Here is a 72,089-nt window from a genome sequence, read left to right as displayed (position 1 = left end):
ATGCCACAACATGGTCTTTTCTCCACAGACCACTATATTTTCTGCTCCACTTTCAAGAACCATGGAACTGTTGCACCCATCAACAATAGTGCTACCTTGTAGCTTGTACATAGTTCCAATCTAAACTCCTCGCATCAATACCAGTGCTCCCCGAACCATCTTGTAGGTATCCTTCCCGAACACTGTTTTTACACCTGCATCATCTAGCTTACTAATAGAAATCAGATTTTTGGCTAATGCAGGAATATGCAGAACACCCGGAAGTATTCTAACCCTTCCACCTTGCAGCTTCAACTTTACTTTTCCACGACCAATGATTCTAACCTTCCTGTCATCCCCCAAGAAGACATCACCACCATCATATTTCTCATACTCACAGAACCACTCTCTATGGGGAGTGAAGTGAAAGGATGCACCTAATTCAAACAACCATGCCTCATGATCTACATGTGTACTTGAAGAAGCCAAGTACACATCCCCACCTTCATCTGAGGTGGTTTTCGCCTCTACAGAAGGAGCCTCATCAGATCCCTTTCCTTTGTTAGGTGCTTTAGATTTACAGTCCCTTTTGAAGTGGCCTTCCTTTCCGCATTTCCAGTACACCACCTTTACAGGTTTTCTTGGAGATTTAGATATCCCTCTAGATTTAGATCTCCCACTCGATGACTTATTTTTGTTTCTGTTCAGGGACCGTCCTCGTACAAACAAGGCATCACCATTTTGGCTCTCCATATTTTTCCGTCTCATCTCCTCTGTCAATAAGGCTGAGACTATTGTTGGCATTATGAGACAAGTGTTGTCCTTGATGGAAAATCACACAGATGAAAAATTATAGTGCAGTAGGTTAGTAGCAAAGAATTGATGATCAGACTACAAAGAATGAAGAAAGAAGAGTATATATGCAGGTTCACTATATACCAAGTAGGGTATACATGCAGGTTCACTATATACCAAGTTGCGTATACACAGGTTTGCTATATACCAAGTAGGGTATACATGCAGTTTCATGCACGGAAAAGCGCGTACATGTTAGAAAGCTTACTTTTGGTCCGTGGTAGTTAGTCCTCGGTATTTGAACCTATGGTTTTGGACCATGGTATCTCGACAAGTGTGTTGATCCCAAGTATTGGGCTCTTGGTATTGATTTATTATGGTTTTGGACCGTGGTATTGAGAAAGGCCTAAGACTATAAAAGGAGAAGAAGATCATTAGGCAAGAGCATTGGAAAAGTCTTGACTATATGATGAAGGATGAGATCCAGTATGCAGGTTATGGGTTGATGATGCATTGCTTGATTTGAGCTAAGGAGGGATCTTACCAGTTGATGGAGAACAAGATCTAAGGAGAGATCGGGATCAAATGGTTTGAAATGAACTATCTTTATGATTCGTATTCTAGATATGCATACTGACGCATGTAATATACTATAAATGTTATGAGTATGACTGATGTCTGGTACAGCTACAAAGTTATAAGAAAATATTTTTAGATATGTACGTGGGTTGTCTTTGGCAAAAGCGTGTATGTATGCGAGTTTGATTCATCGTAGTAGCATATACATTATGAAGTATAATATTTGAAGTTGCAGATGGGTTTGATTGTTATGGCAGAGTTCTGTAGTCTGTTCTGGTGACTGTGTTATTGACAGGGTTTCAGTGTTTCAGTGATTCAGAGATTGATGATGTTAGTAGTGATTGTTTTGAGCTTCAATGATAGTTATGGGTCCAGTATGAAAATTGGATGAAACGTGGCCTTTCAGATTATGTGTTGTGCTTCAGGAGTATCCAGTCTGAAAATGTATGAAACGTGGTACCTGGAGGAGAGAAGATTGTAGGCCGGCGCCTACGTACTAGTATCTTAGCTAGTACAAGAGCAAAGGGGGTTGGAGCTCCCTTCCAGGAGAGTCTAGAGAACGAGAGAAGGTTGTAGCCTTCTACAGGTTGTAGCCTGCGTGCTGGTAAAGGACTGCACCAGTACATTGTGAAAGAAGTTTCTTAATAAAGGAAGATAGAAACGAATTGCAGCAGGTGGTTTTCACCCACATTGGGTTTCCACCTTATATCATGGTGTTCATGTGTGTTGCTTATGTGTGTTGATCTATCTGTTTTACTGCTACTGTTGACTGTTAATATGTCTAGTAACGTTTTGATGCACCTATTGAAGATCACATAATTGAATCATGAGTTTAATGGTTATACGCTAGTTGCAATAGACACTGTCGCGTATATACGCGAATATACTTAACTGAAGTAGCGTATATGAATCTGAGTATGAAAATGAAAAAGTTTTATTAATTAGATAATACTGATTCACCCCCCCTCTCAGTATTATTTCCAACAACTATTTCATCAAACTGCAAGGCAGTTGCATTGCTACCTATTGAAATAACCAGACTATCCCACGAATCTGGTAGAGAACACAACAAACTGATGCACTTATCTTCATCTGAAATTTTAATATCAACAGATTCTAATTGACTTACCATAGTATTAAATGCATTCAGATGCTCTGTCATCGAGCCTCCATCTTTTATCCTCAGGTTATACAACTTTTTTCGCAGGAACAGTTGATTCACCAGAGACTTAGATTGGTACAAATTCCCTAACTTGTCCCACAAAGCCTTTGTTGTAGCTTCCCCTGATACATTCAGCAATACTGAATCTGAGACACATAATCGTAAAGTGTTGTTTGCCTTCTGATCCAACTTCTTCCATTCTTCATCGGACACTCCCGTTGGTTTAGTACCCAGATCTACTGCGATCCACTGATCTTTATCCACCAACAGATCCTCCATCTTGAGTTTCCACAACTCAAAACGTTGACCATTAAATTTCTCGATCTCTATCTTTCCACTGCTCGCCATATTCTTTCACCATGAGGATCAATCTCGCAGATCTCCCACTGAATAGGGTCTACCACCGGCCTGAGTGAAACCCCTCAACAACAAAGGCGTCCCCTTGAAGCCAAATATGCTCTGATACCAAATGTAGGTTTTAACCCTGTACAAAAATTACCTGCATATGAATTCTAAAACACAGAAAATAAATAATGTGAGAGCAGAACACATAAAACACATATATAGAGAATTTCCCCTGGATCCCAAAATCGGGACTACCAGCTTGATTTTTCATTATGTTCCTTTCAATGTTATAATACATATTTATACATGCCGAAGCATCCAATACCATGGACCAAAAACCATCGCGTCCAAAAAAAACATGTGCAAAAATCATGCACAAAACCATAGGTGGGTCCGCCCAACCTAACATAGGGTCCAAAACCAAAATTTTCTATGGCGCTGCCCCGGACACCATAAAGTGGGGTTACGGGTGCCCCTCAAACCCCCTGTTAACTACATGGAAAGAATATAACACAACCCAACAAGTTCATGTAGAATGCAAAGATTATTATTCAAAGTTTTGTAGGGTACCTCGAGGCCTAGAGGAGTGATAATTTGGAGGTTGTTGGGGCTTGGTTCCCTGGATGGATTTGGGTATTATGTATGTATCTGATAATGGGTGAGTAGCTAACCATGAGGACAACTCATGAACTCTTAACGATAAGTATCAATGTGCTTCATAATCTATTCTTGTATATTGAGATATACAATTCTAAATTGAATTTGTAAGAATATAGTATATGTGGATAAATTATGATATATGAAGAGGGAATCCTTATTAATTGTAACAAAACTCGGGATTGGCTTTGGTAAAATATATCCATTAAAATGTTCTCTGTTGATCCAAAGTGAAATAATATAATTGTGCATTGACACAACATCAATATTGGAAAAACAACAACTTGGTTGTGAAGGAAGTTCATACATAGGATTGTGGTAGAACACGACAAAAATTGCTTACAGTGATGGTATAATGTTGGCATGTAGGAAAAATGATTCTTTGTTGAGGCACTACAATGCCAACATGGCGTGATTTTTTTATCATTTCCACATTACAAGAAAATGGAAAATCATGTTGTGTATTTAGCTGAATATTTGCATGCATATGAGTGATGTTGATCTTTTTGAAATTAAGAATGTGTGTAGATTAAGAACATGTGTATATAAATCAAAGCTAATTGTTGATGATGTTAATTCTATTTTTGATGTCCTTTAAGTGTAATGTTGGTGTTACTCCAAGTGCACACTTGACAACATGGGGCATGGGCCTCGAGGTCTTGCTAGTGTGTGGTTGGCACCAAACCTATGGAGGATGCTCTAGGATGAAATCATGAATGAGGACTTCAACTTGTAGCTTTAGAGGAGAAGGTCAAGTCATTTTGCATTAGAAAATTAGATTGTGGATAATCATGCAATGAAGCTAGTGCATAAAATTGGTGGGAAGGAATGTAATAACCATGTCGTTTATAATGTAATTAAATATTATTATTTAGGCTAGTGAGATGAAATGATATTGAGGATAGCATGCCCATGTAAAAAAGTTAAATATATTATGGGGAGGCATGCCTGGATAATTAAAAGGCTATAAAGGTTGTGAGGCATTAGAGCATGTATTTTAATTAATATAATAAAACATAATACTAATAATAAAATAAGGATGGTTGTGGATCCTGTTACACAACATTTTGTCACTGTCCCTATACTCCCCGTTCCTTGATCCTGGAGGACCTCTATAGTGAACCCCACATGTTTTTCCTTCATGAAGAAACTCCCATTATGTCCCTCTTCATGAGAAAATCCTTTCCCTTTTGCATCATTTCCCCTGAAACTTCTGTTTTGCCTAGTTTACAAGACCAGCGCTAATGGCCTTTGTCTCCCCCGCACTGATGTGCAGAGATTATGTTGGCATTATGACACAGGTTTGGCACTATGACACAAGTGTTATCCTTGATGGCAACTCACTCAGATGGAAGATCACTATTCAGGCTCTCAAAATGAAAGAAAAGAGATATACGCAGGTGTCCTTTGACGGAGTCGCGTATAGACACGGGATTGCCGATCAAAAGTTGCGTATGCGTATGCACGCACTTTCATGCACAAAAAAGCGCGTACTTGTGGGAAAACTTATTTTTGGTCCATGGTATTTAGTCCTTGGTATTGGTGGGCTCTAGTATTGCAGCAATAGTGCTGCAACTCCTGGGACTCCCTTCTTTACTTTTATCAACCCGGTAGTTTGTAACAAACTTGGAAGCGACGGTGCTGTATGCACAAGTACTAGCTCTTGCCGCAGCTGTCACTTGGTTCGCTGGCACAAGTCTGCTAGGAGCGTAAGACAACTTCTATGAGCTCTGAGAAGAAGCTTTTTAACTGATGGATGAAAGATAACTCAAAGAAAGCTGATCTACTTGCAGAAAGAAACTGGAAAGCTGAAAGGAAACATAAACCCTAGCAAACCCTAATTTTACTAGCTAGCCCTACTGATGCAAGAAAGAGGATGCAAGCTACTGAAAGAGATGCCATTGACTTCTAGGAAGGTAAAATACATGTGTCTAAGCTACTTCTACAGTAACATCTGAAAAAAAAACATATTTTTTGTATTTTTGAATAAGTTTCCAGAATTATCATGCATGCGATTTAACTGCTTTTTACTGTGCAGAGGTGGATTGCCGAGAGGAAATTCTTGGAGGAGGTCGGGAAGGTTCAGAGAGGGCCTAAGGGGTCCCTAACACCCTTCCAGAGAGTTCCACAGAGTTTGGCTATCAAGAAACCTCATTCGTGAGCCTCTACAGGAAGTCTGCAGGGGTTCTACAGGATGTTCTGGAATTTCTACAGGATGTCGGTAATTTTCTACATGTTGTTCCGAAATGGGATTTTGGAGGATGGATGGAGAGAGAAATATGAAGGAGTGAGTATGGAGGTAGGACAGGGGTGTGAGGAGGTCCAGGACTTGGTGGATGGAGTTGAGGAAAGATGAAGATGGCTGGATTTGTTCAAGAAGGAATGAAGCAATGTTGTACAAAAATTAGGGTTATGTGAGCAAATGGCAAACGTGAGGCAAGAATCCGTGTTAGGGGATGGAGCAGATGGGATTGATGGAGTATGGGCAGATAGAGAAGTGGTACAGGTTCTTTGCAAGTTGTTTTTCCAACTGAACCAACGAAGACTTGTAAAATCAGAGACCTAGTTACGTTGACCTAATCTGATCTAGCTAATAGTAAAGAGAATGAACAGAAGTTTTAGTTGCAATGAAACCATGTATACTAACTATGCAACGAGGTAATCAAGAATCTGAACATGTCACCAACTTCTGCAAATAAAAATCAAACACTAATGATTGCATGGCGAAGCAAAGTCAGTGTTTTTGTTGGCAGCAAGGTCACCTTGATCCCAGCTCCTGATCCCACTGAGGGAGAGGTGAAATCAGAGGTGCTTGATGGCCCTTTTCTGAAGATTTTCCCCGTTAATAACCTATCAACTCAATTTGAACATCAAAAATCTTTCTAATCATCAACAGTGACCTAGTTAATCAGCAAGATTTTAATCTACTTAACAGAAATTATTTTGCAAAGACATAAAGAACAAATAACAATACATAAAGGAGGCCTTGGCACTCAGGTTGGGCCCAACCCCAAGAGCTGCCGGCTCCTATAAAGAACTCAGATCTGATGCCAAGTAAAGCTGCTTTTCATTACTAAAAAATAATCATCACAAGAAAGTTATACAACAGTAGATACAAGAAAACGAGCTGAGAAAATGACAGCACTATAGTGCAAATACAAACAGTTCAAAAAGTAAACTACAAAGGCTGAGGCCTTCCTATTTATACACTACGAGGGACCTAGCATCCCTCCTTAATTCAAGGGACTTGGCTGTTCAAACTGCCAGTAAACAGTCACTCTTCCCAAAGCTGCTCGGCTGCCTTTAGGATTCGTTTTGGTGGCCTGTTGAGCTCGGAGTTAAGGGTGGAGATTTTGAGGAAGGGCCATTTAATGCTAGAGACAACCTCCCTACGAATCCTCACCTCAAGCTTGGCTGTCACCTGGCCCATAACTGCTTGGTTTTGCTCCAAAATTTGTCAAAAAAACCTGAAATAACCACGTATTAGCCTCCTTGGTAGAGTGACCACCCTTATTCGTTCAAATAACATAAACATACTAAAAAAACATGCATAATCTATGAAAATGGTGGATTGATCAAGGACAATTAGGCAAAATTAGCCCAATAAGTTACCCAATTCGGGGCTCATCAGGTATTTGGACCTATGGTTTTGGATCATAGTATCTCATCTGAAGTGTTGAACCCAGGTATTTGATCCAAGGTATTGATTCTTTATGGTTTTGGACCATGGTATTGTAAGGCCTAAGACTATAAAAGGGGAAGGAGATCATTAGGCATAGACATTGACTTAAGCATTCAAGATCTGATTGATCTGAAAATGGAATGTACTTGTTTAAGGGTGCAAGGTATCCATTTCCAATAATTTCAACTGTGAGCTAGACACTCCAAGTGACCTCTAAAAATGTATAAACTTATTATTTCTTACACAGAGATAGACTGTAGGGGCATTCACCGGACATGTCACCTCTAAAAAGAGGATGAGTTCCAGAGGCTACCTGGCCCTCTACAGGCTTTTCCTAAAGAAATAACTAAGTAAACACTTAGAAGTCTTTGACATACACAAACTTGAAGTTTAATGTCCTTGCGGAATAAGACCAATAACTTTCTGTAGCTGAATAGGTGATTATGTGTGTATGCAAGTTATGTATATTTTCTATTTAAAACTTTATATCAGTTTTTTTTACCATATCATCTTCAACAAATAAAGACATCAAAATGTTAAAGCAGTTCACCCCCTCTGGGCTACATCTGCTGGACCAAACCTCTTCAACTAGGCTTGTCCTCTTGTATTAAAAATGCTACAAAGGCTAATACAAGAATATAGGTGTATCAAAGGACAGATTTGACTGTAAATACAGAATCAGAAGATAGGAATTAGCCAAACATGCTCTTTCCCAAACACTAAACAGTGAATTTTGTACCTTATACAGTACATTCCCCAATTGGCCCCGGTGGCCCTTTAAACTTGCATGGAGAATTTCGAGGTGAATATGACCTCAATTGGTTCTGAAACCTCTGCCATTAGACTCAGAAGGTCGAAAATAGTAGACATAGGCTTTTGAATCACCAAAAACAGATGAACATAGCCCCCAAACAGCTCATGCACTGAACTGGCCCTAGTGGCCCTGAAAGCTTCCCTGAAGCTAAACAGTGAGAAGAATGCCTCAGAAGGAAAAACGAGCTGTAGAAATGGATTCAGAAGGTTGGAAAACTTCAGGAATGACCTTCGTTCCACTTCCAATGGCTGCACAATTCCCAATGCAGCTCCCAAACTGATTTGGCCCTAGTGGCTCCTGGAACTTCCACGAAGCTAAAAAAAAAACCTGAAAGTGACCTTAGATGGCTGTGAAACCTATGGCGGTGGCTTCAGAAGGTCGAAGAGACCCAAAATCAAAAAAAAAATCGTCCAAAACAGACTTTCCTAGCCAAAGTTATGGCCATTTAATGTTTCTCCAGTCTGTCCCTAGAAAAACTCCAGCTAACTGTAGTGGAGGTCCAGATAAGTCTGCCAATTATGGCGGGTCCGCCAAATTTGGCGGTCCGCCAAGAATCCCGCCAACTTAACTGCAGTTACATTAAATGCGCATGTGACCACTTGCCTCGGATTTCGCGCTGGTGGTTAGTGCTGGCGCTTGGGGCTTAAGCCCTTAGTTCTCGGCCTGAGGTCATATGGCATGCGGGGCTGGCCCCCTTCCTTTCCCGCCAATGAAAATTTAAACTTTTAAATAGAGTCTGGTCTGCCATCCATTCAACGTTTGTCGTGGTGGCCCAATGATAAGTTAGTTCGCTTGTAGTATGGAGGTCGTGGGTTCGATCCTCCATCCAACCAAGCTTTTAAACGCACCCAACAACCTTTGCTGACGTCATCATGGGCCACGTGGCAGACTCCAGGCTTGCCACGTGGCATCCTGTGATTGGTTGTTGAAAATGAATATTCCCTAGAATATTCTAAGGAATATTCTGTGGAATATTCTTTTTTTAATTTTTTTTTCAAAATTCAAAATTCTAATGTTATTAGGCAATTCTTATTTTTGGCATAACTTTCTCATACGGCGACCGTTTTTCGAACCGTTTGCGGCACCGGAATCAGGAAGACACGCTCTATATAGTCTTTTAGGTTCCAATCAGTTCTGAGCACTTTTAGTTTTGACCATTTTACGACACTTGGTCCTGAGCTCCTGATCACACCTCCCAAATGAGAAGGCTTTTGGTCCCCAAAAGCTTACTGAATCTTTGAACTGAACTGTACAGCACTTGAGGAACAGAAATATCCTCTCCCCTTCAGCCAAAAGAGCATACTGATGCCAAAATGTCCTACCTTATCAACTGTCATCATGGCAAATGTTGCTGCATAAACCAAGGACTCGTCAAATCCCGACCAACCTTGTTCGCCAGACAAACTGGAAGTTTGCAGAAACCAGCAATGAAAATTGCTGATATATGAGCTGAAATATTTCTCCTGAACATGTGGGCTTGCCAGTTGTCACGATGCCCATCCATGGCACCTTCACTCCAGAAGAAGAGTTGCCTCCCAAATGAGAAGGCTTTTACAAAGATGAAACACCTCATCATTTCTCCTCTTTACAATCTTGGAGATCAAATTAACTTTTTCCAAGTCAAGATTACATTACATGCATGGTTAAAACCAAAGTAATCATCCCTTCAAGTTAATCACACATACATGTTTAAAAAACAAGGAAATCATCATGATCCCTGTGCACATGCATATCATTCTCATGCATGCAGTTTATCCTTCAACTTTCTCTTAAGTACAATCATAAGTACAAGATCCTTGATCACATGTACATGTACTTTCAAAGCTAAAATGAATATAACTTTCGCTGCAATAGAGTGAGTCTCATACTCAGCTTTTCCATCCTGCAACTTGCATTCCCTTAACAATGAAATGCATTCAATCAAAAGACATGCAACTTCAATTGGATAAGAATTCTACCCATTTCTTACCAATCCATTTCAAAGGCGATTCCTTTAACTGCACATCAATCTCAACATGTGTATCATCCTGACGCATATCAATGATGGAAACTTCCTTCCCATTCTTGCCATACTCTTGCTCCAATTTCTTTAACTTTTGTGGAAGCATTGTTGGATTCAGAGTCCAACACCTTTCAGCAGTATGTCCATGCTTATGGCAATAAGTGAAACACATGTTCATCTTCTTGACAGCATGATTTGCATTGTTTCTTGGAACTTTGGCTTCTTGCCTCCTTTCCTTCAAAAGTTTCCTGTATGTTGCCATTCTTTTCCAACATCTAGAAACACTATGGTTAAACAAACCACAAAAAGAACATGCAATTCTTTTCCAATGCTTTTGTGGAAATTTTCCATGCTTTACATGATCAAAGGAACTACGATTGAAATCAGATTTATACCTTTGTCTTTCACCTTCATTACCTTCATGAGGAGGTGAATCGAATGAAGAAGAATCTCCTTTTGGAACACCATCAATCCCTTCAATGGTTTTAGAGCTTTCACCACTCCTTTGTTCAAGTGCATGCTTATGCACACCTTCTTCTTGCAAAGCATGTTTCAAACTATTGCATTCCTCAAGAATACAACCTTTACAACCTTGAGATAAAGAACCTGAAATGAAACTCCTTCTAGGAACTGTTTCAATTGCCTTCATGGCTGCTTTAGAACTTTCTCCACAAGATTGTCCATAGCCCAGACCCAAATTCTTAGGCCTTACCTCAACCATTATTGGCTCAACTATACTGTGTGCATGTTTGCCCAATCCTTGTCCTTCATATCCCATTTTGGACATCAACCTGGACCCTATGCCTCTGGTATGTTTCTCAAAAGAACCAACATAAACATTTTTATCAGAATTTGAAGACAAACTAGAATTGTTTACCTCTTCTTCAAGCTGATACTTGGCTAAGGCTTCTTTGGCAACAAGGAGTTGTGTCTCCAACTCGTGCATCCTTTCCAGCTTCATGTTTGCAATATGAAGTTGGCCTTCCATTTCCTGCAATTGGTTAGAAAGCAACTGCTTCTCTTCCCTCATGGAATTCAACTGCTCTTGGAGTCTAGAGCTCTTTCTTTCATCCTCATACATTTCTTTCACCATATTCATCATGATGAAAAATTCTTGCTTCAAGCCTTCATCAAAGAATCTTGTGAAGGAGGACGATTTTGAGAACTCACTTATGGATGTTGTCATTATAGAAATGAACAAAAGAGCTTCAACAAACTCAAACAAAAAGTAGTAAAGCAATCAATCTTCAACACTGCTTAAGACACCTTTCAAGCTACACAATCAAGCTAGTGATGTCATTCAAGCAACCTAGTGCTCTGATACCATCTGATCTGAAAATGGAATGTACTTGTTTAAGGGTGCAAGGTATCCATTTCCAATAATTTCAACTATGAGCTAGACACTCCAAGTGACCTCTAAAAATGTATAAACTTATTATTTCTTATACAGAGATAGACTGTAGGGGCATTCACCGAACATGTCACCTCTAAAAAGAGGATGAGTTCCAGAGGCTATCTGGCCCTCTAGAGGCTCTGCCTAAAGAAATAACCAAGTAAACACTTAGAAGTCTTTGACATACACAAACTTGAAGTTTAATGTCCTTGCGGAATAAGACCAATAACTTTCTGTAGCTGAATAGGTGATTATGTGTGTATGCAAGTTATGTATATTTGCTGTTTAAAACTTTATATCAGTTTTGTTTACCATATCATCTTCAGCAAATAAAGACATCAAAATGTTAAAGCAGTTCACCCCCTCTGGGCTACATCTGCTGGACCAAACCTCTTCAACTAGGCTTGTCCTCTTGTATTAAAAATGCTACAAAGGCTAATACAAGAATATAGGTGTCTCAAAGGACAGATCTGACTGTAAATACAGAATCAGAAGATAGGAATTAGCCAAACATGCTCTTTCCCAAACACTAAACAGTGAATTTTGTACCTTATACAGTACTTTCCCCAATTGGCCCTAGTGGCCCTTTAAACTTGCATGGAGAATTTCGAGGTGAAGATGACCTCAATTGGTTCTGAAACCTCTGCCATTAGACTCAGAAGGTCGAAAATAGCAGACATAGGCTTTTGAATCACCAAAAACGGATGAACATAGCCCCCAAACAGCTCATGCACTGAAATGGCCCTAGTGGCCCTGAAAGCTTCCCTGAAGCTAAACAGTGAGAATAATGCCTCAGAAGGAAAAACGAGCTGTAGAAATGGATTCAGAAGGTTGGAAAACTTCAGGAATGACCTTCGTTCCACTTCCAATGGCTGCACAATTCCCAATGCAGCTCCCAAACTGATTTGGCCCTAGTGGCTCCTGGAACTTCCACGAAGCTAAAAAACCTGAAAATGACCTCAGATGGCTGTGAAACCTATGCCAATGGCTTTAGAAGGTCGAAGAGACCCAAAATCAAAAAACAATTCATCCAAAGCGGACTTTCCTAGCCAAAGTTATGGCCATTTAATGTTTCTCCAGTCTGTCCCTAGAAAAACTCCAGCTAACTGTAGTGGAGGTCCAGATAAGTCTGCCAATTATGGCGGGTCCGCCAAGAATCCCGCCAACTTAACTGCAGTTACATTAACTGCGCATGTGACCACTTGCCTCGGATTTTGCGTTGGTGGTTAGTGCTGGCGCTTGGGGCTTAAGCCCTTAGTTCTCGGCGTGAGGTCATATGGCATGCGGGGCTGGCCCCCTTCCTTTCTCGCCAATGAAAATTTAAACTTTTAAATAAAGTCCGGTCTGCCATCCATTCAACGTTTGTCGTGGTGGCCCAACGGTAAGTTAGTTCGCTTGTAGTATGGAGGTCGTGGGTTCGATCCTCCATCCAACCAAGCTTTTAAACGCACCCAACAACCTTTGCTGACGTCATCATGGGCCACGTGGCGGCCTCCAGGCTTGCCACGTGGCATCTTGTGATTGGTTGTTGAAAATGAATATTCCCTAGAATATTCTAAGGAATATTCTGTGGAATATTCTTTTTTTAATTTTTTTTCAAAATTCAAAATTCTAATGTTATTAGGCAATTCTTATTTTTGGCATAACTTTCTCATACGGCGACCGTTTTTCGAACCGTTTGCGGTGCCGGAATCAGGAAGATGAGCTCTATCCGGTCGTTCAGGTTCCAATAAGTTCTAAGAACTTTCATTTTTGACCATTTTACGACACTTGGTCCTGAGCTCCTGATCACTGATGAAGAGCTAAATCTGAAATATTGGTCATTGGGTTATGGTGCATAGCTGGATCTAAATCAAAGAGGAACTTGAGCACAAGAAGAAGGATAAGCACTATTGATGGTTCAAGATCTTAAGGCTTGAATAGTAGTATCTTTGTGTGATTTTGATCTGTTATTTTTGGCGCATGACTTGATCTATAAATCTAATAATCTGGGTATAAATGATGTCTGAATAAGTGAAAAGGATGAATTATATTTTATAGATTTGTATGCAGGTTCAACGAAGCAAAGGTGTGTATACACGCTGGTTCTGTGAATCAAAATAGCGTATACGCAGGTTGGCCTTGATTCAGAAGCATATGCACGTAGGTTGTACACATTGAAGTAGCATATGTCTCTTGATATATGTTTTAGCTACTTCTGTTTATTGCTGCAGTGTTCTGGGTTCAGAATTGGTGTCTGGTTACTGTTACTATTTTCTGGGTACAACATTTAGAGAAGTGACTATTTGATTTAGTTTTGTTTAGTGCAAAAGAGATTGGTTGATGTAGATATACTTGATGTTATTCATGGATCCAGTCTGAACATTTATGAAACGTGGTCCTTGGAAGAAAAGAGAAGGTTGTAGCCTTCTGTATGACAACACCTACGTACTAGTACCTCAGCTAGTACAAGAGCTAAGGGGGTTGTAGCTCCCTTCCAGGAGAAGCTGGAGAGCGAGAGAAGGTTGTAGCCTTCTGCAGGTAGCAGCCTGCATACTAGTATAAGATTGCACCAGTACAGAATCATTGTAAAAGAAGTTTCTAATTAAAAGAAGACAAAGACGAATTGCAGTAGGTGGTTTTCACCCACATTGGGTTTCCACCTTATATCTTTGTGTCCATGTGTGTGATGATCTGTTCTGTTTTACTGCTCCTATTTACTGAAGTCTTGATGCACTGATTAAAGATCAACAATTAATGAATCTTAAGTTTTCTGATATACGTTGGTTTCTTTAGACACAGTAGCGTATATACACAGTTTCCCATAACTGAAGTAGCATATACAAATCTGATTGTGAAATGAAAAATAATTGATTTGATAATACTGATTCACCCCCCCTCTCAGTATTATTTCCAACAATTGGTATCAGAGCAGGTCCTTCAGAAGAAGCTTGATTGCTTGAAGGAAGATCTATCATCATGAGCAACTACGAAAAAGAGGCATCGATCAGGCCACCAATTTTTGATGGGAGAAACTTTGTCTATTGGAAGGTAAGAATCACAGCCTATCTTCAATCTCTTGGTACGGAAGTCTGGCATATTGTGGAAACAGGATACACATTTCCATCAGCAACTCCTACAGATACGGTTGGTAAGAAGCAGTATGAAACAAATGCAAAGGCTGTCAATACTCTATTAGGGAGTTTATCTCAATCAGAATTCATCAAGGTTATGCAGCTCAAAACCGCAAAAGAAATATGGGACAAGATAGTTCTAAGATATGAAGGAGATGATCAGGTAAAACGAGAAAAACTACAAACTCTCAGAATTCAATATGAAAATCTCCAAATTCACAATGATGAAAGTGTGGCTAACTATTTCTTACATATAGATGAGATTGTTAATTGTATGAAAACCTTGGGTGAAGAAATAAAAGAAGTTGTTTTGGTTGAAAAGGTTATAAGATCTTTGTCTTCTAAGTTTGAATCAAAAGTTTCTGCCATAGAATAAAAATATAATCTATAGAGCATTACAATGTCACAGTTGCATGGAATCCTAACTGCTTTCGAAATGAGAAAATGAGGACCATCAGACAGGAGAGAAGCCACATTCAAAGCCTCGGGAAAAGGAGATTACAATGATTCAAGACATATGTCAGAAGGAGAGGAAGAATCAAACTTTGTCAAGAACCTTCAACAAGGTTCTGGAAGATTCAGAGATAAGCTACCTTTTAAATGCTTTGCTTGTGGAAGAGTCGGTCACTATGCAACCAAGTTTCCTCATAAAGATAAACTTGATAAAGGTAAGGAACCAGTTAGATGGAACAGAAAACAGAATGTAAGTAAGAAGAGCTATTATACTCATGAAGACAGTGATGGATTTTCAAATAGTGATGAAGATGAACAAGATAATGATTATAGACTTTTGATGGCTTTTGAAGATGATGATTTCTTGGATGCTATAGATGAAGAAGGTCTTTATGAAAAAATTTCTAAACTCAAAATTTGTTTAGAAGAAAATAATATGCTTATAGATACTCTGACATTCCAACTTGCTGAAAGGGAAAAACACAATGAAAAGTTAGAATGTGAAATTGTGGGACTTAGAAAAGATATTGAGAAAACAAAAGCTCTTAATCTTAGATTTGCTAAAGGATCTCAAACTTTAGATGAGATTATCAAAGTGCAGCGTTCTCCTCTAATCAAGACAGGTCTTGGGTATACTAAAGAAACATCTCAAGCACAGAAGCCATCTACCTCCAAAAGTTATCTTGAAGTTGCAAGGAGAAGTGAACAGGTTGAAAATCAACAGCAAAGCCACAATGAAGATCACCAGGTAAATCAGGGACAATTTACTTCAAGAATGAATAGAAATCACCAAGTAAATTGAGGGAAATCTACTTCAAGGATGAATAGAAGCTACAACCAACCACATGTAAATCATTCTCAATTTGCCTTAAGAATGAATGGCTATTACAATCATCTAGATGGAAGGTTTGATGATTGCAAGGATTTCTTCAATGGCCAATGTTTCTCTTGTCATAACTTTGGACATAATGCAACTCAATGTGTTGCCTACAAGACCATCATGACCAGAGAAGCACAAAATCAAAGGAGGGTGACTGGAATCATGAAAAGAACCTACAATAACTTTTCTGCTCTTGAAAATGAAATAGAATGTTCTATTTGTAACAACTTTGGTCATAAATATTCTGAATGCAAGATTAGGTTTCGGCAAACAACTCAGAAGGAGCAAGCTTCATTGAGCCCCAAAACATGGAGGAAGAAAGAACCACAACTAGAAAGATGTGGTATAGCCTTATATGCGGAAGGGTAGGAAAACCAGTGGTACATCGACAGTGGATGCTCGTAACATGCGACAGGTGATAAAGAAAAACTTCAATCATATAGTGCCTTAGAAAAGGCAAAGAAGGTCTCATTTGGAAATGACACCCTACCATTCATCAAAAGGTAAAGGTTGTGTTCTTTTGAAAGAAAAGGTCAAAGCTAGGAATGTTATGTATGTTGATGGTTTAAAGCATAATCTATTAAGTGTCAGTCAAATGTGTGATCAAGGAAATGAGGTAATATTTCGATCAAATGGATGTATTGTTCGTGAGCTTGATATAGGAGAAACAGTGATCAAGGGCATAAGAACACAAAATAATTTATACATACTTAAGGGAGGACAACAACAATGCTATCTAAGCAAGAATGATGAACACTGGCTATGGCACAGAAGATTGGGGCATCTAAGCTTCTCTTAGATAAGGAAAGCATGCAAATATCACGCTGTTCGTGATCTCCCTGACATCAGAATTCTAGAAAATACAATATGCAAATCATGTCAGTTTGGGAAGCAAACCAGAACTAATTTCCCTGAGAAGGAAGGATCAGCTAGTAGGCCACTTGAACTTGTCCATACTGATGTATGTGGTCCATCTAGGAAAAGGTCACCTCGAGGAGAAGAATAATTTATATTGTTCATTGATGACTTTTCCAGGATGTGTTGGATAGGACTTATGAAGCATAAAGACGAAGCTTTCAAAAAGTTCAAAGCATTCAAAGCCTTGGTTGAAAATGAATCAGATCGCAGAATCAAATGCCTCAGGTCTGATAGAGGTGGGGAATTTACCTCGAATGAATTTTTCGATTTTTGTGAAGAACATGGAATAAGAAGGGAATTCTCTACTGCTAGGACTCCTCAGCAGAATGGAGTAGTAGAAAGGATGAACAGAACAATTCAACAAATGGCTCGAGCTATGCTTGATGAGTCTGGAACTCCTGCAACCTTCTGGGGTGAAGCTGCATTTGCTGCCATCACTATTCTCAACAAGACAAACGACTAAGTGAACAGTGCTCAAACTCCTCATGAACTTTGGTATGGTAAGACTCCTACGGTAAGATACTTCAAAATTTTTGGAAGCAAATGTTACATCAAAAGGACTGATGAAAACCCTGGCAAGTTTGAACCAAGAGCAGATGAAGGCATTCTCCTTGGTTACTCTCCCCATAGCAAAGGATATAAGTGCTACAATAAAAGACTTGGAAAAATTGTTGAAAGTATTGATGTAGTGATTGATGAAGAAGGAAACACTCCAAGGCAGGTAAAATCCGAAGATTTCGAAGAAGATGAGGACTATCCTTCAACATCAAATCAGACTTATGATGAAGAAGAAGAAACCTATGAGGCACCAGAAGAACAGATAAGGGTGGAAGAAAAGACCCCATCCAGGTACGTCCAGAAGAATCATCCAGAGACTCAAATTTTGGGGCAGAAAGAGGTAGGTGTACAAACAAGAAGAAGTATTTCTGAAGCTTCAAGCTATCTAGCATTGCTCTCCTCCACTGAACCACAAAATGTAAGAGAAGCATGCAAAGATGAATGCTGGGTCAAGGCCATGGATGAAGAACTTGATTAGATAAAAAAAAAAACACTTGGCAGTTGGTTCCTAGACCAAAAGATAAGAATGTCATAGGGACAAAATGGATATTCAAAAACAAGCTGAATGAAAATGGAGAAGTTATTAGAAACAAGGCCAGACTTGTTTGTAAAGGGTATGCTCAACAAGAAGGTATAGACTTTGAAGAAACTTTTGCACCAGTTGCTAGACTTGAGGCCATAAGAATGTTCCTTGCTCTTTCTAGCTTTCAGAAGTTCAAAGTTTTTCAAATGGATGTGAAATCTGCCTTTTTAAATGGAGACTTGGAAGAAGAAGTGTATATTGAGCAACTAGATGGATTCATCCTTGGAAATGATCCAAAACTTGTATGCAGACTTAAGAAGGAACTCTATGGTCTTAAACAGGCTCCAAGGGCTTGGTATTATCGTCTGGACAAATACCTCCATCAACAAGGTTTTTCAAAAGGATCAGCAAATAGCAATCTATATGTAAAAATTGATAATGATAAATTGCTAATACTTGTTGTGTATGTTGATGATATCATCTTTGGTAGCAATGAAGAAGCCATGAGTCAAAATTTTGCTTTGCTAATGTAGAAAGAGTTTGAAATGTCCTTGCTTGGTGAGCTGACATATTTTCTTGGTTTACAAGTCCAACAAAATAAAGATGGTATCTTTTTGTCACAAACCAAGTACCTCAAGGAGATCTTGAAGAAATATGGCATGGAAGATTCAAAACCAGTATGTACCCCTATGGTAACAGGATGCAACCTCAGCGCCAATGATGATTCAACAGCAGTACATCAACCAACCTATAGATCCATGATTGGTAGTCTGCTCTATCTGACAGGTACCCGACTAGACATCATGCATGCAGTGGGAATAGTTGGAAGATTCCAGGCAAATTTGAAAGAAGCACACCTTCAGGCAGTTAAAATAATCTTCAAATATCTTCAAGGGACACAAAACTATGGCTTATGATATCTTAGAGATACAGATCTCACACTTCATGCATATACAGATGCAGATTGGGTAGGAAGCGTGGATGACAGAAAAAAGCACTAGTGGTGGTGCATTCTTTATGGGTTCCAGATTAGTCTCTTGGTTCAGCAAGAAGCAAAGTTCAATTGCTTTATCTATAGCTGAAGCGGAATATGTGGTTGCTGCATCTTGCTGCACACAACTCCTTTGGATGATGCAAATTTTGCAAGATTTTCAAATCACTTGTACTCCACCTATCTCTATTTTATGTGATAATACAAGTGCAATCAGCATTTCAAAAAATCCAGTCATGCATTTAAAGACCAAGAACATACATTTCAAATATCATTTTCTCTAAGAACGAGTGCTTAAACATAAGGTCAAATTGGAGTATGTTCCCTCCAAGGAACATGTTGCTGATATACTCACCAAACCACTGTCCAGGGAGACATTTGAATACCTCAGACAGAAGCTGGGAGAAGTTGATGCATCATCTTGCTATTGAAACTTGTCTGTTTCAGAGAATGAGGAGAATCCACGTACATACGCCGGTTTATGTGGATACAGTCGCGTATATGTTGGTTTGAAGACAAATAGTTGGCTAGACTCAGGATGAAAGGAGTCTGATATCGGTCTGATAGAGACCATCTGGCATGAAATCAGGGGGAGCATAACCCTTTTCCCTTGATTTCAAAGGGGGAGAATGACTTTGAGTGACTTGGGGTTGCCATCAAGTCTAAAGGGGGAGATTGTTGGCATTATGACACAGGTTTGGCACTATGACACAGGTGTTGTCCTTGATGGCAACTCACTCAGATGGCAGATCACTGTTCATGCTCTTAGAATGAAAGAAAATAGATATACGCAGGTGTCCTTTGACGAAGTTGCGTACACACGCGAGATTGTCGATCAAAAGTCGCGTATCCGTATGCACGCACTTTCATGCATGAAAAAGCGTGTACGTGTGGGAAAAAATATTTTTGGTCCATGGTATTTAGTCCTTGGTATTTGGACCTATGGTTTTGGATCATAGTATCTCATCTGAAGTGTTGAACCCAGGTATTTGATCCAAGGTATTGATTCTTTATGGTTTTGGACCATGGTATTGTAAGGCCTAAGACTATAAAAGGGGAAGGAGATCATTAGGCATGGACATTGACTTAAGCATTGAATATCTGATGAAGAGCTAAATCTGAAATACTGGTCATTGGGTTATGGTGCATAGCTGGATCTGAATCAAAGAGGAACCTGAGCATAAGAAGAAGGATAAGTACTATTGATGGGTCAAGATCTTAAGGCTTGAATAGTAGTATCTTTGTGTGATTTTGATCTGTTATTTTGGCTCATGACTTGATCTATAAATCTGATCATCTGGGCATAACTGATGTCTGAATAAGTGAAAAGGATGAATTATCTTTTATAGATCTGTATGCAGGTTCAGCGAAGCAAAGGCGCATATACACGCTGGTTCTATGAATCAAAATAGCGTATACACAGGTTGGCCTTGATTCAGAAGTGTATGCACGTAGGTTGTACAAATTGAAGTAGCGCACGTCTCTTGATATATGTTTTATCTACTTCTGTTTATTGTTGCAGTGTTCTGGGTTCAGAATTGGTGTCTGGTTACTGTTACTATTTTCTGGGTACAACATTCAGAGAAGTGACTATTTGATTTAGTTTTGTTTAGTGAAAAAGAGATTGGTTGATGCAGATATACTTGATGTTTGATTGATGTTATTCATGGATCCAGTCTAAAAATTTATGAAACGTGGTCCCTGGAAGAAAAGAGAAGGTTGTAGCCTTCTGTAGGTCAACACCTATGTACTAGTACCTCAGCTAGTACAAGAGCTAAGGGGGTTGTAGCTCCCTTCCAGGAGAAGCTAGAGAACAAGAGAAGGTTGTAGCCTTTTGCAGGTAGCAGCCTACATACTGGTATAAGACTGCAGCGGTGCAGAATCATTGTAAAAGAAGTTTCTAGTTAAAAGAAGATAGAGACAAATTGGAGTAGGTGGTTTTCACCCACATTGGGTTTCCACCTTATATCTTTGAGTCCATGTGTGTGATGATCTGTTCTATTTTATTGCTCTTGTTTACCGAAGTCCTGATGCACTGATTAAAGATCAATAATTAATGAATCTTAAGTTTTTTGATATACGTTGGCTTCTTTAGACATAGTAGTGTATATACGCAGTTTCCCATAGCTAAAGTAGCGTATACAAATCTGATTGTGAAATGAAAAATAATTGATTTGATAATACTGATTCACCCCCCCTCTCAGTATTATTTCCAACAGATTAGCACTATTCCCTACGCCGATCGGTGCGACTAAGCTGTGTTCCAGTCGCGCCGGTCTTATTATGGAAAGTTTTTTGAATTAGAGTTGAAGCTTCCATCTCTAGAAGCTCCATAATGGAAGTTTGGTAAGTAGTTTGGCCGGATGGGGTCAAGGATGACAATTTGGGCTCCTTTCCCCTATAATGATGGAAATACCTCAAGGGATAAGTCCTTCTCCCATGAGAAGAGGATCTGTCTCCCATCCATATTTCCTATATAAGCCTCCCTTCTTCCCAAGCACAAACTAGTGTGAATGTTATAGTCATAGTTAGAGTGATTAGTCCGAAAATCATAATTAGACAAGCAAGCTATTACTAGTTGTAGCCATCTAGTTATGTGAGGGAGAAGTGTGTTTGGTTTGGAGTGAAGCCTGAAGGGAAGAGTCTTTAAACTATTGTTGTTTGAAGCCATGATAAAGTGTTAGAAGAAGCGTGTGGGAAATTGGTCTTTTCAGAGGAAGACTGCAACGTCAAGATGAATGGTTGTAATCTCTCTTTGATATTAATATATGCAACTATTGATTGATTTCCTACATGTTTTGTAATATTACGTATTCATGTCTTGATGCTTCTTGACTCATTAAGTAGGTTGAATTGCAATTTGTCTATTATTATGTTTGTGTGTTGTTTTTGTTTACTTGTTTGAGGAGCTTGAAGAAGGTAGAGAGAGATTGCTGGAGCGAGCAAGTGAGGACATCATCAAGCAGGATAAGCGACCAAGAGGTAGGCCCTCTTGATTGATTCTAACCTAAGGGAATCTTCCATAGAATATATCTGTTGTGGCTAGACCCATTATCGGGCTAGAGGAATTCGGTCGTGTCCACACTTATAATTTTACCTCACCACAAATTGGCAACTCCACTGGGGAGATCCCATTTTTTTGCTTGTTTTGGATTTCATGATTTCATCAGAACTTTGCTAGTTTCACATTTTCCCTTTTGTTCTGTTGCTTTTCTCCTGCTTAGTGGCTTAAGTCTAAAATCCATAGTAGCAGATTTGGTCCCTGTTTTGATTTTTTTTTCTTAGTTTCCTCAGACAACACATTTAATCAGCTGACAGTCATGGCAATCAACACGAATTGCAGAGGAACAGTCGTGCCGACCCGCCTCTGGTGCTTGTTGTCAGTTAGGCAGTCGTGTCGATTCCTGTAAGTGAAGATTAGGGCTAGATCCCAATCTTGGCCAATTTTTTATGCTCTTGTGTTTTTGACCCTGTGAGCCTTTTGACTATTTTTCTCCCTGATCAGAAAGCTACTTTTCGTTTGGTTTTGCTTGCTTGTAGGCTTGTCATCTTACTATTTGATTGAGCGAGTCATTGAGTGGCCAGTGACACTAGGACATCTAGCTAGTCATCCATTCAGTAGCTTGTGGACTCATCAAGTCTGGTTGTGGGTGTGTTTTCTCCTTGCATTTGTTTTTGGTCCCTCTTACGACTTTGACCTCCTCTTGCACAAGTTTGAAAACATTTTGTTTACTAGTTTGAATGTCTTTTTATGGCATAGATTACATTTTTAGTCTTGTGTTTGGCAAAGTTGGTGTTTCAACGATCTGAACGAACTTCTCTTTTCATGTTTTCATCTTCTTGAAGAGCTCATAGTCTCCAAAAATGTTTTCATTGAAAGTTTGTATGCGAAAGTTTGTTTCGTTGTTTCATGAGAAAATATGAAATTCTAGCTTATTGCTTCATTATGATTCACATCTCTTAGAAACTAGAATTGCATCAGTATTTGAAAAGGAAGAGAAATTTTTTCATTTCACAAGGACTAATAGATAAGTGATTGTCAGGAAATTAGGAATTGGAATGCATTTTTCATTAGTTTATTTTTCAAAAAGTGAAGTAGTGAAAAATCATTTCATTTTCAGTTGCTTGATTGTTTGCATTTGATTGAGTAGTTTCTACCCTCTCAAGTATAGGCATTTCATCGAATTGAAAGGGTCTTGTCTCATTTAGTTTAATTTTAGGTTTTTCAAGTAGCATCGCTAAGACCTGAAAACTGAAACTTAACTCAAGATCAACTCTAAAATTAATTCAATTTACCTAAGGTGCATTTGACATTAACGATCACATCTAGAAGGTCTAGGTTAGAGACGTGTTCTGGCATCTGTAAACCTAGTAGTTGTTGTTAGCTTTGGCATTAGACAACGCTAGCACAGATTTGTGCTCCCCGTACCATCACGTATATAACGGAAGACCCCACTAGGCTACAATCCTTTTATCCTTAGGAATCTGAGTCGACCACCTTGCGAACGTGATACACCGAACACAGCATTTGGGGAGATTGCTACTCATACTTCTTGGTTTGCCAGGAGGTATTCTGCAGTTCACGGTTGTCTGGTAATCTTTTTTACCTAGATCATCCAGAGTAGTCATTTGATATTTTTGACTCATTAAATTTAAAATATAATCCGAGCACTTGCCCTTTCGAGCTTGTTTCCAATCGAAAGTGATAGAGTCATCTTTGTGTCTTTCTCGACTCTTTAAAAATGAAAGAACATCAGTCTTTTATGCGTCTTAAATAATTGATTTCCCATGATCCAAAACATCCTATTAGATTTTTTGACCAAATCGTGAGTTCCCTTAAAAGGACATCTTAAAGCCTTGAAGTTATTTGTTCTGTTGACTAAGACAAGGTCATCGACGCTGAACCATCTAGTTCACCCATTTCCTCTTCCTCTCCTTCGTCTGAAAGATTGTTTGAGGAGCCACTTCCTGAGTTATCAGAGCCATTTGAGGACCAAAATGTTGAATTCGCAATTGTTTTGAGTGTTCAACCATTATCATCTCATCCTCCACCTATTTTCGATTCAGGGTCATCTGCTGGTCTTGACCTGAAATCTTAGATAATCTCGTTCGAACTCGAGAGAACTCGTTGACCAATGACGGTAAGCTTGGACTAGTCATCTATCCTTTTAACCCTTTGTTTGACGCTGTTGAGATATCACCACAGCACCCTTACAGTTTGTACGATCAGCCAGGTGTTCCTTTGGAACTATCCCCTAGTACACGTTCGGATGTCTGTCGTCATTTGTTTCTAGACATGGAACCCGAGGGCGATGCTCCAATCACTTCTCCGAATGAGTCCGAAGTCTCAACTCCACACACCATTGAGAGAGAAGAATTGCAGTTGCAGTTCCCTCCCGAGGGTTTCCCTTATTCAGGAGGTATTCCTGCCAGCTTGCCACCCGGCTATGTGTCTTTAGGGAACTTAGTTTTGGGCACACCAAGTGCCTCATCACTCTACCATAACTCTGTTTGGGCATCAGGTGTCAGACCTACGTCAGGTCCGTTTGTCACGAACACGACCTCCCAACCAGTTGTTACTTCAGTCCCAGTGTGACCCATTGTCCCAAACACTCTTGTACCATCAATCTTAGTTACGCGTCAGACACAACCGGCAGTTTCAAAGATTGTATCTACCAGTTCCTCTGTCCCGTTAGTCAGTGGCCAGATTGTGCCACCGCCTGCGGCACAGAATCTAAATGTCTCTATGGTGTCAGGTGCCACTAATGTGAGTGGCTCACAACCTTACATGCTTGGTATAAACCAGCCCTCTTCTGGTATTATTTATAACCCTGCTGACCCTACTAGATCAAGCAATGTCTAGTACCAATAGGTTCAGAATCCGGGTGGTCCGTCTGGATCGAACAATGTTCAATATAAACAACCTTATGGGGCTCAGGTCTAATACCAAAATGCTTACGTTCCATACGGTTCTCAAGGATTGGTTAATCAACCTTACACCATCCCGTCTGGGTAGTACATCTAGCCTGGCTATGGCCAGATTTAGTTCAGTAATTTCCTGAGCATTGTTCAAGTACCCTTGCAACAACAAGGGCAACTTTTGCAACAATCAGGGAAGCCTTTGTTACCGCAAGGGAAACCTTTGTTGCAGTAAGGGCTTTCCACGCAACAGCAAGGGTAGATTATCCGTCAGCAAGGTCACCTGCAAAAACCACAAGGTTAGTCATTCCAACAGTTGTAGTAGGCCACACAGCAGTAGATGCAATATGCATTGCATACCTCTCAACCCATACCCTCACAGGGCCAACCTCTGCAAACCCAGGGACAAATTTTGCAACCACAAGGTCAACAAAACCAACCTGGGTAGCAGCAACCCTTGCAGGGACAGGTTCAAAGTCAAGTCCTGTAGCAGTAGGTGAAGAACCCTCTTGTCCAAGGCCAATAGGTTCAAAATCCTACCGACCAAGGGCACCAGGTGCAAAATGCCTACGTCCAAGGGCAACAATTGTATCAACCTTATGCCCAAGGACTTCTGATCTAGAACCCTCTTGCTCAGGGAAAATAGGCCCAACAACCCTATGTTCTAGGACAACAGGTTCCATACCCATATGGCCAAGGTCAACAGGCTTAACAGCCTTTTAACCCATACGTTTCCTATCAACAACCTGTGCATGGACAGTTTCAAGGTATTCAAGGTCCGAATCCTCCCTTTGGTCACAGTAATCCGCAATGAGGGTAGCCTCAGATGCCATATGGCTAGAATCCCCCACTGTGGGGTCAAAATCCTTACCAGCAGGGATGGGCTCCTCCTTATGGGCCCACCTATCAACCTCCCATTCCTTTTAACACTCAATTACCTTTCTTGGCTACACTTGAGTTGCTGGATGTATCGCGTCTTATAAATGATCTGATTCTTCATTCCCTGTATTGGCCTCCGGTGCCGTCCAAGATACCAAGTGATTGCCCAAAGTTCAATGGGAAAGCTAAGGAAGATCCTTGGGCCCATGTGATGACATATCACCTCTGGTGCTCGTCGAACTCATACATGGACAATTCTATTCGTCTTCATATTTTCCAATGAACCCTTACGGGTGCTGCAGCAAAATGGTACATTGAGCTACCTCGAAGTACCTTTCATGACTTCAATTTGTTAGCCATGGTCTTTCTCACGCATTTTTAGCTACCGGTTTGCTATGAAAGAGGCACCTATCTACTCACATCGCTTAAGAAAGACACTGCGATGCACATCTCTGATCATATCCATGAATGGAGACGTAGACGTCGACTAATAAAGTTTGAGATAGCTGATTAGTTCCTCACCAAATGGTTTACCAAATCGTTCGTAGCCCCAATTGCTCATGATATAGCCATGGGTGGATGTGTCACTGAAGAGCAAGCCATCACTCGTGCCCTATACTTGGACCTGGTCTACTCTCAGTGTGGCACCTTATACGAATTATTACCCAATGCTCCACGGCCATCATCCAATCCTGTGACATCGAAGTCACCTGTTGTTCCTCCCATTGATGGAGTTATTGGTTCAGCATCCAAGGCCCCTGTCAAAACTTCTTCCAAATAGAAGTCGGTCTCGAATACTACTCCCAACAGTTCATCTCAAAACTCTCTAGGCCCTGGTAAAACCTTAGAGGTCCACGTTGTCTAGTCTACTGCAATGGACAAATCCTTGAAAGGAAAAAAGAAATGAAAAGGCAAGGCTAAAGCCGATGCCCTAAAACAAGGTCCTCCCAAATTTTCTGCCGGAGAATCATCGCAACGGAAACCTAAGTATCCCTGCCTCGTTTGTGAGGAGGATCACTATACTAAGGATTGTCCATGACGATCTGAAGTTAGTTGATTGCTCAAGCGGACTCATGCTATCCTAAAAGAGCCTTTTCCATCTTAGTAGACTCAAATGGTAGACCAACCCCGATCTGCTTCCTTTGGATCTCAAGTGTTCATGATGAGCATACCCATTAATGTGGCTACCCGATTGAAGGATTATCAAACTCCAGCTCCCACAGCAGGGAAAGAAAAAGAAGTTCCACTTTCTTCTTCTACCTCGAGTTCTGGCCCTCTGCAAATCGAGCGCCCTAACCCTGATTCTGCTCCACGACCACCCTCTCGAAGTGTGCTAAGGAAATCCTCGTACAATCCCAATGCCCAAGCTGCTCAGCATTACAATATTATTGAAGATTTGGCTCAGGCGCCATCAGCCATGTCAGCTCTCGAGGTACTCCAAAGTTGCCTATCACAGTGGAAAGCTTTGCTGTCAGCTATCAGGGGCATCGATCCCACCTATTCTAATTTGATCTATTTCAATCTAGAAAACCATGTTCCAATACTTCCTCATTAGATTGCCTTTCTTATTCAGGTAATCATTAATGAAAAGACCATCCACCGCACTATCATCGATGAAGGTGCTTCTACCTGCATCATGTCAACTGCATGCTGGAAGGCTATTGGTTCACCTACACTGAACCAGTCTCCGAACACATTGGAAGCATTCGATGGGCACAATTCGTGACCCTTCGGTGTTTTACCCAACATTTCCATCACCCTGGAAGGCAAAACAGTGCAAGGCAGTGCAAGGCATAAGGTAACTTCAAGGTATTATGCTCCTTAACAAACTATATCATAATCTAGCTCCTTAACTTCAAGGTATTTCGAATGGTATCAACACCATGATTTTCGAAATATATATAAATGACTTGAAGCTACCTTATGGTTGACTTATCCAAAGTCTCGACCATAATGCCTAGCACAAATGAAAGTTGTTTGTTTTTAATAACAAAACCCAAAACTAGAATTTAGGAATAACAATAATACTCCTCATGAGAAGAACCACACTCACCCAGATTACAACTCCTCATCTCCTGATAGCACAATTCCCCCTCTCGATATAGCAGTTAATACTGGTCTTGACCACAGATCCCTAAAAAAGAATAGCGCAGATATGGAGCAGGATATGAGCAACGAGGGCAACACAGAAACTTGTCTCCCCTCCAATACCAGGTTTGATGACAGTAACACGAATGAACCATGTGAAAACAGCGCAGATGTAGACATTGATAATCATAACAGCACAGAGACTGAAAATCACAACAATGTGGATATTCCGATAGCCTGTCAACAAACTAGCAATAACCAACATTCGAGCATAGGGTACTCCATCCGGCATATGGAAAATCAAAATAGTGCATACATTGATACAAACATCGTTTCCTCCAGAACGTTGTCTAGTTTTAATTACCAAACACAGAAACTGGTTAAGAATCCGCATGAGGAGAATCGCCCAGACTCCTCATCTCCTGATAACACAATCCTCGATATAGCAGTTAATAATGGTATTGCTCACAGATCACCAAGAGAAAACAATGCAAATTTGGAGCAGGATATTTCAAAAACTCGAACCATAAAACCCAATCAAAGCCTGAAATCAGATAATGCCCAGGTCATTAACTTATCAGACATCCACTTAGATCATGCAACTGAATCCATCTTGAAAAAAGGTTTAAATTTTGTTATAACCCCTAATAAAATACCTGTGGAGGAGGTCATCAATAATGTTGAAGTAGCTATTAAAGACCTAGATATAGCTAAAAGTGAAGAAATCAGACAAGATTTTGTAAAAATTCTTAGAACTTCTAAACCTCCTGCATCTAACATATCCTTAGAAGAAAAAAGAGCCTTAAACAACCTCAGAAAAAATAAAAAAATAGTCATCCTAAAGGCTGATAAGGGCAACGCAACTGTAATCATGAAGAGAATCAATTATGATAATAAAATGGAAGAACATCTAAATAACAATAGTTGTTATAAAATCAGTAATAAAGATCCCAGTGAGAAAATTATGCGTGAAGTAATTAAGAAAATCAAAGAATCATCTTTGTACGACATCACAAAAAACAAAACATCCCTAATAGTTCCATTATTCCTAGAATTTATCGTGCTCCTAAAGTCCATAAACCTAACATACCTCTCAGACCTATAGTCAATACCATAGGTTCCCCTACTTACCTTCTGGTGAAACACCTGGCCAAAAAACTTAGATCCCTGTTGGGTAAAACCCCTTCTTATATTAAGGACTCCTCTTCTTTTGTTCAATGGATTAATAACATAGAAATGAAGGACGAGGATCTCATGGTTAGCTTTGATATTGTATCTCTTTATACTATGATTCCTATTGATGAAGCTATTAATATCATGAGTAACATCACTGATAAAGAAACGACGGATCTTCTGGAACTTTGTTTAAAATCTTCTTACTTTAGTTTTTAAGATAAAATTTATGAACAAACCCATGGTGTGCTTATGGGCTCTCCTCTATCCCCCATAGTTGCAAACATCTTTATGGAGCACTTCGAACAGAAGGATCTTAGGTCATTTCCATACACCCCTGAAGAATGGAAAAGGTTTATCGATGACATATTTGCCAAGTGGAGTCATGGAAAAGAAAAACTTGACCTATTCCTCAATCACTTAAATAGCCTTTCTGACCATATAAAATTCACTATTGAAATTGAAAATAACAACTAGCTACCCTTTTTGGATATCCTTCTAACTAAAAAAGAAGGGTCACTTGGTTTCCAATTATATAGAAGGAAAACCCATACAGAACGATATCTACATGCAAATTCTCATCACCACCCTAAACAGAAGATTGGCATCATAAGGACCTTAACCACTAGGGCAGCAAGAATATCTGATCCTGAACATTTAAAAGATGAACTCAACCATCTTCACAAAGTGTTTGAAATAAATGGCTATAATAGGAATACCATTAAGAAAGCCATGCAACTATCCCTAAATAAGAATAATCATGATACCAAAGATCAAAATTTATTAACTCCCAAAGTCTCCCTTCCGTACATGAAAGGCACCACTAATAAAATTACTAAAATTCTTAATAAACACAACATTAAAGTAGCCTTCACTCCTGCCAACACCATCAGAAAATTATTCAACTCAGTCAAAGATCCCATAAACCCTAACCTGCAAAGAGGTGTTTATGTTATTCCTTGCTCATGCGGAAAGGAATACATAGGTGAAACAAGTAGGTCTCTTAACATCAAAATTAAAGAACACACTGCCAACTTAAGAAGAGAAAGGACCTCAAAATCAGCCTTAGCAGAACATGTTCACTCTTCCTCTCATTACATCTGCATGGAAGAAGCAAACTAGTTAGAAAAGAAGACCACTATCTTAAAAGGAAAATCAAAGAAGCCATTGAAATAGAAAAAAGGAAGAACAACTTGAACCGAGACGATGGATTAAAACTAAGCAATACTTGGAAACCGTTACTTGAAATCTTAAAGAATCAATAATTAACTCATATCCCTTATAATAATTTAATCCCTCCTCTCTCATTAAAAAATTAATAAAATAAAAAACAAAACAACAAACAAACATTATCTAACATCCTCCTTAAAAATTAAAACAAAAAACAAATATAAACATATAAATAAATAATTGATTATTTCATGACTAATCATTTGATAATATTAAAATAAAACTCAAATCATAAATTATTAATTATAGCATATACTAACATATGAAATTAAATTAAGCATATAAGCTTTAAGGGTTTAAATTCTATATAAAACATTTTGTTTAGGAACCTAAAATTAAGAATTATTAATAAAAATGAAACAAATAAATAGATGTATTAAAATAATAATAATAATAATAATTTAATTAAACAAATTAATTAATTAATTAAAAAATTTATATAATTAAATAATAAAAAATTAATAAATAAAGCAATTAATTTAATAAATAATAAATAATAGAATCAATTAATCAATCAATTTTTTCATTAATTATTAATTTATTTAATTAATATAAAAAATAATTAATTAAACATATTAATTAATTAAAAAAAAATCTAAATATTAACAAACTAATCAGATAATGGCTGACCATATTTCTTATATCATTTCTTTCATAACCTATATATATACTCTGAAATATAGCTCATGGATATATCATTAATATCTTTAGAATATCTATTGACGCATCCCCTTATGATGGACTCACTTGGTAGTCCAAAACGTTGGGTTCATAAAACTCTATAACAAGTCATTCCTCCTCTATTTAATAACAATAATACGCTCGCGGTTTGCAGACGACGCGGAAGGCTTAACTATTTGCTATGTGACTAGAGGAATCCCTTATCCTTTATCGGTTATCTCTACGTAAAATGTAACATTGGTGGGTTGGAGTGTGGCCACATGCGCACAACCCCAAACCCCATTACATAGCATAAAAATCCACATTTAAATAGAACTGGAGTTAAGTTAAACCCAAAGTGGAAACTTTGCTCCCCTGTGTGCTGATGATCCAGGTGGATGTTGGTGGCCACCCACCAACCCATTTGGACCCTCACAACTGTCTCTTTCAGTCTTTTCAGTTTCCTTAATTGTAGCACAGTTTACTATTTTTAGCAGTCTTTCGGGTCTTGAACTTCCGGAGCCGTTTTGAGGCCCTAAACGACGTTTTTTTGGAATTCTGGGGTGATCAAGCCCTATGTTGCCTCCCAAAGTGGTAGTACTCGGATAGATCTTTCTAACGAGCTATCGTACGCGTCAAACGGAGATCGTATGCCAAAGTTACGACCCCGGGAAATTGATGTACCAATTTACCCAAACGGGGCCCACAATTTGGCGTTTCATCTTCTAGGGTTAGGTTTCGGTATATGAAGGGTTTTCCATTGTTTCTCAACAATAAATAGGCCTTCGAGCCTCATTGTAATGGAGTTCAGAACAATTCAGAGGCATGTAGCCGCACATCTCTTCTCAGAGATAAGCTACCATCGCCCTAGCTGGTTTCCTTCCATTTCTGGTTGTAAGCATATTTCAGTATTTTCCATTAATGAAATGAAGCATTATTTCCGCTGCATCTATGTGTTTATGGTTATTGCATCTCTGTATTTATGGTTATCTCTGTAATCTATTGCGTTCCTGTTTAAATCCGGATTAGCTGACATATGTGGTCAATGCCAACACTTGGAGTGGGTGTTGAAAACCATGCGGGCTTGACCCACCATGTGACAGCTCCCATCTTTCACGTTGACTGTTTAACGCAACTGTCGCCTTAGCCTAAAACCTTGACTCTGGTGGAACTTCAAATGCGACATGGTCTTGACCCGCTCCCATGTGGATTCAACCATAACCATCGCAGACAGGTTTTTAACTTCAACCATGTTTTGGGAAGTTTTAGTGTCTACAGATAAACGCTTAAACCCCTAGAATAGTAGCTAAGTCTAGAACAACAGTGAAAAGCATTCTCTACTTTTCCTATGACTAATAGATTAGATAAGAGGCAAAGAAACCTACCTGTAGCCTTCGCTTACTCCTTATCTCCCTTGACCAACTCCATCACTCCTCTCCGTACTTAATCCGCTTGAAGAGTACCTACACATAGACAGAAGACAACAACCGATCAAAGCATATGATAATGATATATTGATTAAACATAGCATGGAATCAAGTACATGATACACATATGAAAGCATAAATGAATAACACAAGCATATGGAAAAAGCTTTGAACACTTTGTTAGTAAAAGGAAGAGTTACAACCCATTGCTCGATTCAACATCACTCCTCCAGTTCAATCCCATCCTCTCCTCATAACAAGCAAGACATTTTGACATCATTACAATACTTGAAATCAACTCAAGTCTCATACTAACAACATCTCCCTATAATTCAATAATTTCCAGCCCCTGATCACTTGAATGAGTGGTCTTTTTATAGGTGAATGAAGGAAGTTATGCCATAAATGGTGATAATGAATGCCCCCCCAAACTTAGAATTTAGTTCCATGGAGGAAGGGATAAGCGATTGATGTTCCTTAACTCCCTTCCTCATCCAAATACGAGCTCAAAGGAGTAGATATGTTTGAGAAACTTCTAGAGGCATCCAATGGATAAGAATATTCCCAAACCCCAATGCTATTCCGCTTAAATTCACCCAGTGCAGGCCAAAGAGGGCTCAAGTGCATTGCATAGCACCCTATCAGTGTATGGTTTGCATTGCAACGCACCCTAATGAAGGCCTACCTACGCTAATCTTCTTAGAGGCAGTTTTTGGATGATTTTGGTTATGGAACTTCTTGGGAAGCTAGGCATTCTGATGGTTGGCTTCTTTAGGGCATGTAACAACTGAATTAGGGGTTGATGTGCCGAAATGGATCTGTAACAGTTTCCCCCTAAAGCATGAAGTTGTAAATATGTATGTCGAGTGAAATGCTTTATCATGTGGAGAGGAGGTTTTGAAGTGGAAGGTGACCTGCATCAATTATAATACATATATCATGATAATTTGATTTTTTCTCATGAACTTGTTGAGGGAAGGCATACCCATGCTCAGCTTATAAACTTTCATTACATGTACAAATATAGTCGTCTACAGATATAGACCCATTAATGGATGACCATTAATGTAAGGCCATTGTACATGTTAGTGTCAGTGTCTTCACACTTCCATCAGTGATCAAATTGCTCTTTTGCACGCATATTAGGTGTCTCATCCGATCAACTGCATTCCATTAGATCATGGATCAATTGATGGTAGTGGTTTCATGTCAATTTCCCTCATGACATTCACCTGCTGACCTGTTCACCCATTTTTTTAGTCATTTACTGTCATCCTATTTCATTTCACTCATAAAAATCAGTTTTAGGGTTTAGTCTCACTAGGTCTTAGGGTTCATCATCATGGTCATTTTAATTGAATAAAAAGGTTAGCAGGCACATGAGCAGGATAAATAAGCTCATAAAATCATAAATTTACTTCTGTTATGCTCAATAAATCTTTTCTACCTCAAAACTCTATTTTGAGGTGAAAACAAAGTTTTTCCATTATTATATAAATTTCATGTAATTTAAATGTTTCTATATGTAATAAGTGTTCATAAGCTGCTCCTGGTCACATTGTCAACTCTTGCCAGTGCAAATTCAAAGCATTCAAAACATCAGTCTATCAAATTTCAAGGAAAAAGGGTCAAGCATCCACAACTAAAAAAAACAGAGCATTTTTGAAAAGCTAGCAAACATTAGAAAAGTGGGTCACGGTTAATGAAAAATTAAAAGAGAGGGATATAAAAAGCCAATTCATTTGTTTAAGTCCTTATTGTTGGAAGTGAACAAGCCAAAGGGAGAAAAATTGTGTTTTTGAAGAAAGAGGGCAAAAATAGAGGAAAAATTCAGTTATCTTGCTAGCGCTGCACACACAATCAGCGCTACGCACCTGTTGCAGTTTTCCCATACAAAATTGGTCTGGCGTTGCACATACAAAGAGCGCTGCGCACCTGAGAGGCGGCGCTGCGCACCTGTCCACTGAGCTTCAAAATGACTCAAGTCACCTAAATTCACTTCAAATTTCTTAATTGGCCTCTCATCAAGTAAGTAAAGCTTCCCACCTAGTTTAGCAAGGGTTTTTCATCAATTGTGGTGATGTTCATATCTCAAAAAATCAAACCCTAGCTATCCTCCAAATTGTCTCATAGATTTGCAAAGGGCACTTGTTTTCTGCTGTTTCTATTCCCTTAATCTATTTTCCCTAAATCCCATTCCCTCTCCGAAAATCACCAACATTCACTCCCTAAAACCCACTCCCATTTACCAAACCCTAGCTCTATACCCTATTCCCAAACCCTAACACCCAATTCCTATTCCTTCACTGCATATATTTCACTATCAAACCCCTCATTCCACATTCATAATATTATTCACTCCACTCATTCCCCAAAAGAAACTCTTTCACCTCATATTTCAAAATCTTTTCATACTTATCTGCTTTCACTGCAAATTCATAAGCATGGAGACAGATTCAGACTATGAGAGGGAAGAGGAAACTCTTAGTGATTCTTCCAGAGAAGCTCATGTACCAAGAAAGCCACATAAAGGGGGGAAAGATCATCCGGGAGGAGCCCACCACTCTTACAGAATTACTTGCTTGCCCTCTTTCTGTCACTTGCTTTAAACATCAGTCTTGTTATCAGTTTTGTGAAATGGTAGAGAGGGTGAAATTTCATCATGAGCTTGCTAGGTTGTTTGTTCTTCATCTTCACAATGGCCAGGTGAACCTTTCTAGTGTCTCTTTCACCTTGACACCTGAGACCATTGCAGTAGCAACAAGCATCCATAATGTAGGTGAACAGTGAAATAAGAGGAAGCATGTGGGCAGAGAACATTATGAGCCTTACATTAAGGTTGGATATCACATGGAGATCAAAAGGGTTTTTCCTTTCAAATACTTGCAAAATGTTTATGCTTCTCTCATGAAACTCATCATCAAGTATTTCACCTGTGAAGGAAGGTTTTCCCGCTTATATACATATCATGTCAGATTGTTGATGCATTTCACAAGAGTGAGGATGATGAATCTCCCATACTTTATATGCAGGAATATTAAGAAGATGGCTCTCTATGTGCAAAGGAAACCTTTTCCTCAGCAATTCAACAGCATTTACCACTTCTCATAGATTAAAATTGTTGTCTTGCATCAGCTAAGCTTGCTAAACATACCATTGGATACCTTCATTGCCCATGAGATTTTAAAAGGCCCTCAGGTGATTCCGTCAGTGCCTCAAGAAGAAGGAGGGTTGTTAGGATAGCTAGCTGTTCATGAGACCGAAACTACAGGTGTGCCGGTGTTTGTCACCTATGAGAGAGGCACCAAGAGGCTTTTTGTTGCTGCCAGGCAAGTATTATCTCCACCAGGGGTGGAAGGGGTCTCGTTTTCTTCACCAGATCACAGGAAAATGTTATCTTCACCAGGGGTGAAAGGGGCTTTTCCTTCTTCTCCAGCTATACAGGTTGGCTAGCAGTCAAAGAGTAAAGACAAAGGGAAGCAAAGGGTGCATGAGGAGGGCCCTACTGAAGGGAAAGACAGTGATTTTGTTTTGATTGAGGAGGATGTCACTGATTTGGGCTCTCAAAGCTCAAAACTCAAAGACATAATTATCAAAGAGAAGGAGGCTGAAATACAAGCCTTATCTCTTGATCTTGAGAGAGCCAAATGGATCATCAACTTTCTTGAGTAGGAGAACAAGCAACTGACAGAGAAACAAGCTATTATAGAGCTACAAATGATTAGGAAAAATAGACAAATGTCAAAGAAGAGAAAGATCAAGATGACCTCCCTTGAGCAAGAAATTGAGGATGACTAGGAATCATGGTTGGAAAGGGTGAACATTCACATTGAGAAGATTCTTGAGAAAGCCAACAAAGAGAAGAAAATTTTGTGCCATATGGCCTATCACTACCTAACCCGAACAAAATTTGCAACACAAGGGCGAAGAGGTTAAAGGCTAAGCTAAAAAGAGCTTTGCAGAGAGAAAAAGAGCAAGATAAACTCAAGATCTTGGCTGAAGCATCATTGGCCCAGCAAAGCACCTAACAAGGATCACTCATGCCAAATTTCAAGAAATTTGGAGCAATTTTTGTCATTTTTGAAATTTTTAAAGTAAAAAATAGGTTTTTCGGTGGCGCTGCGCTTTTGTTGGGGGCATCCATTTGCAAAAAAGTTTATATTTTTGGAATCAGCATGAAAAAATATGCAAGCTCAGAAATGGCTAAGACTTTTGGACAAGCTCTAGGTCTCCAAAAGGGCAAAAAACACCTAAAAAGTGCCCTCTCTGCCACTTTTTTGCCACACAAGGAGAAGTCTTGGGAGAATCAATTTTTGGAGGGGTAAATGGACTCAAAATTCATAAATTCAAGTTTTTCCAGAAAGTAGACTCACCAAGCTTTCCAACAAGCTATCTTGCACCTGATTTGGACTTCGGAAAGCCTTCCAAAAGTGGCCTATAAAAAGTGTTGCGAATAGGATCAGTGGCACTGCACATAGGAGGAATTTTGCTAGTTTTGTCTGATTTTCTAGATTTCGCCTAGTTTTCTCTCCAGTTGACTTTTTCTTGCTCTCTTGGTGAAATTATCTTGGTAAATGATGTAATTTGATGTAATTATGGATGTAAAACACTTAATAGGGTAGATATATCAAGTCAATGATGGTTTTGAACTGAATGAATTGGTTTCCTTGGTTTTAGAGGCAAGCTATTCCACTGCCTATATTCCTGTTCCTAGTTTAGATATGGTTGAAACCACCCCTCTTCTCATGCATTCGACCCTGATAGCTAGCTTGAGTAGTTTCCTTGCCTATATCATGTACTTTTTGATTCATTTGTAAAGGTTGGACTTTGGCAGAAGTGTTGGACTCACTGAACATTTTGTATCAGCAGTTGGCAAGGAATAAAACTAGGTTTTACAGCTATTTTTGTGGGATTCTTGTGACAATGAGTTTTATGTATTGTTTCTTCTTTGTAATGAGTTTTTCTGATGTTTTACATGTATCCACATCTCTCTTTTTCTTCTAAACTAAAATGAATCAAGGTGAATAGACAAAATACACTAGATTTACAGTGCTTTGTCTTGGGATTGCATTTATTTTTCAATGTTTTCTACTATTTAAAGAGGATTCATAGCTTCTTATGCCCTCGTTAACTCCTCAGCTATCTTACTCTATCATCTCAATCCTTTGCTAGTACATAAGCTCTTGTCTACCCTGCCCCACAGGACATGACTATATTCCTAAGTTGATTTCCCGGATCCAAACTGCCTTCTCCAATTGATCCAACAACCAACCATCAAAATCAAACAAAATCCTCTGACCTAATATACCTAGCCTAAAATCAGCATTCATTTCAGTCATCTCAAGCCCTTGTTGCCATAATTGAATTGAGATTGACAAGGAGAGAGCCCTATCCCGACCTAGTAGGGCTAGCTACCAGGTTAAGCATGGTTTGATGTTACCCTAGACCTGCCTTCCTTCAGCCTGAGGTAGATTTAGGCACTAACAATACATTTGATTTAGTACTCCTGAAAACATCACCGCCTGGATGGATGAAACTAGATCCAGGGTCTTCAATCTCATTCAATCTTTCGCTCAAGTACAAGTCTAACCATGTGAATAGATGTTCTGAAGTCAAACATGGGAAGACATCGTCTGATTACCAGCCAATGATGTAAGTCATTAATAGACATGAGAGGAATCACTGATAATGATAATGACCCTCAAGGTACTACAGTACATTTCGCATGGTGTGAATAAATGATTTCATGTCGAACACCATACAAAGTCTTTCAGTCAAAGGCCAATGATGTCAACCTATCGTCAGAAGCAAGAAACCTGCCATTGATGTATGCAAGCCTCAAGGTACTGAAGGGGTGTTTCTAAGTCAACTTCTTGGAGGATGTGCTGATGTCGACAAGAAGCGACTCATCACAGGAGGGCCTTGATGTATCCCACATCAATGACATGAAACGAGGTAAATGATTTTGGAGATGAAAAATCGACTGATCACACTCGGTTCAGGAATGGCTGATCTAAAAATGGGGCTCTTAGGCTTCTTGTCTAACTTACAAGAACCTCTCCCACTTCCAAAGCTTCAAATTTTTCCAAGTCTTAATGATTAACCAATGCGGAATTAAGAAATGCTTGAAAACATGGGTGTATGCTTGTATTTGTTTTCAGTTGATTATTTACTTTAAAATCTGTTGTTTGTGCTAATATGGGAAGGTACTTAAACTGATATATAAATGCATATAACAGTAATTAAAGCAGCAATAAAAACCAACACATAAGACAACAATATAATATGGAGTTCACCCTGATATCTTGGGCTACATCTCTTTGAGCTCTAATCAACTCGATTAGGCTCTCTGGGATTATGGCAATAATTATTTTACAAGTGCCTACACTTAAATCCAATGTTTTATATAGGAACATTGGGCCTAGAAAACCATCTTATCCCTTGGCTCTTAGAGCTCTTCGGCTTTCCAGCTCTGGCTATGGCTCTGGCTTTGGCTCCTGCTCTGGTTGTGGCTCTGACTCTGGCTCTAGCTCTATGGCTTGGGCTCTGGTTCTGGCTCTCAGCTCTTGCTTATGGCGCTCGCTTTGGCTCTTGGCTCTGGCTGTTCTAAGCTCTTTCTCCCGGCCTTTTCATGCCTCTGTGAGTTGCTCGACCTCCAAGCAACTCCAACAACAATATGCTGCTGTCAATTGATCTCTCTGGGTTTTCACTCGACCTCCAAGTGGCTCCAAAGACTCTCTGCGTATTCAGCGTTTGTTCTTTCGCTGCTCGCTCCTCTCTCTCTGCTCTGTTATCTTTGTTCTTGACTTAAAGCCAATCTGTCTCATGACTGTTCGAATCCATTCTTTTCGGCTGTTACAGTCACTACATCACCTCACAGGGAAACGACCACCTATTCCATAATGGATAAGTGTCAGGTTCACCGGAAACACTTGATCGTTTGAAACGGCTGTTATTTCCATTTTATTCCAAGAATGCCCGAGAAACACGAATCTCTGCCAACTCATCGTCCACGTCGGACTTCAAACCTTTATACGTCGTAGCTTATTTCTCCCGTCGAATCCGGTTTCCCATCAGGCACAATCTCTATCGTTAGATCTGGGGCCTCTAGATCCTACGGTTATAGCTCTTATCGCGCGGATGACTTGCTCGGATGTTAGCCCGCGATGAGGGCATTTTTCTCTCTCATCTACCAGACACGCGTCATCCAACGTATGGAATCGCTGGGTCCTCTGACAAACCTGCTTACCGCCCAAAACGCTTCTGATATTCTGCCGGTTTTGGAGCGCGGGACTTGCCGTCTGTTTTAGCGCTTTTCCCACGGTTTCTTGGCTTTCCTCGTGACCGAGCACTCGGGGCTTCTCCATTTTGAGGGGTTTTACCCAGCGATGCATGATTACGCTAATCACGCATTAGAAACAGCCTCCGCTTTCTGATCTGGATTTCCCATTTGCCAGTTTGCGCCACTGCGCAGTCTCCATGGGCCTCGGTCATCGTACTTTGACTGAAGGTCCTCGTTGCTCCATGCTGGCTGCAATTTTCATTGTTCAGAGGATATTTTTGATAGGCTTTGACATCCATAAGACTTTAAACTCCAGTATGAGTTTTTACAGAGTTCGGGTAGCTTTAAGAGAGTTCAAGGATCCAATTTCGGATCACGCCTTCCCACTAAAAGAACTTTTGGTCCACCAAAAGACTGATATACTGATCTGAGCAATAAATGAGAGTAACAACACCCTCTTCTTTCAGCCTCCCTACACTTTCCTTTGCATAGTGACTCTGAGCCAAAATCTTTAACCACTTCCCTTCTTGGATGGGTTGGTCATTTTGGGAAGAACTGTTTTCCTCCTTGACTTCATGCAGAACTTCTGCTATGAAGTTTACAGAAGGTAGTTTTAACTTCTTTGCCTTGATCCTTGATCCAAGGTGGCTCAAACAAATGTGAAGTACATCTACTCCACAAAACTTTCATTTGTACCTATTTGAAAAGCTGCCAACAACAACTATTAACAACAACAGGCATACAAACAACAACTGCATGGGCTAACTCCTGCTTCAACAAAGAAACAGATTTCACATCTTGTGAACCCTTCCATGTCTTATATCTGTATACAAATGATTGACTAGATAACAAGCCAATAAAACATGCCTTTACAACAAATGACCCTTCAAGTCAAGCATGTAGGAAAAATACCTTTAGGACTCTTTTCCAAAAGATGAAACACTTCATCCTTGTCTCCATTTTGGAAACCAAGTTAACTTCTCCCAAGCCAACATTACATGCATCTCATGCTCATGAATGCATTCCATCTTTCAACTTTTGCTTAAGTACACTATACTTCCGAAGCTGAAATGAACATATTGTTGCAATAATGAAGTGAGTTTCCTACTCAACTTCTTTCTATTTACCATTTGGTAATATCCTGCAACTTGCATTTATTCCGCAAAGAAATGCAAATAGATGCATTACTAGACATGCAGCCTTAATTGGATAAGAATTCTAATCATTTCTTACCAATCCATTTCAAAGGTCCCTCCTTCATTTGCACATCAGCATCAATATGTGAATCATCCTGAACCACATCAACCATGGAATCTTTATTTCCATCCCTGCCATTTTCTTTTTCCACCTTCTCCTTCAACTTTGGTGGAAGCAGTGCTGGATTCAAAGTCCAACACCTTTCAGCAAGATGCCCTTTCTTATGGCAGTAAGTGCAACACATGTGCATCCTTTTGACAGCATAATTTGCCTTGTCCTGTGGACCTTTGGCTCCTTTCTTCTTTTCTTTCAGAAGTTTCTTGTATGTGGCCATCCTCTTCCAACATCTAGAAACATAATGGTTATCCAAACCACAAAAGGAACATGCAATTCTTTTTCCATGCTTTACAAAATCAAAAGGAATGTTTTTAGAACTAGATTTATACCTGCCTCTTTCACCTTTATTGCCTTCATGAGGAGGTGAAGCAAATGAAGAAGTGGATCCCTTTGGAACACCATCACTTTCTTCAAGGCTGTCAGAGTTTCCACAACTCTCTGGTTCGAGTGTGTGCTTCTGAACACCTGCATCATGTGAATGATGTTTTGATCTATTGCATTCCTCCTGAATATAATCCTCACACTTCTGAGGTAGAGGACCTGCAATGAAACTCCTTTTTGGAACTGTTTCAATGGCCTTCATGGCAGCTTTGGAATTCTCTCCATAAGACTGTCCATAGCCAAGAACCAAATATTTAGGCCTTTCCTCAACCATTATTGGCTCAACAATACCTTGTGCATGTTTGCCCAATCCTTTTCCTTCATAACCCATCTTGGACATTAGCTTGGAACCTATGCCACTGGTATGTTTTTCAAAAGAACGAATATAAGCATTCTTAGAAGAATTTAAAGACAAACAGGAATGGTTTACCTATTCTTCAAGCTGATACCTGGACAAGGCTTCTTTGGCAACAAAGAGTTGTGACTCCAACTCATGCATCCTTTTCAAGTTCATATTTGCAATATGAAGTTGCCTCTCCATTTCCTGCAATTTGCCAGAAATCATCTGCTTCTCTTCCTCCATGGAATTCAACTGTTCTCTAAGTATGCTACTCTTCCTTCCATCCTCATACATTTCTCTCACCATATCCATCATGGTGGACAAGTCTTGCTTCATGTCTCCATCAAAGAATCTTGCGATGAAGGAGGAATTTGAGGACTCACTTGTAGAAGTTGTCATTTTGCAAATGAACAAAAGAACTTCAAACAAGATTATTAAAGAGCTTACTCAACAACCTTTTGCAACAAACCTCTTGTGCTTCAAGGATTTCCCTGAGGTCCTTTGGGATAGAAGAATGCCTTCAGCTCCTCTTCCTTTTTTTCCTTCCTGGACTGAGCTATCAATAGCTTTCCCTTCACCTCTGCAAACCCAAACAATAGTCAGTCTGCAACCAAGCATACAATCGATGAGGTAATCAATCCATGACTGTCAAAACACCTTTCAGACAAGCAATCTTTGCCCTTTCAATCAAGCATTATGTTACAACCTTCTTTGAAGGTGGGGTTAATCAATCTTAAGCTCTGATACCACCTGATCTAAAAATGGGGCTCTTAGGCTTCTTGTCTAACTTACAAGAACCTCTCCCACTTCTAAAGCTTCAAATTTTCCCAAGTCTTAATGATTAACCAATGCGGAATTAAGAAATGCTTGAAAACATGGGTGTATGCTTGTATTTGTTTTCAGCTGATTATTTACTTTAAAATCTATTGTTTGTGCTGATATGGGAATGTACTGAAATTGATATATAAATGCATATAATAGTAATTAAAGCAACAGCAAAAACCAACACACAAGATAACAATATAATATGGAGTTCACCCTGATATCTTGGGCTACGTCTCCTTGAGCTCTAATCAACTCGATTAGGCTCTCTGGGATTATGGCAATAGTTCTTTTACAAGTGCCTACACTTAACTCCAATGTTTTATACAGGAACATTGGGCTCAGAACACCATCTTAACCCTTGGCTCTTGGAGCTCTTCGGCTTTCTAGCTCTGGCTCTTGGCTCTGGCTCTAGCTCTTGCTATGGCTGTGGCTCTGACTCTGGCTCCGGCTCTGTGGCTCGGGCTTTGGTTTTGGCTCTCAGCTCTTGCTTCTATCGCTCACTCTGGCTCTTGGCTCTGGCTGTTCTAAGCTCTTTCTCCGGGACTTTGCATGCCTTTGTGAGTCACTCGACCTCCAAGCAACTCCAACAACAATATGCTGCTGTCAATTGATCTCTCTGGATTTTCACTCGACCTCCGAGTGGCTCCAAAGACTCTCTGTGCATTCAGCGTTTGTTCTTTCGTTGCTCACTCCTCTCTCTCTGCTCTATTCTCTCTATTCTTGGCTTAAAGCCAATCTGTCTCACGACTGTTTGAATCCCTTCTTTTTGGTTGTTACAGTCACTGCATCACCTCACAAGGAAACGACCACCTGTTCCTTAACGAATAAGTGTCAGGTTCACCGAAAACACTCAATCAGTTGAAACGGTCATTTTTTCCATTTTATTCCAAGAATGCCCGCGAAACACGAATCTCTGCCAACTCATCGTCCACGTCGGACTTCAAACCTTTATATGCCGTAGCTTATTTCTCCCATCGAATCCAGTTTCCCATTGGGCGCAATCTCCGCCATTAGATCTGGGGCCTCCAGATCCTATGGTTATCACTCTTATCGCACGGATGACTTGCTCAAACGTTAGCCCATGATGAGGGCGGTTTTCTCTCTCATCCATCAGACACGCGTCATCCAACGTATGGAATCACTGGGTCCTCTGACAAACCCGCTTACCACCCAAAACGCTTCTGATATTCCGCCGGTTTTGGAGTGCAGTTTTGGAGCGCGGGACCCGCCGTCTGTTTTAGCGCTTTTCCCACGGTTTCTTGGCTTTCTCCATGACCGAGCACTCGGGGCTTCTCCATTTCGAGGGGTTTTTCCCAACGATTCGCGATTACACTAATCGCGCATCAGAAACAACCTCCGCTTTCTGATCTGGATTTCCCATTTGCTAGTTTGCGCCACTGCCCAGTCTCCATGGGCCTCGGTCAGCGTACTTTGACCGAAGGTCCTCGTTGCTCCATGCTGGCTACAATTGTCGTTGTTCAGAGGATATTTCTGATAGGCTTCGACATCCATAAGACTGTAAACTCCAGTATGAGTTTTTACAGAGTTCGGGTAGCTTTAAGAGAGTTCAAGGATCCAATTTCGGATCAATGGCAGTCATGAAAATGAAGGTTTACAGTATTGCAAAGGATGAAGTTTGAACTGATTGACTTCTCTTGAACATGTCGGCGACACTAAGATGAATTGGTGGCATTGACCCAAAACAAAGTAATGGATGGTATGATATACCAATGGTGTGATAACCATCAAGTTGAATGTCCAAACCCACATAGTCACGGTGATGAGGTAAAAGTGTCATGTTCAAGAGCGACTTGCTACCATAAAGTTTTCTCAGCTTTTACCCATTTCCTCAGTCATTGCTGACCAGTACCTCTTTATTTTTTATGAAGATTGAGGAGTTTAACATATGCTTGTTATATAATTCCACCCTTTGGGTGAATCCATCGCTATTTGATGCTTTAACGAGTCTAGAAAAGGTGAAACTCGGTCTTGTCTAGATGGACAAGTTTGTCACTATTTGATGTTTTTAACGAGTTTAACGACAAAGATAACTCGGTCCTTTTAATGTTCAAGAAGTTTGAAAAGGGACAAAAAGGAAACTCCACAAGTTTTTTTTTGTGAAATAATCTCTCAAGTCCAAAAAAGTGTAAAATAATACAAGAGAGATATCGTTTCCAATCCTTTAACGAGCTGGAATGGACAAGTGCTCGGCAATCTTTTCATATTTAGAGAGTCTGAAAAGAGCTTAAAGAGGACTCCAAGGGGGTTCCTTTTTCATTTTTAACAAAGCTCGAAAAAGAGATAAAAGTTTGCTTTGTGGTCAAAGATGTTTAATTTACGTTTGAGCATGTGAAATTCTATATTTCAATTATTAAACCTGCTCAAAACACCATCAAAATAGATTAAAAATACCTGTTTCATGGATAGAAATGAATAAAAACTAATGTTACTCGATCAATGTGCAAGAAATAAACATAAAAACAAGTTTTACCATTCGTTTTTACCATTTCACTTTTACCCTTTGATTTTGGTGCTCTGGAGCAGTTTTTACCTTGAAGTTCACTAGTTGATTGCGGAGGATTTAGTGGACCATTCCTCATGCCGTCTAGACCAAGTAGGAGCTATCTTTGTTCTCTTTCTTTTCATTCCATTTATTTTTAGTTTTAAGCAAAAATTTTGAGTTTTTGAGGCCCCTAGGGTTTCATTTTTTTAAGTCTTGATTAGTGCACCCTTTCAGTATCGAAAAGTGCGCTACATTGCACACACCCAGAAGGCTGTATGCATTGCAGCGCAATGTCTCTAAGGGAGGGGTGCGCTGGGCGCAAAACCCAAATTTACACAGTTGTTTTCTCCTAAATTTTCTGCTGCTTTTTGCAAAAAATAGATCCTAATTTGTCTAATGGTTGCATTGCAGACATTCATCAAATCAAAATGGTGATTATATGGAGAGAATGAGAGCATGAAGAACAAGATATGATTGCCCTAAATAATCAGGGTACGGTTGAGGCCCTAAGGAATTGTAGGTTACTCAAGTATTTTAGATTATCTAGCATGCGGCAACAAATTGAGCTTTTACAGTTCCTTGTTTGTTCTTGGGATCCTACTGATTAGACCTTTCACATCAGGGACAAAGTGATCCCTTTTACCATCAATGATATATACTTTCTGACTGGACTATCGAGGCGGGGTGCCCCCATCTCACTATTAGGATTTTCTAGAGGAGGTGAATCGGTGAGAGACTATATATGACAGTTCTGTCAGGAAGGAGCTCAACCTAGCAGAGACAGAAAGATTAACATTAGGGATGTTAGTGATTTACTGTTGAGGACGATCCTCTTTACCCTTGCCAAACTAGCTGGCAGTGCAACACTACACTTGGCAAACAGATCATACATGCAATATGCTTTAGAGTGTTTAGAGCCAAAAGTGTTCAACTAGTGTGAGGCAGTTCTTTCATCCATGAAAGAACAACTGACCAAGGTAAAGAATGGAAAGACAAAAAATTTTGGCTATGGGTTGATCCTGATCTCTTTCGCCCTGGAGAGAATTCCACTTATGCAACCACAACTTATTTCACTCGGAGTATCTGGACCTAGAGATCCACAGATGCAAAGATGGGTAGATCTTATGGCTAGACATGCTGGTCAGTGATTGATCTCATTTACCCCTGCATTCTTTGAGTGGTTTGATCGATAGGATATGGCCTTCACAGAATATCCATATTCAAGAATGGATTTCCGTGGTGATCCATATTTGATGTTACCAGTTGGAGCACAGTGGAGTGCTATAGGTAAATTGTTTGACCAAAGTGTTTTTTATTTTAAAGTTTCTACGTTTTTTTTGTGTTTTTTGATTATTTCCAAGACTAAACAAAACATTTTTTAATGTATGCAGATGTTGGACCTGTTCGATCTGTGGGGCACCAACGAGAGGCAAGTGGGCCAGCACAGAGACCTATTGGGAGAGTAGTTATCTGAGACTTAGACGTAGCCAAGACATTGGCTGAGCTACAGGATTACATAGAGGGTTTGACCCTAGGCATTCTAGATGTCCAGATCGAGGAGTTGCCTATGCGATTGTAGCGCCACACCATCGGTGTGCTGAGTCATTGGATGAGACTCTTACGTATGATAGCACGGGCTGTGACCCGTTATCATGAGCAGCACTAGTCTACTTAGATGTTTTTTGCATACATTTTGAGTTTTTGGGTCAGATAACCAATTTTTGTCTTGGACACAAACCATTTGTAAAAACTTTTAAAACAACTATCTATTTTACTTTCAAAGTTTTATTATGGTTAAGTGATGCAATCCTTTTCAATTGATGATGTGAATTGAAAATATTTACTTTTACATATGTCGCAAATGTCTATTTAACACATAATTTGCTAGAGAATCAGTTAATGTGTTTAGATTTATGGAAATATGATGATATTTAATAAATTCAAAATACCTTTCCAAAATACAAAATCTAAGGAACATGCGATGAATTGCTGGGTTTCAGACGGTATAAACACCAGTAAGTTGTAGTACAACAAGTTGTGAGTCTAGCCTAATGATGATTCAGCATATGCCAAGTGAAATGGCATCAGAGAGGAGTTCAATCAACGCACTATACTCAGCGATATTGTTTGTCGATCGTCCAATACATATCCCTATAAAACTCACTAACTCACTGCTTGGAGCGAAAATGGCCCATGCTGCAGAGGATAAATTCTGAGTACTATGACTAGCCCCATCGGCGTAACCAACAAATGGTTCTGAAAAGTTCGACATCTGCAACAAATGCAAGGTGGATTAATTAACCAAAATAATAACTCTAAAAGAAACACACACACACATGCAATCAAAGCATGTATACAGTGAGTTTTACTATACTTAACTATGCATAGTAACATTTAATGTACAACCCATTTCGGGGCTATGACAATGGAATTCCATCATAGTCCACTAACTTGTAGGCACCTTTATTCAAAACACGCTTAACAATATAAGGGCCCATCCAAAGCTGTTCAAATTTTCCTAGGCCAAGTTTATCAGACTGCTGATCATAAAGCAAGACTAGGTCACCTTCTGAGAAGACACAAGGCTTGAAATTTTTATCATATTGCACCTTAATATATTTCTTGTGTGCTTTGTTAGCCAATGCAGCATCACGATGGGTTTCATCCAGATGGATTAACTCCAAGAAACGTGCTTCTTCTTCAGAAGTGTTAGGTAGTAGGTCAATCACAAGTTTGAGAGACGAGATTTCACATTGGATTGGTAAGACTTCTTCCAAACCATACACCAATTGAAAGGGTGTAAATCTGGTTGCATTTCTCACCGAGGTTCGATATGCCCACAAGGCCGAGTACAGGATTAAATGCCAATTTCTTTTATGAACTCCAATCATTCTTTGCAACATGCACTTAAGGACTTTGTTGATAGCCTCAACTTGTCCATTAGCTTGCAGATAATATGGAGTAGAACTATCATGTGACAGTCCTAACTTGGCGGTCAATTCAACCATCATGTGATTGCAAAAATGTGATCCATGATCTGTAACTATGGCTTGTGATACACCAAACTTGGAAACCACATGGTTGAAGAAAAATAAAGCAGTCGTTTCGCCACTGTTGTTCAATGTTGGCATTGCCTCAGCCCATTTGGTAAAATAGTCAATGACGACTATAATATACCCATGCCCCCGGTAGAGGTGGGGTTACATGTCAAAAATTCAATGCCCCATTTAGCGAATGGGCCAACAACAACGACTGGATGTAGCGGTGCAGGTGGTAATCTGGTTTTCCGGTCAAATATCTAGCATGCATGACAACTTCTGACAGCAAGAATGCAATCTTTAAATATAGTTGGCCAGAAGTAACCAGCACGGAGAATTCTCTGTGTGATAGTGTAATCAAATAAATTTCCACCACAAGCACCTGAATGACATTCATTCCAACCTTTTGCAGCTTCCTCATGAGTGAGGCACCTACGTAAAATCATATTGACACCACGACGGTAAAGGGTATCACCAATGATCAGATAATCTTTGGCTTGATATCGAGTACGTCGCCGTTCATAGCGAGAGGTATTAGACCGAAAAGCTTGGGTCTGGAGATAAAATAGTATATCTCCATACCATGGATCACTTGACGAAATAAAAAATAGAGACTCATCCAAAATCGATGCTTCTGATGTTAAATCATTGGAGGATGAGGGAAGATCGCAAAGTAACTTGGCGAAGACAAGAGATTTCTTTGATTTAGACTTGATGAATTCTAAATCAAACTCCTACAAAATTACTATCCATTTTGAATATTTGCCCCCCAGCAATTGACGTGACAAAATGTATGTCATAGAGTTGCAATCTGATATAATGGTAGTCTTACGAAGGAGGATGTAATGATGAAATCTCTGTACAGCTTGAACGAATACCAAAGCTAACTTTTCGACATAGGAATACTTACTTTTTGTATCGTTGAGATTATGACTCAAGTAATAAATAGGATGTTCAATTCCACTTTCTTCTTAGACTAAAACCATACCAATGGTTGTATCTGCGGCAGCGAGATACAGGTAATAGTCTTTTTTATAGTTTGGGGCATACATTAATGATGCTCTAATCAGGGAATCTTTAAGAGCATCAAAGGAAGCTTGCACAACCTGATCCCAATGGAAGGGTACCTCTTTCTTGAATAGACATGCAAAAACTTTAGCCAACTCAACATAGTTTGGAATGAACCTCCTCAGAAAGTTTTCCTTCCCTTGAAGTCTCTATAGTTGTAAAAAGTTTGAAGGTGGAGGCAAGTCAAGGATTGCCTGAACCTTTATTGGATCGAGTCGAATTCCATCTTTTGAGACTATGAATCCAAGCAATTGACAAGAGCCAACACAAAACACACACTTGTGTGGATTGAGTCTTATCTTGTAGTGTCGACACCATAAAAATATTGCTCTCAAATGTTGCGGGTGATCAGACTGCATTCGTGAATAGTCAAGTAAATCATCAAGATAAGGTTGAACATTGTGCTCGATGTCATGGAAGGCATAATTCATTGCCCTATGAAATGTAGCCCCTTCATTCTTCAAACCAAAAAGTAACTTTCAATAGGCGAATGTGCCCCAAGGACATATAAAATTTGTTTTAGATTGGTCCTGTGGGTGGATATTGATTTGATTGTAACCAAAAAATCCATCCATGAATGAAAATATTTCACATCTGACACATTCTTCAATAATCTGGTCAATAAAGGGTGTAGGATAATTGTCTTTTGGACATGCTTGATTTACGTCCCTATAATCGACACACACTCAGATTGTCCCTTGTTTTTTCATAAATGGAACAATGTTAGATACCCAGTCGGTAAGAGGTATAGGGAAAATGAAGCCAGCGCGCAAAAGTTTTTCAACCTCTGCTTTAATGGAAACAACATTCTTAGGATGAACAGGTCGAAGCCACTGTCATACTGGTTTGACATCAGGGTACATTTTAATCTCATGTTCAACAATACTTGAGTCAATTCCTGGCATCTCCTAGTAAGACCATGCAAAAATATCTCTAAATTCACGAAACAGAGCACGATAATTATCAAGTTCCGATGGAGAACAAGATTTTCCAACATGAATGTTCTCTACAATATTAGGCTTGGTCGAAGTGTTTATAGAAATTGTTTCTTCTATGTTTAACAAATTACGCTCAGGATCTACAACATCTACTCTAATAGAATTCGATAAGAAATCAATGATTGATGGGTGGTTAAGTTCATTTGAATAATCTTCATTGTCATCTAGAAGGTGGGAATGATGATGATAGTCTCCCCACGGTTTCTCTTCTATCATCATCAATTGGACGATTCCTTCATCCGTAGAATGTATACGTGAAAAAGGATCTAAAGAGGTACCATATTCTAATGATCTATCTACCCATACAAAAGTTGAGTGCGGATTTGGGTTTGCCGCACAAGCCCGAAATATTGATTGCTATGATAATTCAATGGGGCTTAATGACAATACCTCAATATCACCGTCAACTTCAATTTGGTTGGAAATCCTCCTTAAATCAGATGAGGTGGAGGAAATCATGTTGCAGGTTTCTATTCTTGCCACTTCCACCAAATCAGATGGTGACGGGAGGGTAAAAGTACCCATTAGGGAAGGATGTTTAAAGAGACCTACTCCAACACTTTGAAGTGACAGCGGGGGTCCGTGTACCAACAAAATGCTTCTCGTAGCATGCGAACTATTGGCAAAGAAGGCTAGCTGATCAATGACTGTGATTCCACCCTTAAAAGGGAATGCAATAGTACGAAAGTACATGGAAACCACAATAGCCATAGCATATACCCAAGGCCTTCCTAGTAAAATGTTGTGATCGAGGGTCCGTCAACTACCTCAACTTCAACAGTAACCGTGTTTCCCCCTAGTTCAATTTGTAGGTTACTCAAAATCCCACGTGGAGTATACGTTCTTCCATTAAAAGCTTTCAACGTGGTTGGTGATCGTGATGACGATGGTGAACCAAATTTTTTCCAGCAGCTCATGGACATAATGCAAGTAGATTCCCCCTCATCAATAATAGTTCTGTGAACATTTTTATTGAGAGCCTTTACTTGGATTAGGAAAGCTAATTGCGCTGGTAAGTGTGGTGAATATCCCGCATGGTTAAAAACTATAAGATTTGAATCTGTAGGATCTATACCGCATATTGCTGATAGTAAAGCCTATTTCTGGGAGGGACAGTTTTGCAACACCTCGAGTGTCGACATAGCTGAAGGTGATTGAGAAAGATCTTCTACTATGTTATAGTTTTGAGCTGCTCGAGCCCGAGGGTTGAATGTCAATTTGTGCACAACTCCTTTTGATGGTTTTATTGTCAATTCAGGTAAAATAGGTGGAAGAACTTCAGATGAAGTCGAGGTCTAAGGATTAGGTTGATCAATGGCCTGATTATTTGACAACAATAGATTTCCATAATCTTTGTTTCTTGTTGACACCAAAACATCGTTTTGAGGCTTTGTGATGGATAACATGAGTACCTGGGATGTGGAAGCATAATCTGTTGCAACCAAATGTGTTTCGGGGTTGGAAACAGATCTGTCAACACTGCCGATGTGTTCGAAGTCTTTAAAAGTTTAGAGACCTCAGAGCGATGTGGACAATCTCTTGTATAATGCTCATCATTACATATCAGACATGGATAACGAGGTTTCCTTGCCATGGTAGAGGAATCAGATGATTTCTCTGGAGGGGAATTTTCTTGTTTCTTTTTGTTCTTCCACTTTTTCTTGCCTGCTGCTTGCTTTGGATTTTTGCCTTTGTCAGATGACATGGCATTAATCTCGGAGGCAAGAGTATTTTCTGATGCATTGCTAGTTTGATTGGAAATAGCAAGAGTTTGACCAGATGGTCTTCTTGATGATTGCGTGATTGAAGAACCAATCACACCGTCGCTGGCATGAGAGTCCTTACTCGATTGTGAAGGAGGTGGAACAGTGAAAGCTGGTCGAGGTGCATTGGGAATTTATCATAAAGTGTGCCAGATTGTGTGTAAATTAAATCCAAGTATTCGGCACGAGAAATGACTTGCTCTTCTGTGATGACTCCACCTTTTTCCACATCCTCAGTGATTGATGGCAACAAGGATTTTATGATCCACTCAGCTAAAATCTGATCAGGAGCATATGTCTTAACCATTCAACGATGACGTCGCCACTCATGAATGTGATCTGATATATGGGTAGCAGTAGTCTGTTTAAAGTTGGTTAGGAGTTCCGTTCCAGTTTCGTATCTAATAGGTAACTGGAAGTGGGTCAAAAAGGTAGTGGTTAAAGTGGTGAAGTTATCGAAAGAAGCTCTTGGTAACTCAATGTATTATTTAGCAGCTGGACCAGTAAGTGTTCTTTGGAAAAGACGAAGTCTGACTGAATAGTCATTTAAGGAGTTAGATGAAAACCACGAATGAAAGGTCATAACATGATTTGATGGGTCTTCTCCAGGATTTCCATTAAACCTCGGAATGTCAAATGGTAACTTATGTGGAATTACTAGCAACCAAGGTGCATATAAGATTGGATCATTAGTGAACCGATTTAAATATGGTAATTCTAAAGCTGATACAAATGGCAACTGTCGATTCAAGTCAGGTTTAGCATACCCAGGATATGATGGAATTGCCTGGGCAATAGGTCTTTGCATACCCACATAAGGCATCTGCATTTGGTAACCTTGGTATGGTTGTTGAACAAAACCAATGTAAGGTGGTTGTTGATAACCAGGTTGAATAAGTGGTTGTCCATAACTTGCAAAGCCTTGTTGACCTTGACCTTGGTAAGCTTGAGATTGACCAAAACCAAGTTGAGCCTGTGAAATAGGTCCAAACTAAGGTTGGTACTGCTGGAATTGGTGTTGTTGAAATTGAGGCTGCCACGGTTGTTGAATCAATTGTTGTTGTTGTTGGTATAACTATTGTGGATTCAACGGTTGTTGTTGTCTGGCAATGAGAGGTTGGCCAGGTTGTGAATAAACTATACCAGTGTAAGCCTGGGTCGGTCCAAATAAGGGTACACTAACTTGAGGTTGTTGTTGAACTCTAAAAACAAGTGGTTGTTGTACAAAAACTTGAGGAATTTGAACTTCTTGACTTGAAACTTGTGATTGCAAGGTAGAAGGATCAGTTTGAACAGGTTGAGATACAACAATTTGAACTTGTGACTGTGGTACAGTAGTAACAACAGGTGTAGTAGGAATAGTTGACACGGTTTGCATTGGTTGTATTGGATACACAAGCCTTGGTTGAACTGGCATTATTGGCTGCCATTGAAAAACTCTAATTCCAGGTTGACCTAAATATTGTGGGATATTACCATATGGTAGTCCCCCAGAATAAGGAGGATATGATGAATAAGCATATTGCTCTCCATATGGTGACAATCCAGTATTTAATGGATACAGAGGTCTTGGTTGACTAGATTTCCCAGCTTGATACTGATACACAGGATCAAACTGTTGAGTTTCCATTAGAGAAGAACCAGGTAAAATTCTAGTTGTGGACATGGGTGATGACCATGGTGTAGAAGCGACCCTTGAGTGAGTTCGAGATAATGATTGGTAACCATTCGGGATGGACGATTTACCATACAAGTGCGACTCATGTGTGGTAGAAACATTGAAGAAGTGACAAGAAATGAATCTGCTATAGCTGCATCAGATGATATAGTTTGAGATGTTAATGGTTGTCCAACCATAGTTAACTGGCCCAAAATTTGACCTAAGGATTCGTACTTGAAAAGAAGCAGGATCAAATGAAGCAAAGAAATCAGGAGTATTTGGGTAAAGATAAAGACCAGTTCCAAAGTGAAACGGGGATCCAGGTGTGGAATCTTCTTCCAATTCCTCCTCTATGGCAATCAAACCTGGTGGAAGAACTTCACCGTCAGGTCCGTAAAAGATTTCTGGTGTTAGTGAAGTTGAAGTTTTAATAGTTACTGATGTCTGAGGGGTAACCGATAAAGTAACAACTTCCAAATGTTCAACTTCAAAGTCCAGATGTTTCGGTAAATGAACAACAGTTTCAGTAAGAGGTTCCTGAACAACTTCAGGTTTAGATGTAACTTCTTTCTGAACCAGGATTGTTTCTGGATTAAATTTTAATTGAAATGATTCAAATTCATAAGTACTTTCTTGTTGAGCAATCTCAAGTTGAGGATCAACTTGTGGTTGAACAACTTCAGTTACTGTTTCACTAGGATCAATGTTAATGTTCTCAGGTAATTGTGAAACTTCTTCTTCAGGAATGGATGTACCAGAAATAGTTGGAGTAACTGGAGCCTCTGTACTTACCGAAATAGATGATTTAGGTAACTCAGATGAAGAACTAGGAGTTCTTGATGTACTATACTTAGTTAAGAGAGACCGCTTTGCCTGAATTGGTGTCGCTTTAGGAGGAAAAGGTGGTTTTCTCGTTGTTATCTGCAAACGATGGGGTAGGGGTTGATGTTCCTCCATGATTGCTAATTAATTTTATTATCAAAAAAGAAATAAATAAAAAGGGGTATACTAGGCAATAGGTTTACCATGCAATTGTGAACTGCAGAATACCTCCTCGCGAACCAAGAAGTACGAGCAGGAAATCTCCCCGAATGCTGTGCTCGGTGTATCACAATTTACAAGGCGGTCGACTCAGTTACTTAAGGATGGATAGTAACCTATAGTTGTCCTCCCATATATACCTGAAGGCACGTGGAGGCCCAGTTTGTATAAGCGTTGTCTAATGCAAAACTGCACAGTGAGAGCATTCCCATATACTTTACGTACTGTAACACTGCCCTATATACTCGAAGGTATGTGGACGAGCTACGATATACTCACATACATGGAATGAGGTATCAAACTTGAGATGTATTGTAGACAAGTTAGCAAGAGCTGCTTTGTTTTACGACACCGAAACATGTCTCTAGCCTAGAACCACTAAATGTTTGTGTTAATGACAATGCTCCATTAGGTAAATTGATGTTTATTTTAAGTTGATCTTGCTTAGGAATTTGCCTTTCAAGTTCACCACATGATGTATTCTGAAATTCCTAGGAATGCAACTATCATGATAAGCATTCTTTCCATTCAATTTAATGATGAAAATCCTAGCTACTTAGGGATAGAGCAATTAGATTTCTTTTGATCAAAGAGAAAAGAGCACAATCTAAATGAAAATTCCCTACACTATTCCTTATCAACACACACAAAATTTTTCAATGCAACATGCATGTATTTCTTTTCAATTTCCCTTAATGTGAATTAACAAAAAGGAAATATGCACAATCGATCAAAAATCTCTTTTCATGAAAATGACAATTTTGTGACAATTTCTTTTCAAGGAAAGGAAGACTTTACGACACTTTCGTTTTCAAAGAAATAAGGAATTATGAAACTTTCAACGAAAAGACTAATCATTTGCACACATTAATCAATCGATCTTTCATGAATGAATATTTGATGACAATTCAATTTTTGAAGGAAAATACGATTTTACGACACTTTCTTTCGCTAAAGATCAATCGATCAAAAACTAACTTTCAACTATAGATTGAAAATTACAAAGTAAATACATAAGAAACATTTATCAATCCTAGTCTAAGTAGGGCTAGGTAAGGAGATGAAACACTATTTTCAGAGACAAGACATCATTGACATTCAGTAAATCTTTCAAACAGGAGAAAATTGGCTCAAAAACTTCAGTTCCTAGATGGGAAACTAACCCTCGAGGGATCAATGCAGGAAGCAGTGAGAGACAGTGCACTGAAGTGCACTATACCTATGCGGGAAGTGCATTGCAGCACATTGTGTCTTTCATTAGGCTGCGCTGGTGACAGTAAGAAATTTTGAAGACAATTTGGCACAATTTTGGCTCAATTTTCAATGAAAGAAGACTGAAATTCAATGAACGACCACAAGTATAGTATGTACAAATGTCTTAAGAGGTTGATAAGCTACTAAGATGGATGATCGCTCCCTAGCGGAGTCGCCAATTTGTTTTGGGAAGTTTTAGTGTCTACGGATAAACGCTTACACCCCTAGACTAGTAGCTAAGTCTAGAACAACAATCCAAAGAATTCTCTACTTTTCCTATGACTAATAGATTAAATAAGAGGTAAAGAAACCTACCTGTAGCCTTCACTTGCTCCTTATCTCCCTTGACCAACTCTGTCACTCCTCTCCGTACTTAATCCACTTGAAGAGTACCTGTACACAGATAGAAGACAACAACTGATCAAAGCATATGATAATGATCTATTTATTAAACATAGCATGGAATCAAGTACATGATACACATATGAAAGCATATATGAATAACACAAGCATATGGAAAAAGCTTTGAACACTTTATTAGTAAAAGGAAGAGTGACAACCCATTGCTCGATTCAACATCAATCCTCCAGTTCAATCCCATCCTCTCCTTATAACAAGCAAGACATTTTGACATCATTACAATACTTGAAATCAACTCAAGTCTCATACTAACAGCATCTCTCTATAATTCCATAATTTTCAACCCCTGGTCACTTGAATGATTGGTCTTTTTATAGGTCAATGAAGGAAGTTATGCCATAAATGGTGATAATGAATGCCCTCCCAAACTTAGAAATTAGTTCCATGGAGGAAGGGATAAGGGATTGATGTTCCTTAGCTCCCTTCCTCATCCAAATACGAGCTCATGGGAGTATATAGGTTTGAGAAAATTCTAGAGGCATCCAATGGATAAGAATATTCCCAAACCCCAATGCTATTTTGCTCAAATTTGCCCAGCGCAGGCCAAGAGGGCTCAAGTGCGATGCATAGCACCCTATCAGTGTATGGTTTGCATTGCAGCGCACCCTAATGAAGGCCTACCTGCACTGATCTTCTTAGAGGTAGTTTCTGGATGATTTTGGTTATGGAACTTCTTGGGAAGCTAGGCATTGTGATGGTTGACTTCTTTAGGACATGTAGCAACTGAATTAGGGGTTGATGAGCCCTAATAGTACTGATCTATAAGTTGGGGTTGATGTGCCCAAATGGATCTATAACAAACCGGAGGAACCTGGACTTGGAACCTTGACATATGATGTAGCACCTCAGCCTCTTGCTCTGATGGATTGGTGGTTCCGTGCTCTGATGCTTTCGTGGCATGCTGTTCTGACTGTTGTTGGTGCACTAAGATGTCTTATTACAAGAAATCTTAATACCTACATTCATTATTAACCTAGGGGAACAACAAATAACCATATAAACATCTCATGGAAAGAAATCACTCTAGCTTTGAAATCTATGATAGCGTTACCTTAGAATGAACAACAATCTGGAATTAACATAACCAATTCAATAAATAGCACCACACATATATAATCACACAACTAAATTTAGAATTTTGAGTGAAAAACAAACTCAAATCAGAATCATCAATCCTCACAGTAATCAGAATGACACTAAATTTGCAAAATAACAATAATAAACAGTGAAGAATAAACATAAATGACTATAACACAATTGAAGCAGTAGATCTTCTATTGATTGGGCCCAAAGTCTCCTGAAGTCCCTGCTGTTAGATATTCAGAATACGATTATGAATTAAACACAGTCTTCTTCATTAAAATCAATAACAGAGTTCCAGCATCACCAAGATGACAGTATTATATGTCCGAAAAGAATAGTTACAATCTACGAATTCCTCCACTAGTTGTTCAGTTCACCTTATGACTTTATATAACATTTGAAAAAGCAAATAGATGGAAGCGAATCCTCAAAATGAGGGGATCTTGAGGATTTTGCAACACTCGATCTAATTTCATCATAAAATAGCATTGGTCCTCTTTGTCTTCCGCTTTCTTTCATGCTCAGGACACTGTCTCTTTTCCTTTACTAGTTGTTGTTGTCTTGTCGATTGAACAATAATCGTCCAATCTGCGTCCCTCTATATAAAGATAGTGAAAGTTATTTTTCTATGCCCAGATTTATCTAATTTGTTAGTAATTGATTTTACCCAGCTTCTGTTGTTGTTTCTTCTATTGTTATCCATAAAACGAAGATAAACATGTGAAGACAAATGCTTAATTAGGCTATTTACGAGGAGAAAATATACCTTTTCCTTGGCCCAACATACTCCCATGCTTACCTTATTCCATGTCCTCATGCAATCAAATTTTTAAGGTGTAGTTGAGTTAAGGAATAGGTTTGATATACTTCCTCCTTATACAACCTGAAACTGTTTTTCTTTCTGAGCACTACAAAAGCTTGGTTCACTTGTCGATTTGTCAAGTTATAATCACTATGGTACCCATCTAGGGGATACCAGATAATTGTACTTCTATATTGCCACCTTATCCACTCAGGGCCCATTCTCAAGACCATGTTGTTGTATTTGTGTAAGCGAGTGGAGGCAGCTTTGAAATTTCTGAATCCAAATGTATCTTTGTTCCTGATAGTATTGTTGGAAGCTTCCCATCTCTGTCTGGCTATAGATAAAGCCTCTTCTTTGATTTCCTGGAAGTACTCCTTCGCTGCCTGTATGATGTCTGTGTGCAATGATCCTAATTAACCCACAACACCTGTTCGTTTCATGAAATGTTTGTGCTGGATAGAGAGGTGCAGGGGTTTTGTAGCCTCTCCCCTAACCCATAAGTATATGTCATATTCTCACTTTCTAAAAGTATTACGGGATTTATCCCATTTGATCTGGTTAGTGGCAAAGGAAAGAAAAGCTTGGAATTGGATATCCCCTATGAAAGGGCCAGGATTGTTGTCTAAGTCATCTTCTAAAAATAAATTATGCATGTACAATTCACACGGGAGGCATTGTACCTATTCATTCTGTTCCTTGAAACACTTGAAAAATCTGGGGTGGTCTTAATTTCTACTGACTTGCCAGCTTTAACATCTTTGACCTTCAATAAGATATATCTTTCTAGTAAGAACAATGCATAGTTGGTGGCAGGAGCTCAGCATGACAAGGAATTTGAATAAAGAGAGAAAACAGTCTCCAATTGCTCTTTAGCTTTTTGCAGCTTGACCTGTGCTTTTTTGACTTTCTTTTGTTCATCCTTGTAATTAGCGAAATTCTCATCCTCTGTGACCGTGAGTGCCTCAAATTTCTTTCGTAACTCTTGGTGTACTCGCAGGGGCACTACTTCCTCTTTATGCTGAGTCAATTCCTACTGAGTCTTGACTAATTCATTGTGCAATTTCCTAATGACTACTTCCCTTACCGGGGGAATGTAGGCAGGCGTCTCCTCTATCAGGACCTCATCGTCCTATGTTTCCATTAGGTCAGTCTGAACAGTAGCCTCGGCCTCTTCTCAAATCATGCAACAATCAACTTGGATGTTTTCTTCAGTATCAGTTTGAATGACAACATCAACAGTAGGGAAGTCTGTTTAGGTTTCCAGTGGGCAAGACAAGGATCTTCTATATGCATTTCACTGTCTTCTAAAAGACATGGCTATGTTTGGGTTTATTTTGAATAAACCAACAGGGTCTCAGTCTGGGTTTCAACATCTTCCCCGGAGCAATGTTCAGTTTGGGTCCCTGTGGTCTCCAATTCTGCTGTCACTTTCTTAACCCTCCTTACCTCCTTCAATCACTGTCTTAGCTACTTAATTGTTTTATTTTGCCTCCTATACTTCTTAAGCATCTTCTTGAGTCTGTCCTTGTATGTTTTCTTTGTTGCGAGGCTTCTAACCGACGGTGGCATGATTGTATTTACTTCAGGTTCATGTTCAGGTGGAATTGTGTGAACATCAGGATGGGGTTCTAATGGGACCATGTCTCCTGATGGATTTTATCCTTCCAGGTCTCTATCTTCATGAGATTCCATCTTAGGAGACCCCAATGGAATGGTGTCTCCTAAGAAATTATTGTTTTTGGGGTCTTCTTCAAGATGGGCCTCGTCCTCTGGGGACTTCATAAAAATGGTGCTCCCTAGTTGATTTTCACCTTCCAGTGTTTCTTATGTAGGGTTTTCCTTAGCTGGGGGTTCTAGTGGACTAGTAGCTTCTGCTTGATTTCCTTCCCTAATGGTTTCCTCTGCATGCACTTCTGCTTCAAGGGGCTTCTCCATAGAAGGAACTGGTTCCCTCTGTTCTTCCACATTATTAGTAAACAGCATGGTTTCATCTTGACCAGGACTGCCAGTAGGGGCAGACTGGTTGGGGGCATAATTATGCCCTTTAGAATTCCTGGATTTCTCCCTCCCTTCACCAAATATCCCCATATTTTCTAGTACTTGGGCAACCTCTTCCTCATAGTTTTCAGAGGGACAACTTGTGGACCTAGAGGGGGTATGTGAGATGGCCCTGCCTCATCTATTTTAATTAGGGTGTGTTGCTGTGACTTTACCCTCGCAGAACATCTTCGCTTTGCTGGGCCCAAGGCTAAAGAGGGATTCTTCCTTTTCTGTCTCCTTTTCGGACCTGTCACTCTTGGCCCTTGCTGTTCAATTGTTGGGTTATCTATAGGTGGGGCAAAAGTAGGATTCACAAGGTTATCCCAGGTTAGCTGTTGTTGGGCCAGTCCATGAATGATGATTAATTTGATCAGCCCATGATGGATGATGACTGTATGTGGGTCCTTTACTTTCTGACCCGACGAGAAACATCATGTAATACAAAATTTAAATAAAATGGCAAGTTAACTGTAATTTTTTGTTTTAAAATGGCTAACAATTTAAGTTGGCGAGGTTTTACAACATCCCGTCGTCCATCGCACATGATGTACTTCTACACAATGGCTACCAATTCTTGCCATGGCTGTCTCAAAGCTGTAGGGTTAACCCCTTTTCCTCTTTGCACCAATTTCTCGTCTGGGTCCTAAAATACTGTAACTACTTCCTACAGAAAAATGTGTTTATCTGTCCATCTTGTTCCTTCGGCTGGAAGTCCAATGAATTTAGCTATGATTGCTTCGGAGACCGTTATGTTCCTTTCTCTCACCATGGTGTGGCCATTCTGTAAATTCTACAGAAATTCAAATGTCATCTCCTCATGAAATCCCTGTAATCTGATCAAATATTATAGCCAGCCGGTGTGCTCAAGAATCGCATGAGCCTAGTCTAATACCCTGAGCACTATGGGTTCATTTCGAATGACTTTTCCTACCATGGCTACTATTTTTCTATAACTGGTTCACTTCCATGCACTTCTCTCACACTTTCACAGTTTGGAGCAGCAGTAGAGAACGTTAAAGCTATTGACAGGAAAATGATGTTGTTTTGAGAATTAATATCACAGACAATTAAGTTATTTTTCTTTTCATCAATATTTGGCACTGGATCATAATCAATTTGTGTGCTATCCATAACGGTTGCCTTCTTTCCTCCAATCATAAATGGTTTGATAATTATTACGCACACGCAATCATCAGCAGTCATTTAACTGGAAATTAGTTTAATAATCATCACACAACTATCCATAAATTATCACACATGTTGTTCACATGCAAACCATCCCCCCTCCAATCAGAAATAGTGTCCACATTCGCCAAGCATGGGAAATAAAGGAGAAAGCATCAGTAAATCATAAATGTAGGCAACCAATCAATAAAAGCAGTGTAATATACGACAACGGAAATCAAAGCAGTATACATCAAAATATTTGAAATGTCCGTAAAATAAAACAGAGATTTATACAATTATGTCAATAGATTTTTACCTTAGGTGGAAAAGTGGCAAACGCACGACCGGCGATAAATATTAATGACTGGCAGTAAAGTGATTGGACAAATATGATATAATGGATATAAGATATAAGTTACCATGCATGTTGGCTTTTAGGAATGTTGTTCAAATGGGAAATTTTCCTTTAGAAACGAATCCATAGGTGGTAATAGAATAGAGAGCATTTGGCAGTGTCACATAGTACTTCAATACCACAAGTAGAGCCATTGCTGCCAGTAGGCATCCATAGCCTTGACAGGGTTTCTTTTTAACCCCACAAATGAGCTAGAGTCCTCCTTTTAATATTTAGATGATTCTCTCTTTTTATTTTCTATAAAGAGACCAATATGCTGGCATGGTAACCAGGTAATCATAGTGCCATTCACCAGGATATAACAAAATGATCAGGCTGGCTCGTGATGAGATTCCCTATCCTTCTGACAATTTTAATTATCAAGAAGGTCATTACTTTGGTGTGGTGGCCATAATGGAATGTCACCTATTACATCCTTATGATCATGGTAGGTTGGGTCATGATGAGACCCCCTATCATCTTTAAAACAATATTTTTTGTATTTTCATATTTTTATATTTTCATGTTTTGTTGCTTTTATTGTAAAAAGATGGAGGCTCATTTACTCCTTAAGAGTCAGGGATGGCGTAAGAAGTAAAAAAAATGCCAATGAAAGTTATGCTTTTACCCCCATATCATCATATCAAAGGGATTTATCCATTTGAAAGTGTAAAAAGTAAACCAACATGGTATTAGAATAATAAATCATTTTATGATGTGTCCAAAGGGAAGATATTCAGCCAGTCATTATAGAGATGCACCATGTCAGATTTTGAATAAGGATGACTATCAAAAGGATTCATAGTTAATAATGGTATTAACATTACTATTTTTCTATATCCGAGGCATATATCCAACCAGATGGTTTTTATTCAAAACATAAAAGAGAAAGAAAATGGCAAAAAGAACTAACGACAATAAAACAACAAAAATAAATCACAGTTATTCATTCTACCGATTGAACAACAAACATACAAAAAAAAACAAAATCTGGGTTGTTCAATTGTTTGAACAACAATCGTTTAATCGATTGAACAACATACACTAAAAAAAAAGGAATTAGTGTTGTTCAATTGATTGAACAACAATCATTCAATCGGTTGAACAACAAAATACACAAAAAGTGTTGTTCAATTGATTGAACAAAAATCGTTCAAGTGATGGAACAACAAAATATACACAGACAAATAAGTGTTTTTCAATTGATTGAACAACAAAACATACGCAAACAAATAAGTGTTGTTCAATTGATTGAATAGCAATCGTTCAATCGATTGAACAACAAAACACATGGAAATGCATTGTTCAATTGATTGAATGACAATCATTCAATCAATTGAACAGCAAAACACAAAAGTGTTGTTCAATTGATTGAACAAAAATCATTCAAACGATTGAACAACAAAGCACAAAAATTGTTTTTCAATTGATTAAACAACAACCATTCAAACGATTGAACAACGAAACACAAAAAGTGATGTTCAATTGATTGAATAACAATCATTCAATCGATTGAAAAACAGAGCAGACACAAAAATAAGTGTTGTTCAATTGATTGAACAACAACGCATGCACAAAAATAAGTGATGTTCAATTGATTGAACAACCATCGTTCAATCGATTGAACAACAACATACACACAAAGATAAGTGTTGTTCGATTTATTGAACAAGAATCGTTCAATCGATTGAATAAAAACATACACACAAAAATAAGTGTTGTTCAATTGATTGAACAACAATCATTCAATCGATTGAACAACAACATACACACAAAATAACTGATGTTCAATTGATTGAACAACAACATACACACAAAAATAAGTGTTGTTCAATTGATTGAATAACAATCATTCAATCGATTGAAAAACAACATACACACAAAAAATAAGTGTTGTTCAATTGATTGAACAACAATCATTCAATCGATTGAACAACAACATACAGACAAAATAAGTGTTGTTCAATTGGTTGAACAACAATTGTTCAATCGATTGAACAACACTTACTAAACACACCCAAAGACAAGAGAAATCCTCATATTACGTGGTGATGCCTAACTTTATTGCAATAAAAAAGAATATATGGTTTATTTATAGCTAAATAAAGATACAATTTCACGAGAGAAAAGCTACAGGGTCATTACTCCCTGCTGTTGGGTTGTGTTATATTCTTTCCAAAACTAGTCCATGAAGTTAACCGGGGGGTTAGAGGGGGGGCAGAGCCCCACTTTGTTGCGTCGATTGCATAGCAGGGGGGTCACAGGGGGTTTATGATCCAGGTGGATATTGGTGGCCACCTGCCAAGTCCACCTGGACCCCCACCATTGTCTTTCTCAGCATTTTCAGTTTCCTTAATTGTAGCACAACTTACTATTTTTAGCAGTTTTTCGGGTCCTGAACTTCCGGAGCCGTTTTGAGGCCCTAAACGACGTTTTTTGGGAAATCTGGGGGCAACATGGGTCCATGGACCAATGTTGCCCTTCCCAAAGTGGTAGTGCTCGGATAGATCTTTCTAACGAGCTATTGTACGCGTCAAACAGAGATCGTATGCCAAAGTTACGACCCCGGGAAGTTGATGTACCAATTTACCCAAACGGGGCCCACAGTTTGGCGTTTCATCTCCTAGGGTTAGGTTTTGGAATGTTAAGGGTTGTCCATTGTTTCTCAACAATAAATAGGCCTTCGAGCCTCATTGTAACACAGTTCAGAGGCATGTAGCCATCACATCTCTTCTCAGGGATAAGCTACCATCGCCCTAGCTAGTTTATTGCCATTTCTGTTTGTAAGCATATTTCAGTATTTTCCATTAATGAAATGAAGTATTATTTCCGCTGCATCTTTGTGTATATGGTTATCTCTGTAATTTGTTGCGTTCCTGTTTAAATCCGGATCAGTGGTATCAGAGCGGTCTGCTTTTTCTCTGTTTTTCTTTGCATGTCCCCAACAAGGTCGGGATATAAGGAGTTAGGGCTTGAACTGGTTGAACCTTTGCAAGACCAGCCTCGCAAATCCCGACGGCCTCCCATGGCGGACGAGAAGAAAGACGAGGGGGCAGGAGATCCCATCAAAATCTTGCTCGAAGAAGCGCTCGAGCGACAACGGAACGCGATGATGGACAGCTTTGCGCAGATCCTTCAGCGGCTACCCAGAAGCGGCGCATCGGCTTCCAGTAGCTCCTCTGGAAACACCACACCCTTTAAGGTACAAGTTAATTTTGAAATCCCCATATTCGAGGGTCAGATAGACGCCGACGCCGTAGATAAATGGTTAAATCTGCTAGAGGGTTATTTTTCTGTTCATGAATTTTCGAGTCGGGAAAAGATTGTTTTTGCTCTTCTCAAAGCAGCCCCCCACGTCAAGGACTGGTGGGAAACCTACTGCGAGCAGAAGGATGAAAGTACTGGCTCACTATTTTCAGCCGCACCCACCTGGGATTCGTTCCGGGATGCCATCAAGGAGCAGTACTACCCTGTCGGAAGCTATGAGGATGAATACATAAAGTGGACCACGCTGCGGCAGGGAAGGGACCAAGACGTGCCGGAGTTCACCAATCTTTTCCATACCCTTCGCACAAAGTTGGGTATCAAGGATTCAGAGCAACATTTGATACTCAAATACCGTGGCTGCCTGCACAAGTACATCCAGGAAGAAATACAGTTCCTAAACATCCCCTCGCTCGGCGCAGCATACCGGTATGCCGTCAAGGTCGAGCAGAAGTTTAAACAAAAGAAGCGAGACTTTGGATCTGCGAATCCAAAGCAGGGGAAAGGTGCCCCTAAACCACAGAACAAAGGACAAAGCCAAGGCGGGACAGCCCAAGACAACCAGCCGAAGCTGCAAGCAAAGAGCAACGCCGCGAAGCCGAGAAAGGACACTGGAAAATGGTGCGAGTTCCATAAGAGCTCCACTCACAACACAAGTGAGTGTCGGGCCAAGCAGTCACTGGTGGCTGAGCTAAAGGTTTCAGAATCAGATGCATGTTCCGACTCTGAGTCAGAACCCGATAAGGGGTATGAAAAAGGGAAGCATATCATTGATGCGGATCCCAGCGCCACTGTTGCTACCGCAAAGATCCAGAAAAATGAACCCGAAGATCCAGAGGAGGAGGAGCGTCTCTTCCACTCCCAGATGTGGGTAAAGGGCTCCCCGATACAGTTCATTGTTGATAGCGGGAGTCAAAAGAACCTCATTTCGGCAGAGGTCGTGAAGCGGTTGGGCTTACCGACCACAGCACATCCACAACCATACACCATTGGGTGGCTTCACCAAGGGCGAGATCTTCGCGTGAGCCAGCAGTGTCGCCTTCCATACAACATCAAGCCCTTCACGGATGAGGTATTGTGTGACATTGCTCCCCTTGAAGTTTGTGATGTATTACTAGGACAACCATACTTGTGGAAGCGACATGCTGTGTATGAATCAAGGCCCCGTGCTGTTATTATTACATTGGGAAATAAGTTGTTCAGGATACCAGAGGTAGCACCACCTGCCGCCATCTCTTTGATTACTGCAAAACAATGCAGTAAGATCATTTCCAAAACCAGGAAATTTGTTTTCCTGATGATACGCCCTCAAGGGAAGAAGAAGACAGTGGCCACGGCCTCCAAACGGGGTTCCTCTGCACGGCAGCTACAGATGGACAAGATTGTGGAGGAGTACGAAGACATCTTCACCTCCCCGGCAGGGGTTCCTCTGCACTGTCAAGTCAAGCACTCCATCGATCTGACCCCAGGTGCGCCGCTACCCAATGGACCAATTTATCGGCGCTCCGTTCTGGAGAACAATGAAATCAAGAGGCAGATTCAGGAGCTCCTGCAGAAAGGTCACATCCGTCCGAGTTCTTCGCCCTGTGGGAGCCCGATAGTGTTGGTACAGAAGAAGGATGGGACGTGGAGACTCTGTATTGACTATCGGGCACTGAACAAGATCACTGTCCGTAATAGGTACCCGATCCCGCGGATTGATGACCTCCTAGACCAACTAAAGGGGGCGAAATATTTCAGCAAGATCGATCTGAAGTCAGGATATCACCAGGTACCAATTGAACCCTCAGATGTGTGGAAGACTGCCTTCAAATCCAAGGAGGGCCTCTTCGAATGGTTGGTCATGCCTTTCGGATTGACGAATGCTCCTGCAACCTTTATGAGGCTAATGGATGACATCTTGCGGCCATTCACCAACTCCTTTGTAGTAGTATACTTGGATGACATTCTGATCTTCAGCCAGAGTTGGGAAGAGCACCTCCACCACATCCGACAGGTTCTCCAAACACTGCGGCAACACAAGCTATGTGCCAATTTGGAGAAATGCACTTTTGGCATGACCGAGGTTCAGTATCTGGGATACATCATTGATGAACAGGGGGTGCATGTCGATCCAGCCAAGGTCCAAGTCATTCGGGATTGGCCCTCTCCAACCACTCTAACAGAGCTCCGCAGCTTTCTAGGTCTTGCCAACTTCTACCGCAGGTTTGTGTTGGGATTTTCTCATATTTCTTGGCCCTTGAGTCAAGTCACCAAGGGCGGGGCGAAAGCAAAATTCTTTTGGTCTGAATCTCAACAGAAGGCATTCAGGGAGTTGAAGGATCGCCTCTGCACGGCACCAGTGCTCGCGTTACCAGATTTACAACAACCATTTGAGGTCGAGACAGATGCCTCTGACTATGCTATTGGGGCAGTCCTTACTCAACATGGACATCCAGTGGCATATCACAGTGAAACACTTTCAGACACAGTCCGGAAGTACCCCACTTATGATAAAGAGATGTATTCCATTGTACAGGCCTGCCGACAATGGAAGCATTACATTTTGGGGAAGGAAACGGTCATCCACACAGACCACCGACCTCTGCAGTTCATACAGACCCAAGGGAAATTGCAGAATGATCGCCATCAGAAGTGGTCTACATACCTGCAACAGTTTCACTTGAATATCAAGTATAAAAAGGGCAGCACCAATAATGTTGCAGATTGCCTCAGTCGACCACCGATCATGGCGCTAACCACCGTGCTCAACTCTTGCGGGCACGAGACTTCTGATTGGCCACTTCTCTACAAAAGCGACCCAGAATTCGGCCACACATACCAGACACTCTTGGAGGGTCGGCAAGTTGCAGATTTTCACCTCCAGGATGCCCTATTATGCCACCTCGGTCACCTTTGTGTTCCTTCAAGCGAGCGTGCCAAGATGATTTGGGAAGCACACTACAGTCGGGCTGCTGGGCATTTCGGGGTCGAGAAAACAGTGGCAGTACTGCAAAACTATTTCTATTGGCCGAATCTTCGACAGGATGTTGGGAAGTACATCCGATCATGTACTGCCTGTGCCATTGCCAAACCGACCATTAAGAAGCAAGGCCTCTATACCCCGTTGCCTACCCCTAGTCGACCTTGGGAATCCATCTCCATGGATTACATGTCAGGCCTTCCTTCCACTAAGCATGGAAATGACTGTGTTTTTGTGGTCGTCGACAGGTTCTCAAAGATGGCCATTATGATGGCCTGCAAGAAGAATATCACAGCAGAAGCCACTGCTAAACTCTTCTTTGAACGAGTGTGGGTGCACTTTGGGATCCCACAGTCTATCATCTCAGATCGGGACAGTCGGTTTCTCAGCACCTTTTGGTCCAGTCTCTGGTCAATGCTGGACACCAAACTCACGAAGTCCACAGCCTTCCATCCTCAAACTGATGGCCAGACAGAGGTTGTCAATAGGATGATTGTGCACATTCTGCGCATGTATAACTCAAAGCATCCACGCACATGGGACGAGAGCCTCCCCTACGTTCAGCACAGCTACAACCGAGCTCTTCACAGCTCCACTGGCCATAGCCCTTTTCAGGTGGGTTTGGGATTCCAGCCACTATGCCCCATTGATGTGGCCATGCCACTTGCAGCTACTCACATGAATTCAGCTCATGTCCAGTCCGAAACAGATAAGGCCACCAGCTTCATTGAGCGCATCCAACATATTCGCCAGCAGGTCCATGACATTCTTGAGAAATCAAATGCCAAGTACAAGCAGCGACATGATCAACATCGGGTGCAACACAAGTTTCAGGTGGGCGACAAAGTCTGGTTGCATTTGCAAAAGGAACGCCTTACTGGAGCCTATCGAAAATTGAGACCACTCCGATATGGTCCTTACACCATTACTAAGGCTATGGGAGACAATGCATTTGAGCTCAGCATTCCCCCATTCCTTGGCCTGCACCCAGTATTTAATGTGGACCGCCTTCGGCCATACTTTCCACCATTGCTAGACACATCCGACATTGCAGAACAGCTCAAACCCACAGAATTAAATCCAGATTGCATGGAACAAGCTGCAACTGATCGGATCATGGACACACAGATCAAGAACACTCGCCAACAGAATATCCAACTGTATCGAGTTGTCAAAGCGGGCCAACTCCTTCAGCAGGGCAAGTGGCTCACCAGGGAACAAGTTCAGCAGAAGTTTCCTCATCTCATGGAGGAGCTCAACGCAATGGGGACCATTGCTTCCTAAGGGGGGAGGAATGATCCAGGTGGATATTGGTGGCCACCTGCCAAGTCCACCTGGACCCCCACCATTGTCTTTCTCAGCATTTTCAGTTTCCTTAATTGTAGCACAACTTACTATTTTTAGCAGTTTTTCGGGTCCTGAACTTCCGGAGCCGTTTTGAGGCCCTAAACGACGTTTTTTGGGAAATCTGGGGGCAACATGGGTCCATGGACCGATGTTGCCCTTCCCAAAGTGGTAGTGCTCGGATAGATCTTTCTAACGAGCTATTGTACGCGTCAAACAGAGATCGTATGCCAAAGTTACGACCCCGGGAAGTTGATGTACCAATTTACCCAAACGGGGCCCACAGTTTGGCGTTTCATCTCCTAGGGTTAGGTTTTGGAATGTTAAGGGTTGTCCATTGTTTCTCAACAATAAATAGGCCTTCGAGCCTCATTGTAACACAGTTCAGAGGCATGTAGCCATCACATCTCTTCTCAGGGATAAGCTACCATCGCCCTAGCTAGTTTATTGCCATTTCTGTTTGTAAGCATATTTCAGTATTTTCCATTAATGAAATGAAGTATTATTTCCGCTGCATCTTTGTGTATATGGTTATCTCTGTAATTTGTTGCGTTCCTGTTTAAATCCGGATCAGTTTAAGGAGTGTAGGTAACCCGACTGTAAGGGATCCAGGGCAGCGCCCCGGAAAATTTTGGTTTTGGAACCTATGTTATGTTGAGCGGACCCACCTATGGTTTTGTGCATGATTTTCACACATTTTTTGGACGCGATGGTTTTCGGTCCATGGTATTGGATGCTTTAGAATGTATAAATATGTATTATACATTCAAAGGAACATAATGAAAAATCAAGCTGGTAGTCCCGATTTTGGGATCTAGGGGAAAATCTCTGTGTATGTGTGTTTTATGTGTTATGCTTTTGCATTGTTTATTTTCTGTGTTTTACAATTCGTATGCAGGTAATTTCGGTATGGGGTTAAAACCTTCATTTGGTATCAGATTTGTTTTGACTTCAAGGGGACGCCTTTGTTGCTTAGTTGTTTCGTTCAGGCCTGTGGTAAACCCTGTTCAGTGGGAGATCGATTCTGGTGGTGAAAGAAGATGGCGAGCAGTGGAAAGATAGAGATCGAGAAACTTAATGGTTAGAGTTTTGAGTTGTGGAAACTCAAGATGGAGGATATGTTGATGGATAAAGATTAGTGGATCGCAGTAGATCGGGTACTAAACCAATGGGAGTGTCCGATGAAGAATGGAAGAAGTTGGATTGGAAGGAAAAGAGAACAATACGATTGTGTGTCTCAGATTTAGTCTTGTTGAATGTATTAGGGGAAGCTACGGCAAAGTCTTTGTGGGACAAGTTAGGGACTTTGTACCAATCTAAGTCTCTAGTGAATAAACTGTTCCTATGGAAAAATTTGTATAACCTGAGGATGAAAGATGGAGACTTGGTGACAGAGCATCTGAACACATTTAATATTGTGGTAAGTCAGTTAGAATCTATTGATATTAAAATTTCAGATGAAGATAAGTGCATCAGTTTGTTGCGTTCTCTACCAGATTCGTGGGATAGTCTAGTTATTGCAATAGGTAGCAATGCAACTGCCTTGCATTTTGATGAAATAGTCTCATCCTTACTAATAGAGGAGATGAGATGGAAAAATATGGAGAGCCAGAATGGTGATGCCTTATCTGTATGAGGACGGTCCCAGAACAGAAACAAAAGTAAGTCATCGAGTGGGAGATATAAATCTAGAGGGAGATCTAAATCTCCAGGAAAACTTGTAAAGGTGGTGTGCTATAAATGTGGAAAGTAAGGGAACTACAAAAGTGACTGTAAACTAAAGCTCCTAATAAAGGAAAGGGATCTGATGATGCTCCTTCTGCAGAGGCGAAAACCACCTCAGATGAAGGTGGAGATGTGTACTTGGCTTCTTCAAGTACACATGTAGATCATGAGGCATGGTTGATTGAATCAGGTGCATCCTTTCACTTCACTCCCCATAGAGAGTGGTTCTGCGAGTATGAGAAATACCATGGTGGTGATGTCTTCTTAGGGGATGATAGGAAGGCTAGAATCATTGGTCATGGAAAAGTAAATTTGAAGTTGCAAAGTGGAAGGGTTAGAACACTTTCGGGTGTTCTGCATATTCCTGCATTGGCCAAAAATTTGATTTCTATAAGCAATTTGGATGATGCAGGTGTAAAAATAGTGTTCGAGAAGGATAGCTGCAAGATGGTTCGGGGAGCACTAGTATTGATGCGAAGAGTTCGGATTGGAAATCTATACAAGCTGCAAGGTAGCATGGTTCTTGATGGGTGAAATAGTTCTGTGGTTCCTGAAAGTGGAGAAAAAAATCTAGTGGTCTCTGGAGAGAAGACCATGCTGTGGCATCAAAGGCTTGGACATATTGGAGAGAAGGGCCTTCGAATACTTCATGGTAAAGGTATGGTACAAGGTATGAGTAATAGCTCTCTAGATTTTGATTTCTATGAAAATTGTGTATATGGGAAGCAGAATCGGGTGAGGTTCCCCTCTGGTGGTAAGAGGGAAAAACATATATTAGAGCTTGTGCATAGTGATGTGTTTGGACCTGTGAAGGTTCCATCATTGGGTAAGTCTGTGTACTATGTATCATTTATAGATGACTTCTCAAGGAATACATGGATATATTTCCTTAAGAAGAAATATGAAGTCTTTGACAGGTTTAAAGAATTCAAGGCTCTAGTGGAAAACTAGACAGTGAAGAAGATAAAAGTGCTGAGGACAAATAACGGTGGAGAATGTTGTAGTAAGGAATTTGAATAATTCTGTAAGTACAGTATAGCACGGCAGAAGACTACTCCATATACACCTCAACAAAATGGAGTTGCAGAAAGAATGAGCAAGACATTGATGGAAAGGGCAAGAAGCATGCTCAGTGGTGTTGGGTTAGCACAAGAATTCTGGGTAGAGGCGATGGAGACAACATGTTACCTAGTCAATA

This window comes from Pinus tabuliformis, chromosome 8 (assembly GCF_031772625.1).
Source record: "Pinus tabuliformis cultivar Carrire ecotype Pingquan chromosome 8, CPIR1, whole genome shotgun sequence".
NCBI lineage: Eukaryota > Viridiplantae > Streptophyta > Pinopsida > Pinales > Pinaceae > Pinus > Pinus tabuliformis.
Note: the sequence above shows the minus strand (reverse complement) of the source record.